This window comes from Lepisma saccharinum, chromosome 20 (assembly GCF_977018435.1).
Source record: "Lepisma saccharinum chromosome 20, izLepSacc3.1, whole genome shotgun sequence".
Taxonomy (NCBI): Eukaryota; Metazoa; Arthropoda; class Insecta; order Zygentoma; family Lepismatidae; genus Lepisma; species Lepisma saccharinum.
Window position 1 is genome coordinate 62,557,230 of NC_139248.1, and position 72,089 is coordinate 62,629,318.

Here is a 72,089-nt window from a genome sequence, read left to right on the forward strand (position 1 = left end):
TCGATTAGAAACATCATTACTAAATAATTACTACATAAATTTTCATCCTACACACAAGGAACGATGGACACGGAACATAAACACTTCCGGTGCTCACAGCCAATAAGATAGCGTTATATCCGTCTGGTTCTGCAGCACTCTAGGGTTTGTAAATACGCTAACCGGAAGTGGAGTATTTACCAGGGGTCTTTGGTTCGAATCCCAGCCTGAGCTTGGGTGTTCCTTGTGAATGTTCCTTATACATTTCATAACATAGCAGAAAAGCAACGCTAAATAACTCAAATCAAATCTTCTCAGAGTTGATCTTGATGACTCGATCCTGATGGAAAAGTCTGACCCTTATGACTCGACCATCATGACTAGGTGTACGGAATGAAATAAAAGAAGACATGATCAAAATTATTAGACATAAGTAGGGCTCGGATAATTATGCATTTTGCATAATGCATATGCAAATGCATATTTAACGATTTTTAACTAAAAAATGCATATTTCATATGCAGGTGCATATTTGCATGAAAATAAGTTGATGTCGTGCATATTTTTGTACCCACAACCAACACCGAGCATATACTGTATTTATGTTTTATCTCCTCGCTTCTTTCTCTTTTCTTTATCTTTTCTGTCTTTCTTCTTTCCTTTTTCCTGGATTGTATGAAATGTGGCAAGTACGTCATTCTCACCTCAACAATCGACCAAGCTGACAACGCCGCGGGTAAGTTTCCTATCGCAAATGGGCAACTTGTGGATGATTTGGAACTTGATGTGTCTGACTTTGTTGCCCTAAAATACAGTCCACTTGTATCTTGCGAAGTGGAACGTGTATTTCTGAATATAAGACTATTCTAGCTGAAAATAGAATGAGTTTGAAGTTCGTGAATTTGAGACATGTTGTTATCAAACGCAATCATGATCTTGATCTGTAATGTATTGAGTTTCATTTAACGCAGAACCATATTAATTTAAAATCTGTGAAGCGAATGAGCATTCAGAATAATGCATATTCATTGCCTGGCATGTAATCTTTCATAGTTTGTAATATACAGCATTTATAAATTAAACAGGTTTTTAAAGTGCATATTTTCATGCATATTTTGCGTTTTTTTTAGTGCATAATTATCCTATATATAAGTAACTGTCTTGCATAATCTGAACTTCCAGGAGGTCACGTGAGCTTCCTCACGAAATTAAAAATTTTATCTTGATTGTTGTTGAAATTAACATGTAGTCGCACGTACTCATATATCTGACGCAATGAAACTTATGTACATGCGCATATGTTCTAGTACATCAAGATCAGAAGTACTGGCCCACAGCATTACAAAGCAAAATACTTTACTTTTCACTTGCATTTTTCAGTAACTTTTTTTAACCATCTCAAGCGAATTTGCTTATATTCTTTATAGTCGCAGTTCGTTCGTTTTCGAGTTGATACCCTTAGCACCATCTTGTGGCGATTTGACGAACCATCCAAACGCTCCGAGCCAAGAGAAAGCAGGACTTGAAAATGGGATTAGGTGACCTTGAACCATGCAATAACTAGCCAGCTTCTATGTACGATACCTTTACCCCCAATCGGCAGGGGCTGAAATGCAGTCGCTGCTGTATCTACCATAGTGTTGCAAACTGCACGATCAAATGTCTACGTACAGCGATTTTTTTGCACCGCATAATGCCATTACCAGCGTTGAGGCAGATCAGCGAAGAGTTTTTAAAAAACTTTGGAGCAAGTAGACACACAAGAACTATGTTTTTTTTGACAGAAGAATAACATATGCACGAGGAATATGGATTGAAAAATAACTTTTGCAAACAATGAAAGCAAAGGAAGTTTTTATCAAGAAATTTTGCAACCTTCAAATAGTCGTTTTGAAAAAATGACCTTAAGGATTTTTGATGTTCTTAATTTAGGGGGACAGGGGGCTGCTTCCCCAAGGATAAAAGTCACTGCAGAGTTCGATACCGCTGAAAATATTACACCTCCAACTTAGAAATGTTGAAAACAAAAATAGTGTAGCTATACAAGAATACAACCAAGGCTAAATATATATAATATTAACGACACATTGAAATATAATTAATTCTACTTGACATGAGCAATTTCTCCACATCAATTAACGACAGCTTAAGAGTGTAAAGCAAGCAAAGCTCTCGCGTCAATTAACTGACACGAACTCCATCATTTCGCCTTATCTTTCATAGTGATTTACTGCTTAATTGAGGACTGTATGAGCAACCTCTTTCGATCAGTCCAATTTCATGTCATCCATCAAAGTACCGCTCTTGATGGATGATGCTACAACGTCTCAAGTATCCTTAAGCTTTGCGCTATCTCTGATGATTGATACTATTTGATATAGATAATAGTAATACGGAATATCTCGCGATTGTTGTATCGTACTCAGTTATCTTTGAAGCCAGGCTTCCTGGTTGCTCTACATAGTCTATAAACATTGGGGAGAGTTGCTCAAATCGCACTAGATTTAAAATAATTGGGCGTAGCTCGAAAACTAGCGACATGATCAGCTTGTAAAGAGATCTTTTATATTTTCTTCAATTTTTTTGGAAAATTTTATTCCGATTGGAAATATCCACAAAAAAATTAAATTCAAAACCATTACAAATAGTATCCTAAATCGCACCAATGTTCAAAATATTGACAAATAACATATTTCTAGTACACAAAGTAGAACCATACTCGTTAGTAATAACAGACGTTCAGTGTAAGAGAAGAAATTAAAAATGAAAAGCAAGTATAGGTATTATTGACATGATCAAAATGTCTGCCTAACTTTTGCTGCTGAAGGACCAGAGTGCGAAATCCTGAGGGGACAGGGGGAGGTTTCCCTCCACCAACAATCCTGTCCAAACAAAATTACCCCACCACAATCTTCCAGACGGGGAGAGTTTTTATTGTAACAACAAAGAAAAGTAAGTAGGTCTCACTTCAAATATACAAGGACGTATTTAGGGGGGTCCATGGGGTCTGGACCCCACCGCGAAAGACTAACCAAATCCAAAACTAAAAAAGCAAAATTGTTGTTGCTGCTGTATAATACTAAGTTGATTATCTTTCGCAGAACTTAAACAGAAGTAGGGATTAGATTGTGAATACACATCTTTGCGTTAACAGTATCTGTGAAAATTTATGCGTACCATTTCTAATAATAATACGCTTAAAAGTAATGATCAGGGAGTTTTCATCAGGTGAATCTAACAACAGTTTTGTTAGTCAATAAATAATCCACTAAAAGAATTGTTAACATTAATTTCTTCCTTTGGCAGCGCAGCTGTTTTTTGAAATGTTAGTGATCGTAACTACTCATAAGCAATATTTATTATTATTATTATTATTATTATAGGCACCAGAGATCGATACTGATGAAAACATTCCACCTCCAAATCAGAGATGTTGATAATAATAATAATAATAATATACTAGTAGTAATTGCAGTATTCGTTTTTATTCATTTGTGGTTGGCGTTCCTCCTATTAACTAAAACCACTTTAAGCACTGGCCCCCGCACCCCCGAAATATAGTTCTGGATACGCCTGGGTAGTAGATAGTGGAATCGGAAACTGGAGCACAAGATTCTACGATCATGTGTTGGCTACCCTGCGCGTGGCCTCCTTCCCCTTCGCGCCAACGTTGTATCCTTTTGTTCTTCTCGTCCGCGTTGTGTCATGATGAACTGCTCCTCTAACGCCTTCTTTGCTGCCGGAAGAAATTGTCTTGCCCAACGCGGGCGAAAACGAGCGCCCAAAAAGAAGAAAGGAAGGGGGGAATGGGGAGAGAGCGAAGGCGCTAAGCGTTTGCGCACTGAGAGTAGCAACTTTTCACAAGAGTCGAAAAATCTGGCTTTCGGCACCTCGCCTCGGTTGTCATTAAAGAAGCGTCCGCCGCCAGAAGAACAGCAGCACCGTCGCCAATGTTGCAAACTCTTTCACAAAAAATATCGTTACGAGGCCAATTAATTAATCATTCTACAAACAACTCCTTGTGTTTAGGACATTGTTATCGATGAAATGAAGAAGAGAAATATGCGTTTCGATTAAATATAATTTACGCACTTTAAGTCAGTGGCGTTAACTTTGGGTGTGCTGCTTCGCAACAGCACACCCTGAAATACAAATACCCACACTCTCAACAGTTTCAAATGACAGATTCTGGTGTTAAGCCTTTCTTTTCTTCTAGCAAACAGTCTTGTATCATACCAACTTTTATTTGGTGTGAAGTTCATTTACTTCAGCAAATATGGGTCAAGGAAGAACAGGACATATCTCATTAGAATTTGAGTTGTTGTATTAATTACACGTTATGCACAGAACGGCTAATCTGGACTGGACATACAGTTAGTTTAAAGTGGGATCCGAACCACTGTGCAATGTGCCTCTACCGGGTATCCGACCCAGAACCCTTGATTACAAGGCGACGACGTAACCACCACGCCATCGAGGAGGTCCATGACATGACTCATTTCGTCTCTGAGCAGGACACTGTGTGTGCATGAATGCGCGGGTGTGTGTGCGAGAGAGAGGGGGGCAGCTCATGTCTGGATGACTTCTCATGATAAAGAATTATTGTGTAGGAATGTTACAGTTCCTACTCAATCTATCGTGAAGACATATTAGGAATCCATAAAACTAGGATGACCAACATTTGATGGTGCCAACTGGGAACAAGTTTTTATCAGATGAAAAGTTAAGGGTATTTAAAAATCTTGAAAGATAAATTGTTTTACATCGTCTCACAAAACCCATTATCAGTTCTTCAAAAAATTCTTAAATAGCTAATAATCAGAGGCGTATATTCGGGGCTATCTGGGCTATCTGCAAAGCCCAGCCTCGGGGAATAAAGTACAGAAAAAAATATAATTGAACGCCTGCAGAGGAGTTGAAAAAGAGGTCGTTGACCTTCAAACAACTAGAGATACAGTGGGGAGTAGAAAATTGTTGACTGAGCGGGAATGGTTTACCGAAATGACAAGGACCAGTTCTAGTCTAGATCGCCTCGAGTGGTCTTGGTGCGTGGAATTTATTTAGAGGCAGCGTGTCAATACAGTATTGAGTGGATTGTATTTTTGTGAATTATATGTGCTGTGTTGTGTTGTGTAGTGAACTGAAATGAGGGATATAATTAACAAGCTGTCTTTTCGGCTTACGACTGACGATAAGCTTCAAATCGTTGTGGATTTTTCTTGGATGTCTACTTTATGAACAGATAAGGTAAAAAGGATCGGACCTACAGTTAAAGTGGTATCTAAACCACCATGCATCGAACCCGAGACCCCTTAGTTTCAAGGCAACGACGTTATTACTGCGCCAACAAGGAGTACCCGAACTTAAAATCGTGAAAATATGTAGGTTGAAAGTTTATTTTTATTCTCGTATATAGGCCTACATAATATTTCACAATATGGGCCTCTTATTTATGCAAATAAGAATGAAATTCTTGAAATCCTTTCCTTCCTGACAGTGTATATTTCCATGTTTTATTTATGAGGTATATATTTTTAATCACAGAGTGACGTCACTTCAACCCGCCACCCTAATGAGTTAAAAACACAAAAACACCTCCACCAGCAATTTTTTGTCCATTCGAACACTATGATATGGTGCGATAGCCCAGGTTCTTAACCCAGTATACGCCACTGGAATCGATACAAAATGTTCAGACATAGTCAGCAAACTATTATCAAATCTAAATAAAAATAATAATAATAAATATTGATTAAGTATTAATATTAGAACTAATTCAGTCTTTAATGCAATGTTTTCGTTCTTTTTAGGAATTGATTGTAATTTTCTTTCAAGATCCAATCATTATCAATTTGATACAAAAGGTGCGGGGACCCATAGGGCGGTGCCTACTTTCCATATTTGATAATCCGGCACTGTACACTTTTCTATATATTCGTTTCCAAATATTTCATCAGTGACTGCTTTGTTATTTCAGTATTTCTTTCATATTTATATACTTCTGATTGAAATTTTCTTCCCACATCGCCATTTCTATTCGACATTACTGATAACTTGCAGTGGCGTAACTTCAAAAATGAGACCGCTACCACCCGGTATATTTAAAATATTAAATGGTTTACGTATTTATTCAAATTGTAATGTTTAACTAGATTTCTAACCGGATAGAAACAGAATGTTCTTCATCGCCCACAAAATTAAGTTTTAACCATCTGTCTTCTTCACTTCTATTTATTATAGGTCTTTTTTTATTATACTGATCACAGGCCCAACTGGTCGCTGACCTACAGAGCTCTCCATCTCTCAACCAATCGTCTTCGGGGGTGTGTGGCTCGATTAGTGTCAAGTGAAAGCTGCAGGGGTAACATCACTCTCCCGTTACAACGTTGCCAAGGATACTTAAGAGTTTGTCAGTTGTTTTTATTAGCTTGCTTGTTCAGTCTTCTGTTGTTTTGTGTACTAATTTTCCGTGCTTTGTGCACTATTGTAGAACTCTTACGAGTCCCACTTCGCCTATGTGAGTAATAGATAGAGTAGTAGTTGAGAACGGGGCAGATCGCCAGCAAGTGTGGGCTCTACTTCCGACGGGACATAAGTAGAGGGATCAGTTGCTAATCTGGAAGGCTACGTAGGGGCGGCGCCAGGGGTGCTCGCGCACCCCCTCCAGCACCCCTTCATGAAAACCTATGTTCAACCGAAAATACTAACTTTTGTAGTGTCATGTCGTCAGTGGCGTACGCAAGGGGGGGGTTACGGGGTTTAAACCCCCCCCCCCCTTGAGCTTTTGAAATATGAAAAATGCTGCGCAAAAAATTAAAAATGGCCAATGCATCACAAAGATCTGCGACAATACTACTACTACTACTACTACTACAAATAATAATAATAATAATAATAATACTAATTTGAATTATTATTTCTATGCAGCACAGAGAAAATCACAGCATTCCAAACACACGCGTCTTTCAGAGTAAATGCCTTGAAAATAAACACGAATTCTTGAAAATAAAATATGAAGGCAACTATGATTTAAAAGAGGAAAAAGTTGTCTTGTATCTCAGCTGCAACAACGTTCAATGTCCAATGAACATGTATTTTTTGTGTGCGAACAATGAGCATTAACTAAATAAAGTTCTTTGTTCGTTGTAAAGGCTAGGCGGACAAGAATACTCACCAGTCCACCTTCCCATTGTTTATCGCGGTACGGCACGTTTGAATTTCTGATAATAAGCTTAACTATTTAAAAATGCTTTGTTGGTAAGAACAACGAGACAATCCAGATGTGAATTATCGGGGACAAAACCGGAAAAATTCCAACCAATTCCGGGAATCGAACCTGGATCTCCCGCGTGGTTGTTAGATGCCCTACGGGTCAGACCACCGTAGCTCCTTGGATGAATTCCATATTTTGATTATTTCAACTTATTTTAATATATTTTTGTATTTATGTATTTTCTTCGCACTTAAAATGTCTCACCTCATTGACTACACAATTATTTCGTAACAAAGAAAATGCTCTCTAGAATTTGTTAAAAATCGAATGACTAGAAAGTAATTTCCTTCATTAAATAAAAATTATAAATACTATATTTAAGTAGACCTCTACTACTTAATATTAATAGTGGTATTAGTAATAATACTATTAGTAATTTAACTAATTAATTATAAGAAATATTAATTAATTTATTATTATTATTGATTAATTAAAGTATAATAAAACAATGGTAATGTTAATTTGGAGAAAGTTTTAGAAACAACCCCCCCCTTGATGAAATCCTGCGTACGCTACTGCATGTCGTCATATCAAGCGCCGAATGTTAGGTACTGCAGTGAGACTGATGTTATTGTATACAACAGGCAAGTATTGATCCTATACTTTCAAATGGCCGCATTTACTTTCCTTTACTGGCGGCAGTCTCCATAAAAATCAGTGGCCGTTTTCTTTCTTCCGTCAGTATTGTTGTTAAGAATGGTTTGTTCAAGTGGTCTGTTTGTAGTTTCTTATAAAATTGTTTTCTTTATTTTCAACATCGCAGCCCTACATTTCTTTCCGCGCCCCCTCACACCCCTAGATGATCACTTTTCTTTAGAATTGTCACTGGAACTACAGTCTGTCTCGGGAATCTGTGGAGCAGCCCATACATAACGGCAGAGATGGGGAGAAAGCGAGCGAGCGGTGTAATGCAGCGTCCGCTGGTAGCTGCAGCTGCGTTTTCCCCTCCACGCACTCACTTCCCCTCAGGGGACTTGTTTTCGTTCGCTTGCTCCATAGATTCCCGGGACAGAGTGTAGACGTTTCGAGTTTGTATCCCACGCAAAGGCATGTGCTATATCGCTCCATGAGTTCATCGTTCATTCGTAGCAATTAACCTAGAAAAGCAGAAAATTACGTACCAAAGCAAAAAGTAGTCCTGTAAACAATGGCGGATCCAGACTTTCTGTCGTGGATGGGTCACTAGCCACTGAATGGTTGTCCAAGATTTGAAAGGACCACTTCTTTAAATTAAAATATATTTCGATATTCGAATTGTTTCACGCGATGTAAGCAAGAAAAGTGAAGAAAAGTGCGATAAAATGAATTAATTAATTTTCGGGACGTTGATGCATAAAATGAAAATATTAATCAGTGGTTATCTAGAAATATCCTTTCTCAGTGTTGAGTTAAAATTTGAATATTTTCTGTCGACTCGTTCTTGAGATAATCGTGACCAAAGTTACCCCCATAAGCTTACATGGAAAATGCTCAAACGTTTCGCCAGAGTAAGAGATCGCCTTAAGTGTGGAATTTGTTGAACAAGTCGCTACTGGAAAATGTAGGTTTTTTGCTGGAAAATGTAGGTTTTTTGCTGAAAAATGTAGGGTTTTTGCTGGAAAATGTAGTTTTTTCATCAAATTCAGTATACACCCTCCGCATTGTGCTGCTGTAGTGCTGTTGGGGTGTATATATACACTTTATGTTTTTTCAAATATATTGCATTTACTGTGGCGTATATAGTGACACAGACGTTTGGTGAGATAGTTCTAGCTGTAGTAGAAACAAAAAATAGTAGCAAGAGAGAAAAAGGCGAAAAAGAAGAAGACGAAACTAATTTTTCTCTTCTTCTTCTTTCTTTTCGTCTTCTTCCTTTTCGCATTTTTCCTCTCTTGCTACTATTTTTTGTTTCTACTACAGCTAGAACTATCTCACCAAACGTCTGTGTGACTATATACGCCACACCTATAGTTGAAAAAAACACAGCGTTTATATACACGCCTTCCGCACTTAGCTAATACAAACCATACAAATTAGCTCAACATATAGTAAAAATTTAATAATATAAATTAATTGGCAGTATGATGTGTTAATAGGACACATGGAATAATCCTATAACACAGAATAACGTTTGAATTAAAACACACGCTGAGCTTTTTGCTAACTGTGCGTTTATTAAATTTGGTATTTTTGACCAAATATGCACGGTTATTAGAAGAATTTTGGTTCTGTTGAGCAATTACTACAAAGAATTTGGTCCTAGTGGACAGTTACTAAAAGGAATATGGTCCTGGTGAACAATTATTAAAAATGAATTTGGCCCTCGTGAACAATAACTTTTAATAAATAATCCTGGTGAAAAATTACTACAAAGAATTTGGTCCTGGTGAACAGTTATTAAAAATAAATTTGGCCTTCGTGAACAATTACTTTTAATAAATAGTCCCTGGTGAACAATTGCTACAAAAAAAAAGTCCTGGTGAAGAATAATTTGCTTCTCTCCTATATAAACAAATGTGTGGTTACCAGAAACTTTTTTGGTTATTTTGAAACAATTTTTCTTTCTCTGTGTGATGACTAGACCTTTTTTCCTTTACAGATATGTAAAAATAATAAGTTATGTCAGCATTTCGTTAAAAAACGCAACAAGTGATGAAGTGTTATAGTGCCTAAAGTATCCCATTTTGCTTGTTAGAACCTAATTTAGGTTTTTGCGCCTAAATCAAGCCTTTTTTTAGGTTTTTATATATTTTTAAAGGTTTTACAGGATTTTTATGTCACACAGAGGTATTTGCTTTGTTTGGTCACGAAGAAATTCAAAGACGAACGTGTTTGAAACGTACTCTCTGTCGATTTCCCTTCTTCCAAGTTCATGGTGATTTTTCAAAGCTCTAAACAAAGTAAAATGTCTGGTGCCACTGTTACCTCTACGATCCAAAGTGGTCTGATCTGTGAGGTCTTGCTCACTTTCGCGTCACTTCGGTGCTTTGTGGCATTCACGCCTTCCAAAGTAACATTTCAGCATTGAAGTTTGCACCACTGACTATGTTTTTGTTGAAAGATTATTTTCAGCATATAAGATGATCCTCACAGACAAAATTGCGGAGTTTGACTGTGGATAACATGAAAAAAGATTGTTGCCTAACTATACGGCGAGGAGTGGATTTTAATAGTAAATTTCCAATGGTAAGTTCTGCCATCGCCGTAGGGTTAGGCAACCCACATAACGTTATGCAAGATAGTGCGTATTTCAGGATATAGGTGTCCCATTTTCATTGCCGGTGACTATACCCAATCTCAATCAGTATTTTTCAGGAATTTTGAACTATTCTAAGTTTTTTTGAACCTACTTCAGGGTTTTTCGAGCCTAACTTAAGATTTCTCGGACCTATTTTAGGATTTTTAGAGCCTATTTTAGGGTTTTTCGAACCTATTTTAGGGTTTCTCGAACCTATTTTAGGATTTTTAGAACCTATTTTAGGATTTTTAGAGCCTATTTTAGGATTTTTTAGAACCTATTTTAGGATTTTTAGAAGCCATTTTAGGATTTTAGAACCTATTTTAGGATTTTGAAAACCTATTTAGGGTTTTAGAGCCTATTTTAGGGTTTTAGAGCCTATTTTAGGATTTTTAGAACCTATTTTAGGATTTTTAGAACCTATTTTAGGGCTTTTAGAGCCTATTTTAGGAACCAAAAAGCACACTTTTTGGAACCTAAAAATCCGGGATGATCCAGGGGTTAGCACAGTGCACTACGAAACCAAAGAACCTAAATTTTAATTTTGAAGAGTTACCTATATACTCACCCTTATCTATACATTTTCATTTAATTTTTATCGTGAAATTTGCCAATTACATAGTGACAGGCTGGTCCAGCTTGTGGGCTGACTTGGTTTTGAGTCCATTTTATGCATGGAAAGGCTAATCGGGAATGGACCTCAGTTTAAAGTCGGATTTGAACCACTATCTCCACCGAATATCGAACCCGGAATCCTTTGAGTACAAGGCGACGACACAAATACGGTGTAGCGGCGATTGGGTGCCAGAACTGGGAGAGGGGGGGTGGGTCAAGGACGGTTTACTTTTCTTGGTAGACAAGGTTTAGCAATAAAAGGCCACAGTGCGGGGGCAAAAGTTGCAACAGTAGCAATATGTAAATAAATTTATCAATATATATATATATATATATATATATATATATTAGTTTATCTTGTTATTCTTTATTGTTACTTTCTATTCTTATTTAGCTCTTATCTTCCATTGTTTTTACATTCCAATGTGAAATGGCTAACGCTGTGTTTCGATTTCTCTGGTAAATAAATAAAAGTGGGGGAACTGACCCCCACGCTCCCGCTAATCGCCGCCATTGCTACTACGCCATCGGGGAGGCCCACCCTGCTGAGAATAGAATTTTGGACTCTTTCAGTAGAAGAATACAATGTTAACTTTTGTTGTTTTTTCAAATGCTTTCCCGATGGCGCAGTGGTAGCGTCGTCGCTTTGTAATGAAGGGTTCCCGGGTTCGATATCCGGTGGAGGCACATAGTGGTTCGGATCCCACTTTAATCTGTAGGTCCAGTCCCGATTAGCCTTACTGTGCATGAAGTGGACTTAAAAAACAAAAATCAACTCAAATGCTTCAGATACTTAATTTGTGTTGAAAAAAGTTCCAAGCGGAATAAGCTTTGTGGAAAATCATATTCGCACAAGTGCTGCGCCGCCTATTTTTGATCTTTCCGACCATCACACGACCGTACAGGCTCCCGGCACGTGGTGGTCTGGAGGTAACCGTACCTGGTCACAAATCATGCCCCGTGGCAACACTGACTGTCGCGCCTTTCCTCAGAGCCGGCCGTGTTTTTCTCTTCTTCTTCTTCTTCTCCTGCCCGCACACATAGTTCTTGCACGTCGAGTTTAGTCATTAACCGACCTTCCATCTGATTGGAAGATGTCAGAAGTGCTACCACATTCTCATCACTCACTTTAATGATCGCCTGCCAACACGCAATACCCGAAACTCAACCAATCAGAAATCATGTTACAAATCAGTCGTTGGCGCAGCGGCGAAGAGTTAAAAGAGAGGGGAAGAAGGAGGGGAGAGGGGGAACTAGAAACACAGAGGATGAGTAAGAAGCGTGGAAGGGAGGGACACGTGACGTCACCACCTCGAAAACGCGATCGTCAGCCGGTAAAGCGGCATGTAGTAGTCGTCTGTGGTGGTCGGCGGAGTGAACGAGTGTCAGGTCGAACAAGAGAACATCGTAAAACGCCCTCTTCTGTGGCGTACAACCTCATGCCGATGGAAGATTGAAGCTCGCTTGCATCAACTTTTTTTCCCGGAACGAGTTGTGTTCTATTCTGCATTCTCGCAGGATTCTAACAGTGTACCTTTTGTGTTTTGAAGTGTTTTGTTACAATCTTGTGTGGACTGCTGGGACAGACACAGGCAGTATGCTGACTTCAAGCGCGAACCAGTATTTAAGGCCAGAGTACCTCACACCTCTACCTACAACGGTAAGTGTAGACGGAACGTGAAGGAAAATTTGTGTATTTGTGTGGTGTTTTGTGCTTGTGTGGGTGTACTGTACATGTGAACACACAGAAGGAGTAACAAGCAGTGGGTGAGAAACACGTAAGGTATAATACACGTGCAAGTTCAATCAGAAGAACTATAAAATGTATACACCGTAATATTTCTTTACGTGATTTCATGCTTTGTAAATTACACAAGTGTTTTTGCTTTTGCGAATGCTGGACACATTGAGTAAAAGAAGTTTGAGGCTTAAACGTAACGTAATGACACGAATTGCAAATATACTGTGTACAGAAATATACCACAGCGTTAATAAGTTAGGTTCCGTAACTTGAACCACAGCAAAGACATCATAAACAGTTAGACTAGATTGTAGACCAAATTAGAAAAGTGTTTTCGTCTTTGCCAAGATTGGACAGATTGTGTGAAAGAAATTTAAATCTCCACTTAATGTTAAAACGTAATGTAATGGCAGCAAATATGCTGTATTCAGAAACATGCTATCGCGTTAGTAAATGTAAGTTAGATTGTTGCAAAGACATTCTAAACGGTAAGACTGAAAGCAGTTTTAACCCTTAGCTTCGTCCATGTTGTACGTCTAAGTCTTGTTTACTGCAAAGCACGTACAGTACGTATTGTTTAACACTTTCTGAAGAAACAATAGAGTGACACGTATTTTCACTTGATTTTTGTTATTTAGCGTCGCTTTTGCTACTTTTGGCTAATCGTGACGGTGAGGATTTGTGACGATATGATGAAATTGATGAACACTCACAAAGAACAGTCCGGTCCCTCTGGCACCATAGTGCGCTATGCTAACCACTCCGCCACGGTGGTGGGCGACACGTATTTTCATTGAACTTTTCGGATAATAATGAGATAATAATAACAATCCACATGTTAGAATGGTGAGTATATTAGTCAGAACTTAAACTATCCGTCAAATCCAACACTTTATTCTCAGGCTTATCGGGACTGGACCTACAGTTGAAAATATGATCGGAACCTCTGTCCCCATCGGGAATCAAACCCGCGACTCCTTGATTACAAGCCAACAGCGTTACCACCACGGTATCGAGAAGGACCAAGGAAACTATCCGTAGATAATACTGCACATAATTATAAACAATCATGAACATAACATAACATAATCTTTTCGTAAGTGACTCACTCGACGTCACATATTTGTGTAGATGGGTTAACCGTGACGATGAGATGAGACAAACAAAGAAATGTCCGTGGCATTAGCTTAGAGTGTTTGTAAGAACACATGAAAATCCCGCAGGTTGGCTGGCTTAGGGATTTCAACCCGTGACATCCCGAATGGGCAAAATTCAGAAAAGTCATTTTTGTTAACCCGGTTTCGCACCAAAATTATCAGAAAAAGTAACCACGTTATGCCGAGTACTGTTTCATCATCTAATTAACGGAATATTATATGCGAGTAACAAAATACCACGTTGTTTATTTGAAATCGTTCTCCCTTATACAATAAAATAATCTCGCACAAGTATTGGGCCATAGAATTGTAGCATTCATACTTTTCTCCCCATAACAATTGAGAGTCTTAATGTGAGATTATGTTACCCCGAGAATAGAAATATGTAGAGCGAGTTTCACAAGTTTTATCGATCAAATTGTCCCCCACCATGTTCATTGGAAGCAAGGCGAAAAAATAATGGAAATAATAATGTACAATATCCTGAGCAATACTTGTGCATTCCACCATATGAACTATGGACTTTCGTGGTATCTACACTGCTGTAGAAATCATAGATTTCGCTCGGTTTTTACTTGAAAGTAGTAAGTTTCGTCCAGAGGAAATGTTTCGCTTTGTTAAAATGTCAGAAGAAACTCACTAGCTATTTGGTGTAGAAGGTTAATACAATAACAATCCGTACTCTGTCCTGAATGTCTAGAAAGCTCACAGATTCAAAACTGCTATAAAATGTATACACAGTAGTATTTATTCACGTGCTTCCGTACTTCTACGGTTTGTAAACACGGTTTAATGTTTTCCACTTCTGAAGAAGAATGTGAAATTTAAAATACGACGTAAGCGTGAAATGCAATACATTGACAAATGTCAGTATGTTACACAAAGAAACACAGCGTTAGGTAATGTAAGTTAGGTTGTACAATTCCATAAAATGTTAGAAGACTTTGTCAACAGTAATAATGTAAGCATTTTTTTCATAGGTTATAAAATTATAGAATATCGTAGCGAGAAATAACTTTCTTTTATATATCGTTAAAGCCACCAGGACGCCTGTTTAAATCATAAAGTGGAAATTACTTTGTAAAATTAGATTTTATAAAGATTAATCTACATATAGATAAATAAATCTGAGCAAGATAAAGCTATAATGAATAGGGGTCTTTTTCTGGACACACTCGTTTCAAACTAGTATGCAGAGCCATATATTACCGTGTATACACTGTTACAAGTTATTGTAAAAATTTCAATATTCGACCGTTAAAATTAACAGTCTGAATAGAATAGAATACTTTATTAGTCATTAGACAACATGATTGCAATAGACTTCGTCATAATAAGTATATAAATACTAATATAAAAAATTACAAAAGAAAAGAAAATTAAAAATACATATTAAAATATTACACATTCAACAATACAGTTTGCAAATTAAACTACATTGTTTTATTACAGCGAAAGCAATTGGAAAATAGTACTCTATTTTCATTACAATACAAGTCACTTACAAAACCCCATTTTACAGATCTGTGATGCATTATGAGTAGACATTTACATTTTACAGGCCCTGATGGAAGTGTTCTTCAAATTCCGTGACACTATATATACAATATCGTACTAATATCTGTTAATTACAAAACAAAATTAAATTTTGAATATTTTATCGTGTGTAAAGATAGATAATTATTTCAGTTGAGCTATCACAAATATATTTTTTAAAAATGAATCATTAAAGTGTCATTAATTAGACAGTCAGTGCTGTAAAAAAATAGAATACTGTCATAGTCATTTTTTTGACGGTAGTTGTATGGCAACGGAAATTGATTGTTTTAGACCTCCATCTCCAGGCAGGAATTTTTTTTTTACAGTGAGAAATTATTATTCTCATTATCAATCAGTAATAAAACTAAAATATAATTTTTGGGGATAAAAGGGCATTTAGTAATCTATTTTTTATTGTTTTGAGGGGGTACGGTTATGAGGTGGACGTTTCTCCCTTGTCCCCCGCTGCTGTCGTCACCACTAGTGTCCGTAGAATGTTTTTTTGGACAAATTGTAAAAAAGGATATTACATACCGTAGTTGTAATAAAATATTTCGTAATTTCCATTTTTTAATCTTCGTTTTAAAAGTTGTTCAGACAAAAATGACAATGGGGGTTTGTTTTAAGGGGGAATTTGCTTTTTCCACTAGTTTTTTCGGACTGCATTCATTTGAAAATAATGATTTTCTCAAAATTTCGGAGAGCGCTGTAGCCCCATCAGCCCCCCGCTGTGTGTGCCAGTGGTCGTCACTGTGAAAGGTAAACAGAGGGCAGATGCAAATATTATTTCAATTGCAACCTCTGTGGTGTCGGGTTCGACACCCTAGAAATCTAGGGTCTCTTCACTGTGATTGACATTTCATCATTCATCTTCATTAATACCAAGATGTTAATCATATAAGTAAATTACGAATAGAACGCCACCTGTTTTGTGTTTAACAACGCACAATATTCACTGTGTAAATTTATTTCTGTCTCGGGGCCACTCCTAGAAAACTGAATATTACGCAGTACCGTTTAAAAGAATGCCACTTCTTGAGAATTAGGTATAATAATCTAGTCTCAAATTTAGAAGTTTGTATAGGACAGTGGCGTGCCAGGATTTTCGAAAATGAAGGAGGGTTCACATATTCCTACGTACTTTTTTTTAGGAATACTAGGGCAAGGAGGAGCTATGACCCCCACCAACCCCCTATTGGGCTCGCAACTGGTGCAGGAAGAAAATAAGTCTTGTCTCGTGCTCGTAAAAAATGTAATTTCACGTCGCTTCCCTACCTCTGGAGGATAATCTCGACGATGAGGATAAATTATGAATTAGATGAAAGGCTATACCAAGAATTCCAACCTAAACTATCTTCTCACCATGATTGTGAGGGAGATCAAGTGTGAGTTTCTTTCAGTTTTCCGAAAGTATAGATTCTCAGATTTCATGCTGTGATACAGACAAGAGAACATATTTCCAAAATGTGACGTTCTGGGCTTCAAAATTCGGTAAAAAAAAAAAAAAGTTAAGCCTGAATCACACTGAACTGGAGTTCCAGTAGGAATGCCCTAGTAGGCGCTGGACTGGCTACCCATTTGCTAGTTTTCGCCTCACACGATACTTGCTACCGCGTACTTGTTGATCGACTTTTGTTCCCATAAGACATTGCACAGAGCAGACATTCTGTACTGTAAAGATGGACGAGTAATTTGAAGAATGTTGTAGAAGAATTACTACTTTGTGCTTTTGTTAAAAATTAACTCGAGATTGGCTCGAAAAAATATAGTAACCAATGCGTACCGAACAAGCTTTTTAATTAACTCGGGTGTGCATATTCATACATGAGATTCGCAGGATTCATTCACAATTTTTTAAAAAAATCAAACATTTAATTTAATACACTGATAACAATAAGGATTTTCATTTTCGGCTATTTTTGTTTGTCACGTACACATCTCATCGCTTTGTATAAATACCTCAATATTAATGAACTGAACACGAATGCACTGCACGCCATCTCTTGCCTTTTTTGAGAAACTAACAAAAACAGCCAACACTCGGAAACCACAGATAAAAATCTCCCCTTTGCAAACTTACAGATTATCTTCACATGCCCACACTTTGCTCTGATTGGCTGGTCCACAGAATCCAGTCGAGGAAAGCAAGTAGCAATTAGAACATGTCCTGTTCCTCCAAACCAGTCAAGCGGCCAGCCAGGCAGCCATCACATCCGGGCAGGTAGCCAGTTCAGCGCCATCTAACTGGATAACGAGTTTCGTGTGGTTCGGCCTTTGCTTGTAAAGTTTTAGCCACAAACTGAATAATTTCAAGTTTAAGGTCATCACTAACTTCAGTAGGCCTACATAATTGTAGGTACGCATATAAAAATATGAAGTACAGCCAGCAGCGCCGACTTGTCAAAATTATTGGGGAGTCTCTGATCACTGAAATAAATGAATGAATGACTCACTCCCTCCTTTTATTAAAAATAAAAATTACGTCTTCGTATAGCAGTTTTTAAGCAGCTATTATATTCCTCATGCAAATGAGCTGTAACATGAAAAACGTTTAGAAAATGTTTCAAACTTTCTTTATGTATTTTGTGTCTGCTCTTTTGATTTTTAGATAACAATTAACAGTTTCATTTAAAAGTCCTATTTACATTAAGAGGCCAACCTAACAGTTTTATGCCGGCCTCGCTAGCCGAGCATGTTGGGTGGTCGACTCAACTTCGTTTTGATCTGGAGGTCTTGGGTTCGAGTCTCGGCGAGGGCATGGGTGTGTTTTAATGTCCACCTGTAAAGAAAGGACATGTAGCAATACAGACTTTTCATAAGCTTTCCTTGCGTACTTTACTGCAAGCCAGTGTTAAATAAACTCAAAGACTTTAGAATTATTTTCCCCTTATTCTAGAGGAAGAGATTTCGAGGATAACTAAATATCGTACATAGCAATATTGCCTGAAAGTCGTGTTAACGACATCAAATTGTTCAGAATTCACTCAACATCATACCGGTATACGTAATTGTGATATCACCTCATTATTTTGAAACTCTTTTTACTAAAAATGCCGGCCCCCGTGGCGGAGTGGTTAGTACTTCGCGCTACGACGCCAGGGGTCCCGGGTTCGAATCCTGGCCTGGGCATTGACGTTTGTGACTGACCATTCATCAATTTCATCACAACATCACTCATTCCCATCTTTGCAAATTAGCCAAAAAGTGGCATAAAAAGCGAAGTAAAATAAAGCAAATCAATCAATCAATCAATTTTTAGTAAAAATGTTAACAATACTCATAATTATATACTTAGTATATAGTAATAAGTCATATGTTTTGCTGTCTCCGGTCATAGCCTCCCCAAAGTTGATGGTTTAGAGGTCTCAGCCCCCCAAAGTTGATGGTATAGAACATTTCAAAGTTAAGTTCATGTGGCACAATTCAGAGTAAACTTTACAAGAGAAGCAAAATAATATATTAGATCCTCTTAAGCAAAATTATTTGGGGGCTCTGCCCCCACATCGTTTACATTGGGGGGCCTGAGCCCCCCCCTCCTCAAGCCCCACGGTGTCGGCGCCTATGAGTACAGCATTATCTAGTGCTAACGTGTCAATTTCCCGAAGTGCCGTATTGTCATCGCAAGTTCTTGCCAGAGTGGCAGTAATTTATCTCCCGTAAGAAATTTATCTTAAATAGACAAGAATGGCAATTCACACAAATATATTAACTCAAAGGCATTAAACGACCTCCCGGTGGCGCAGTGGTAGCGTGGTCACCTTGTAATCAAGGTGTTCCGGGTTCAATACTCGGTGGAGGCACATAGTGGTTCGGATCCCACTTTAAACTGTAGGTTCAGTCCCGATTCGCTTTACTGTGGATAAAGTGGACTTAAAACATCAAATCAATCAATCAATCAAAGGCATTAAGGGGAGGAGTTACAGTTACGCACCAGTTGTGCATTTATATCAATATCGCCCGAATGGGACTGCTACTAAAAGAAAAAAAACCTGGGTGTATCCAAGAGTATGAATTTCTCTCCATGTTGCAAGTGGAAGAGCTTTTTCATGTTGATTATTAAGCTGGAGACGATGTTTGGAAAATATGATGAATACATTTCTCACACTTGATCTCCATCACGATCGTGGCGGGAAGATAGTTTATTTAAGTTTGTCCAGTAGTATAGGTTGGAATTCTTGGTATAGCCTTTCATCTAATTCATAATTCATCCTCATCGTCGAGATAATCCTGCAGAGGTAGGAGTTTCTCATCAAATGTGACGCCCAGGCTCTTCTTTTTTTTTTGGGTGGGGAGGAGGTTGGGAGAGACTGGAATTGTAAAGGTTCGTACTAGGGCAGTGGTTCCCAAAGTGTGCTGCCGCCGGGAAATGTTCCAAAATTTTCACTGAAATTCAATCAGTGATATGATTGTTCCAAATATACAAGTATGCTTATTTAGTACTTTATACACATAAAAAGCGTTGCAAGTGTTAGATAGGCCTACATTCTGACTTGGGCGCCGCGGATAAAAAAATTGAAACACTAAGGGCGCCGTGAAACGAAAATCTTTGGGAACCCCTGGTCTAGGGGATGTACAATAAAAAGTTTGTTATATTTGGAGCTTTTCACTCTGTTAAATTGCACCGAAGACAACATTGATAATCGGGGGTGATTAATTGATTTTCTAACATTTAGGGAGAGGCTGTAGCCCCATTGGGCAAGCCCTGGGGTACAATATTTTCCAACAAATCAAACTGGACAAATTTAATCCCAGGGGTGTCCACTACACCAACACTCTGTAAACACGAGTATCGTTAGCTTAGTGACCGGTGTAGTAGGTTCCTGAATTGAGAATGACAAAGCGCGTCGTTATTAAATTGGTGCCTAATAAAAATAGTTCTTTATTAATTTATATCTGCTGCTATTTACATCAATACAACTATTAATTGTAACATATTTACACACACGTGCGGACTGTGAAAAAAAATTACAGGATTTCTTTCTTGCTCCCTTGTGGTGTGTAAGAATGAGACAGACTATTTTGAATATTAGATTGCATTGCTCTCTAAGTGTTCAACACATAAAGTTTCATAAATTCATGCTAGTTATACATAAATCTTATTGTAAGAATACACATTTGTATACAATAAATAATAGTATTTATTATTTTCATACAATACCTTTCTTCTATTTACTTTGCAATATTAATCTACTATTGCGTGTTTTTTCATTAGGCTATTTTCAACAACTTTTCTCGTTATTAATGCATCCATATTTATACATACATAGGGTGCCATCTATTGGTCACAATTACCATTTCCATGCAGTTGTTCAAACGTGGTGTAGAAGTGGTAACTGAATATTATTATTTTCGACGAAAACAACAAAAAAATAACGTTTCATATCGCTATCATTTTATTAATGTTATTTATTCATTATATATTTGTTTAACGAAGAGACAATGTTAAGAATACATAGAATATGTAATAATGGAAAGTTGCATGCATAGTCTCATGGTACGTTGTGGAAAATTTGAACGACAACATTATTATTGCTAGAGCATTATTGAAAGTGTAGCTATGTCAACTTACAGGAATAATTAAAATTCATAAGTTGCGCTTCAAAACATGAAGATTTTGCGTTTTGGGGATATTTAACGTCATTTTTTAAAAAATTGTCGAGAAGCGAATCTTGTTTCATGTAAAAAGCAGCTTCCTAATACCAATTGAGGTAATGAAATTTGTAGGATCGGCTGATATGAAAATGGTTAAATCTGCAAGTGTTTTTTTGGGCATTTTTAGATGTGAATTTTGTCTCAACCATTCCACACCATCTTCTGTATTAATCATACATAACTATTACAAGTATATTTTACATAATAACATCAAACATTTATTTATAACAATTGAGCACAAATATAGTAATTGAAATTAGTTTTGTAAATGTTGATCACCACTGCAAAGCAAACTAGAAATTCATTACAAAAAAACAACTGAAATATGGAGATGCTGAAGCCAACAGGTTTTTAATACAGATTTTAAAAATCTGAAAATGATGGAATCTGAAATTCAAAGCCGGTCTTCAGATTTGAGTAATTGATTTGTAATAATTAGGTATGAAAATGTAGAACCCATTTATTATTTTTGTCAATATTTAAGTGCCAAAATTAGTGTGCGTATTTATTAAATTTTTTTTTTTCATATTTTAAGCCTACACAACAAAGGTGATTAAAATTATTGATTTTGAACTTATTAAAAAATATTCCTCCACTGCCAAGTCTAGTCTTGGTACCATGCTTGAGTTTGACAATTGAAATGCTTCTAAATAAGAGCAGACTAACGAGGCTCTGGCGTCTGGACCCATGCCCAGTATTAATGCTCTATGGCAGTGGTTCTCAAACTGTGGTACGCGTACCCCCACGGGTACATGAACGACTTGAAGGCTGGTAGAGTCGAATTACTTTCGGAACATCTCCAGCGGACTGCGCGAGTCTGTCTAGCGAGCCTAGTGGGCGTGTAGAACCTGAGCAAGGGGCTTAGCGATAGGTTCTGGGTGGAGATGACGTCAGCGGCTCGCTTCGTTGATTGGCTGCTTCGAGAGTTGTGACTCGTTCCGAAGCTTCAAATGCATAACAGCGAAGGATGTTACGGAAATAATCTCACTCTACGCGATCAGCTCGGAAGAGAAATGTCGAGGATACCCACACGGCAATATTTTTGATGCAGGTGTGTAAAGCAGACTTCATTGTTTCAGACTCCATAGCTTTAAAACTCAACAGGAAAATAAGACTGATTTTGTCATTGACACTCTTATGTTTGTTTCATATGCTTTGAAATAAAATACTCGTTCCAAATCTATAATAGACTAAATTTGGAGCCGAATCTGTGCTTGAAAGTTTCAAGTGCACAACCAGACGTGAAGAAACTGTGTCAGGGTATACAGGCACATCCTTTTCTATAGAAACTCAGAGGATATACAATTAAGGCTCGGCTGGACCTTTGGCACCCGAATGGGCGAATCTTTTTAAAAAAATCCTCTCCATACGAAAAACCGCTGTGATATTCCAAAATATGAAAAATTACATCAGCTTAGAATTCCTTCTAGAGCATTGACGTGAATTTTCGTGTAGTTTTCTTTCACTGTTGTCTAGATATTATCAATAGCTTAGTGATTACGTAAGTCTATTAAACTATTGATAATATCTAGTCAATAATGAAAGAAAACTACACGAAAATTCACGTCAAAGCTGTAGAAGCAATTCTAAGCTGATGTAATTTTTCATATTTTGGAATATCACAGCGGTTTTTCGTATGGAGAGGAATTTTTTTTAAAAAATCGCCCATTCGGGTGCCAAAGGTCCAACCAGAAAATTGAGCTTGACAGTTTGTTTTTCAAACTTATTGTTTGCTCTTTACTTTTTTCAACAACTCTGAAAAAATATGTGAAAAAAGTTTATTGTATACTTCTTGACACATGTGCTTCACATTTTTATTTTTGTAATTAATAATAAATAATGTACCTACGTAGGAAAATCCAATAAAATAATAAAAGTAGGATTATAATGTTATAAAAACCTATGGTAGGGGTACATTACGCGTTTACTTAAGACTAAGGGGTACAACGAGAGAAAAAAAACGTTTGAGAACCGCTGTCCATGTGACTGTCCCTTCATCTTATCATCATTCATCCTCATCTTCGCGATTAGCCAGAAGTAGCAGAAAAGCGAAGTAAAATAAAGCAACAATTTCAAAATAAGAAAAAAAAATCCTGTCAATTGTAAAGTTCACAAATAAATTTACATTTCTGTTCTATTCAGCAAGTCCTGCGACGAAATATGAAATTATCGAATATTTAAAAACCAATGCATGTAAGTGACCGCAATTCACACGACATCACTATGCGATTTTTTTTTTCAGAAATCAGTGTCCCATTACATTCCAAAGCACATTATTCAGATCAATTTAGATGAAAATATCACACAAGCAATTCTCACTTATGAGTGGCACGATGAAGCAAAATTGGCTAACATTAAAATTGCTAAAGACAGTAACAAGAATTTATACTCGTCGCTAATGGATTTATTTCTGAACATCATTTGTTCACTTGTTTATTTTCATCTTTATTGTCTGATGACCATTTTCTGCACTCGATCTCTTAACGAATTTTCCCTTTATACAATTTTTAATAGATTTGTAGTTAGTCTGGGAAACACTAGATGTCAGCTTTGTTCTTGACAATCTACTTTCACGAAAGTATTGGCAACAAAACTACTTTTGCATCTGTTGTAGTACCAAAAAAAAAAGTTTTTAACAATTTATCTGAAAATTTAAATCTCCTATGATTCCATAGACTTTAGTCAGAATCACTTGGTAAATATTCATGGAGCACGCTTGAATGAAATTATAGATTTATTCTCTAAATCTTATTTTTTTCAGTAACACTGACATTAATAAATGTAGGAGTGTTCATATTCAGAGTTAGACGAAAGTAAAAATAATTCAGGCGCCAGCAAAGAGGCGATAAAAGCTACGCATTTTGAAACATTTAATTAATGTATTAATACAATATTGCACTGGAGTGGCCTTCCTGCAAAAGGCTCAACTGGTAACATCATAAATTACCATGCAATACATTCTTGTATATCGCTGCAATTTTTAAAAAAATCTGCTACGTGATACAGAAAATACACAATGTACTCGTTAAAAAAGTAGTGGAAATTTCCGCGAACAAAATTCTTAGGACGTAATTTAAAAATTTCTACCCGTGATCATCTTTGTTCAACATAGGACCGATGTCCCACAATACTAACATTTATACAAAAATATACAAAGATAAAATAAATAATTAAAATATTGAGCGTTATAACATAACTTCGCGCCAATGCCAAAACCGCGAATGTGTTAAATGTTACTTTTGTGATTAAAGCATTTTAATATTTAATGTCCTGGGAATAAAACTGGTTTTACATTTGGATAAATGCTGCCACCATTAAAATGTGTACCTATTTATGACTATATTAGGTGACATAAGTCAGCATAGAAATCTATTAACGAAAGGTAGTAGTCAGATGAAAAAGTCAAATTTTAACATTCTTATTTTTGGCATTGGTTTAACAATGTTGTGCCTAATAAGACTATATGTATAAAAAAAAAAACACATAATTCCAAATCATATTATAACTAGAAATCATTAAAATATTCTTGCATTCGTACAATTGGAGAATTTCTATGTGCTTTGTTGAATGAAATGCCGATAAAATAACAATTTCATGATGCATTAGTTATTTAATTCCTTTTTTTAGTTGAACAAGATTTGTACAAGGTTTTCACCAGAAAATTTTGTTCAAGGTGCGCCAAATATTGTTCAGGTTTTCTTTCTTTTCTCTTCATCTTCCCCTATTTCTGTATCTCTATTTTCTCTCCCTTTTACCTCTTTCTGTTTCTTTTATCTCCATTTCTTCCCTATTTATTTTTCTCTTTTTGCATTTCTTTATCTCTCTCTTTCTCTCCATCTCTTTCCCTATTTCTCTTTCTCTCTTTCTCTTATGCCTCGTTTTCTATCAGTTTCTTCCCCTATCTCGCTATCTCTTCCTGGCTTTCTTTATCTCTCCTTGTGACTGTCTCATTATCTCTCCATTTCTTGTCCCATTTATTTAAATCTCTCTTTCTGCATCTTTTCCCTTCCGTTCTTCTCCTCTTTGTCTACATATTTATATTTTTCTCTCATTCTGACATTCTTCACTATCTTCCTTTCCGTCATCTGTTTCTTTCTTCTCTTTATTGTTGTCTCATTGTTTCCATCTCTCCCCCCTCTGTCCTTTATTGAAAGTATACTTATGGTGCACGTAACCATAATTTATAAATCAACCATCCAATATCTATAAAGCCCCAATCCCACCACTCACTCACTGACATGCCCGATTACGACCCCCATGGAATCGTCCCAAAAGACCGAGAAAATTAAGAAATCCTCACTTGGCCCCTTTTTTAAGTGTGAAAATGCCCTTTTTTTCATGTCCTTAGCAAACCGTTTCAACGGAGATTTTATTTTGCCCACATTGTTCGATTCTCTCTTCATTGTCAAGCTATATTATTTCTCACAGATCACACACAGATGAATCAACTCCTGGTTAGAAAAGATGTCTCAAACAAGGGTGACATCTACATAAGGAGATTCAGTCCAGATACAATTAAATATTGGTGTACTCAATGCCAAAATATCTACATCGTTCTTGTTTTAACTAAATGTTTAGAGGTACAATAAGAAAAAGTTCTCTAGAGTTTGCAGTGCATGATGTTGACCATGGAAACGAAAGTTTCAAATTTCAAATGAGCATCAGCATTTATTACAGAGGAGAGGTAGGAATCTAAGGGGAATGACGGAAAACAATTATTTTTCAATTTCGTTTACAAATGTGATAATTAAAAAAGACGTTAAATATTGCTCTTCCAATTTAGTGTCGTTATTGACTTCGTTTACATAAAACATCTAACTAACTACAGTAAAACCTCGTTAATGCGGACCCCGATAATCCAGACCGCTTAATCCGGACAGGCAAAAAAAAAGAAGAAGCAGAATGCTTTCGGAAGAAGCCGCATTGACACAGGAATATCCTCGTACTGCATTGTACAATGTATGTGCATTATTGCTTTACATTTTACTGTACTGTATAGTGTATTTAGGTATAAGCCCTTGAAATACACCATAATAAACGTGTTTTGTTGCTATAAACAAAGTTTTAATGCACTTTCTACTGTTCTTTTAGGTTATTTCAGTTAATCCGGACTTTCGTTAAGCCGGTCAACTTATCCCCCCATTAGTTCTAATTAACGAGGTTTTACTGTATCTAGAAACAGTTTTTACTTACCCAGTTTATTATTAAGAAATTAGACAATTTTGAATATTTTGTGTATTTGTACCATATTAGAGCCCGTACACACGTAACGTTACGTTCTAAATTTTTCAAATAAGCGAACCACGTGCGAGTCATTAACTACAGAGCATTCCCTGACATTCGCTACGAGACTCGGCGGCAAGCGGCCCGGCATCAGCGCTTGTCTTTCCCGGTGACATATTGTGTACTAACCTTGACTACAGAAGGTGTTGAAAATGATGTCCCTCTGCTGCAACACATTCCTGGCATCTCCGAAGGAAATTGACATTTACACGTGCAAGTTCGTCTACTGTAATTCTCCCGATTTCTCGTACAATACTCTCTTTTAACTCACGGATGGTGTGCGGATTGTCTTTGTATACTTTACTTCCCCATTTTTCTTTCCACTTTTATTCAGAACTGACCCTGTTACTCTAAACTTTTTTACGAGGTTTAATATAAGCGACTGTCGCGAACCCATTCACCGGGAAAGACAAGCGCTGATGCCGGGCCGCTTGCCGCCGAGTCTCGTAGCGAATGTCAGGGAATGCTCTGTACTTATATATGCATGAGAAATATTCAGATAGGAAGTTTCTTATGTCTTGAGGAAAGCGATACATGCTCAATATAACCGGAGAATGATTAAAATATGGTCAAACATTGATTGATTGATTGATTGAGTTAGTAGATTTTACGTCGCGACGATGAGGATGAATAAAAACACCGAGGCCCACACTGCTACGGAAGTCGGCATAGTCAAACATCTTTCTTTGGATGAAAAGTCACGAATATCGTTGTCCTACTAATAAAACATGGTTTCTGGCACTTTTTTCTCGGTGTGGGAGCACCTATAGAGAAAGCGACATCTACAATTCATTCGTATTAAACGCACGTAGTCACGTGGAATCCTCTTCAATAAATCTACTGAATCTGTTTTTGTTTTTTCCCAAAGACACAACGCTGTCTTGAAGAATTTTGAAAATTGCCACAAAATAATTAATGCTTCTCTCGTTGCTGCTATTAAATTAATTGGTGGAAAATGGTGGACTCGAGTCCAAACAACTGATATAAGAGGTGATAATGTCCTTCCACGTGTCCACTTAAGCCTACTTGGCTGCCAGAATATCAAGTCGTGTCAGAATGGTGGATTTACGAGTCTTGGGAAACTGCCTTTATCAAGGACGAAGGAGTTATTTAAACAGGTTGGACTCAGACCAGGAAAGGGGGGGGGGGGAGTATATTTGTTGTAAATGCGTTTTCGGAATTGCTTGTTGAGTGGTGAGGTGGCGTTCTCACCTTGCGCCATCTCTCGGCTTGTTTTTAATTGTGTTTCTTTATATCGTCAGGCACCGTTGCCAGGTCGTGCATAAAATTGAAACTTCACGTGTTTTCGAGAGATCGACACGGTCTTGTAAAATTGAGACGAGACACTTCGATACTTGTCGAAACGAGAACGAGACAGTCTTCTGTAAAATCGAGACAAGACAAAGACATAGTTTTCATTGATTCATTAATAATCCTTCAGTTTACTTCGCTTCTTGTGCCACTTTTGGCTAATTTGCGAAGATGGGGATGAGTGATGATATGATGAAATTGATGAATGGAGACTCGCAAAGATCCATGCTCAGGCCGGGATTCGAACCCGGGACCCCTGGCGTCGTAGCGCGATGTGCTGGCTAACCACTGCACCACTGGGGCCGGTATAGTGTTCCAATCTTTTCATTTATTTGAAAAATTCTGAGTACAAATAAATCCATTCTGCATCAGAATATCAGCAATGAAATTAAAACTAACGTAATCAATATTATTTTGTATTATCTTTGCTAATCGTGGTAGTATGTAAGTTTGAATAATGAATTTTTATTTTCCAAATTTTTGCATATATTAGCTATTCGCACATATTTTACATATAATTTCCATATGTTTCAAACATTTTCAGACGTATATTTCATATTCATGCTATTACTATTTTTTCTCTTCTTGTGTTAAATACCCTGTTTATTTTAAATCTTGACAACAGGCAATGCATGCGTTATCGTAGCATTCAAGAATAGAGAATGCAAATTCAGGTTTTCGCGGTGAAGTCCGCTTCATATTTTAAATATACTCCCAGTACTTCATGCTATATTGAACGAAGTTTCAGTCAGAACTATCTTTAGGTCAACAGGGGGAGATTTACGTTTCAGCACTTGAAAGCGTGTCCTCCCGTTTCGCCTTATCCCACCTTCCCCCAATAGAATTTCAAATGATTTGTGTGTCACGAACTTTCTAAGGCGAAACGGGACATCCCATTTCACCTTATCCTGTTTCGCCTTACACACAAAAAATTTCCCACCAGGAAATATTATCGACTTGAAGGGTAATTCATAATGGAAGCGCAGAGCTTGTGATGTTGCCTACCTACAAGATAATTTCAAAGATGACAAAATTTAACTTTTAATGCATCAATTGACACAGCTAAATGTGTAATTTTGTTATATTTGAAATGATCTTGTCTCATCTTCCAAATTGATGCAGTTTAGTGCATCACACGGAACTTCATCTCATAAAAATACCCTTTAATACATTTCTATGTGTATTTTGACACACTAAAAGGTGCATAATTTGCAGTTTATGCACGTTAACGTGTTATTGAAATCAAAATATACCTAGGTAGATGTGTCAATTGACACGTTTTGGGTTCTGTGTGTACCTTGTGAAATAAGGATTATTAGCTCTGAAATGAAATCCCGTTAACATTATTTGAACATGTTTATATGACCCACTTGCATTCTAACATACGGAGAAATATGTGATAATTGTAGTTAACTGAGATAAAATGTTCACTCCATACTCGGTAATTTTTGTTTGTTTCATGAAGGTCGGCACGGTGTATTCTCGCAAGCCATGGCAAGCGTCTTCTTCTGGAGTCCTCGCACATCCAATTTTGATATTTGTTGGCACTTTCGTACGCAGAGGGGGAGCTGAGGCACGTATCTAGAAATACGTGGGGGGGGGGGGGAGATCCAACCAAGTGTCTCGATAATAATAATAATAAACTAGAATAATTATATTTAATAAAATTAAAATAATATTTATTAAATATGTAAATTAATTAACATTGCATTGTTATTATTACATGAATAGGTAAAAGATGGTAAAACAATATAGATATAGGGTAGACCAGGGCATTACGGATCAATTTTTCTTTACAACAGTTTTTATTGGTCAAGGAATTATGCTAGCAACACACAACTCTACCAAAAAATTAATTATAGTTTCTACTACATGTGCATAGCATTGAAAGAACCAGAAGTTGAAAATACAATTCAGAAAAAAATATTTTGTGAGACACTGCAATTGATCCGTATTGCCCTGAGATCAGGGGTAAAACGCATCACTAACGGGGTAATATGGATCAGTTTAATTTTATGTATATAACATAAGATTAAAACATAACAGCACGTATTCATTATCTAGCTTACGTGTAGTTAAGATCGCCAAGATTTGTATCAAAACGACTGCCCTGCCAAAGAAATTAATGTCGGATAGATAAAAATTTGAATATTTATTCAATAACCAAAAAGGAGTTAGATCCAAATAACGAAAAGTAAAGATCCTGATTAACATTTTATGCATATTATCATAATCGTTGGTTCTGTCCTTCAAAGCCGTATGAACCAAATTCTTTACCTTCCAATAAGTTCAGCGGAAATAACCAACAAATGCTGAACAGTTAAATTTTCATCATTTAATTTCAGTACTTGGTAAGTCTTTCGGGGGGAACCCTGGACCCCCCTAAATACATCGTTGGGCTACAGCCCCTCCCCAAATGTTAACAAAATCAAAATTTGCAAATGAAATGAGTAGAGAATTCGTTATGAAGAAATGACCCTCGATTATCTTTTCCGTGTTTCAACAACTTTTCAAACGAAGGTTAACAATGGTAATTACGAAACATTTTATCGTGTGTAACGCCCATACTTATAATGCAAATATGTGATATCCGCTTTTTCAATTCCAGCCCCCCCCCCCCCCTGCGAAAAATAAAATCCTGCGTACGCTAGTGTGTGTTGGTACGCAGAAAAAGCATGGATCAATTTTCATAGAATTAAATAACAAAGGGAACTTTTATTGGAGCAACCGATCGTTGCAAAATGAACCATTATATAGAGGAAAGTGACCAAAGTTTTGTTTTTCATCCCTGGTGTCATTATGGCATATTATTTCTATTAGAACTTTAATAAAATAGGTTCTTTGATATGTTTGCTAACGTTTTGAGTAACTTAATCCACCTTAAAGCGCATGATGCTTTTCCAGAAAGCATTTCTGTAAAAAGGGACGAAAAGTAGCAACGGGGAATAAGTGGCCAAAGTCTGACCCCTCCTTTAACAAGTTCCAAAAATTGGAAAAAAACGCAAAGAAATGTTAATATATGATATGTAGTAAATGAATTACATTTATTGAGCTTGCATAAAGAATATAGATGTACAAAAGTAATATAATATAGACTACCAATATCCTAACTGCGTCAATGGCCCTTTCCATTTGTTGGACATCCCACCTTCTCCCACCTGCATTGCCTTTTCCCTTGAACATCTGAAACAATATGTAAAAGGACTTTACTAACGAGTAACGACCCTTTGCTTCAATTACAGTTGTAATGTCAGGCATTCATTGAGGGGTCCTGCTTAGGGCATTTTACTTGTGGAGTCTCGTTGTTTATACAATAAAACCACACGTATCTTCAAACAAACCATTAAAAAAATTTCAAAGTACAATACTTACTAGTGTCTAAATTGTGACAAGATTGCTACTTATCTCTCTCTTAATTAGCAAAATTCCCACTGTTGTGCACCGATGTACAAAATTTCATTCACACAAAAACATGTCATGGCGGACTACAACACCTGATACTTGCACGTTACTGCTGATACCTTCCCTACACAATCTTTTCGTTATTCTTGACGTGTTTCGCCCATTGCCACCACGCGGCAGCACCTACTTACGGAAACAGGAAGTGGCTTTGGGAGTGGGGTCCGGGTTTGGTTATTTTCATCTAATGGTTAATAATTACACAATTTTGCTATATATACATACATACATATACATACATAAATTACATATATGGATAGATAGTTGTAAGAGTGATATGTTCCCGAAATCTAGAAATTCATGTCATGGAAAATTAATTAAATTATAGATGCTTCGTCAGAGCATTATAATATTTTCGACAGTGTTTGGAAACTTACTTTTTACAAGTAACGGAGTTACAGTTATTTTGTTCAAAAAGTAACTCAGTTATAGTAACTTTTACAGTTACTTTCTGCTAGAAATTTTCCTGCAAACAAATTACACAAAATCGATGATCATTAATTGTATATAGGAACTCTTGAAAGTAACTAGCTGTAATTATAACATAGCTACTTCTATGCAATATGCAATAGAAGTAACGTATCGGCAGTTACTTTACGACACTTAAATTGTTAATCAATGAGCATTATGAAGACTTATATTACGTACCGTAAGGATGAGTGATAACGCCCTGGCCGGGATTCGAACCCGGAACGCAGGGCGCTGTGCTAACCACTCCGCCAAGGAGAGAGGCGAATGTCATGTTCTCAGCGGCGTTCGGCTCCGTTACTAAGTTCGTAGAGAGAACAGCAGATAAGGTGGAACATCGCTGCCAGAAAGATTGATGGAGAAATTCATCATCTGGTGCTAATTTGCTTACGGCGAGGCGATGGAACCAGGAGAAGGTTGGTATTCGTGACAAATTACATCGCCGCTGAAAGATCCACGAAGCTGAAGATTGGCTTCTGAAAATTTCAGACCCCTGAAACAGGCACGTATCTAGAAATATGTTTCGGGGGGAGGGGTCCGAACCAAGTGTCTCAGGAATAGTAATAATAATAATAATGGTTAATTTAAAATAATTATATTATATCAAATTAATACTAATTACAATACATAAGTTAATATTATATTATTATTACACGAATAGGTAAAAAGATTGTATAAGAATGGAGATATAACAGCGCATATTCATTACGTAGCTTACCTGTAGTTAAGATCGGAATAATTTACATAAAAACAAGTGGCCTGGCGAATGAAATTAATGTAAAATAGATGAATAATTGAATATTTATCGAATAAAAAAAATAATGTTACATGTAGTTGGAGAAAAGTAAGTTTCTGATTAATATTTTATGCATATTATTTTGAGTAGTAGTGTACATTAATATTCTTTGTAATGTCATTCAAAGCCGTATGATCCCAATATAATCATTGTCTTCCAATAAGTTCAGACGAAATTATTCAACAAAGGCTAAACGAATATATTTTTCATTAATTAATTTTAGTACTTGATACGTCTTTTATGGGGGGGGCGGATCCCCTGGACCCCCCTAAATACATCCTTGCCCTGAAAGAAAAATCTGCAAGATGATGTGAATAGTCAAAAACTTTACCTACTTTCGGTCTCGTCTCTATATATGAACATCGAAACTCAGGATGTGTCAAACGTCAGGGTGCACTGGGCAACACACTCAGTTATGTAAGACGTGTGCTAGTGTGGTGGGTGTGATTTGGGAGACAGCGCCTGTAATACTTTCTTTGAGGTGCTTTCGGCTATCAATTTTCTTAGCGTACACCAGTAAAAATCCAAGGGCGTTATGTCTGGCGACCGTGGTGGCCATTCTGTATCACCCCTGTATATAGTTTAAACAAATTATAGCCCTACAGCGTGTCGCCGTACAAACGTTCATAGTGTATAGAGGTGCCGTTTATACAAACTTTTCACAACGTTTGAGGCCACGTTTCGACGCTACGACCCCTCGAAAGAGGGACCTTTATCCTGGATATTTGCAACCGGTTCACAATTACCACTTTTGTAATTCTTATGGTAACTGCATTTTGCACCGTGCCATGAAAGCATATAGGGTGTCAATGTAGTGGTAGGACCCCACACATTCTCGATCGCGGCTATATTCTGGAGGTGATAGGACCAGAACCACGTTCCATGCCATTCAGACACCCTACTCAAGTACGTATTTATGGAAATTCAGGGGGCCCGGACCCCCGTAAAACTTATCAAGCTAAAACTAAATAATGAAAATATACTTTTTTAGTATTTGTTGCTGAGTCCAAGATATGAGCTACCTCATTATGTCACATGGTCCTAGGCTATGAATAGAAATAAGTTTACCAACTCCTAAGAAATCAGGTTGCCAACTCAAAAGAAATCAGGTTGCCAACTCATAAGAAATCAGGTTGCCAACTCATAGGAAATCAGGTTGCCAACTCATAAGAAATCAGGTTCCCAACTCATAGAAAATCAGGTTGCCAACTCCAGAATCACCATCATCATTTCACTGATATGAATATACGCTCCTGATTTGTTGCATAATCGAGTTATTTATATTCTCTGAACGTACTGGAAGGCAAGAATTGGATTGGTTCTTACAGCTTCGAAGAACATACCAAAGAAGATTTATACACACTACTACTTATAATAATATGCATTAAATATTAATCATAAACTTTAGTTTTCGTCAACTGGATCTAACATCATTTTTGTTATTCAATAAATATTCAGCTCTATCTTTTGGACATTAAATTTCTTGCCATTTTGGCGATCTTAACTAGACGTAAGCGAGGAAATGAATACGGGCTGTTATATATCTGTTCTTATACCGTCTTTTTACCTATTTATACTATTTATTTATACGCCTATGTATAATCATAAGAATACAATATTCATTAATTTAAATATATGGATAAGCCTATACGAACGTATTAACTTTAATATTTTTATTATATATTTTTTTTCTGAGACACTTGGTTGGAACCCCCAGAAATATATTTTTGGATACGTGCCAGGCTCTACCGGCTTGACCAGTTGTTCCCAAAGTGTGCGCCGCGAAACGTTCAAATATTTTCACTGAAATGAAATGATTGTTCCAAATATGTCCTTATTTAATACTCTTTACATATAAAATGTTTCTGAATTTGAAGTATGTGTTTATTTTTTAACTTAAGGGGGAGAGGAACAATTTCCCCTAGGTCCTTCTCTCTTCGGCAGCTGCCGATCACTGTTGCCAGCTTCGATCTTTTGGAGCCAGATCTGGCTCTTTCGTTCACTTGTTTGGCTGTGAACTATGGCACCCGTCCCCTGCCCCACTATGATGCATTCACTGGGTCCCGCTTATATAGACAACTTCTGTCATGAGTATACATTTTGTACGTGACGAGATATTGTTATATTGGCTGCGTTGCCCCACCCCCTCTTACATCCCCAGCTACATTTCTTTATAGCGACGTGAAGAGGACGTAATATTGTTATCTGGGAATACTTTATTTTCTATTTCATACGACCATTCGGTGGATTATTGAGATGGGTGATGCCGCCGGATCTAGACGGTGACAACTAAGAATAAATTGCCATCACTTCAAAGCTAACGTAATATCAGCACCCCCTCACCCACACCCATTTGACTCCTAAAATTACCCCAGGAGGCACTGTATCCAGTTTCGTAAATCTAGCTCCTTGGAAGTTTTTACTCCGTTTGAAATTTAGCTGTTTTATCTACATCAGGTTTGGCAACACTGTCAGGATGGCCGTAGGAGGCAAATGGAAATACATTGCTCTTATGGAAGTATTATTTTATTTGTTCTCTTGGGAATATCAAACTTCCGATGTCATAGAAAAATATATCAACGGGAAAAAGGACAGACTGAACTAGTAATTGACAGGCGGAAATGTAGAAACTTCCATTTGATTAGCCATAACTTGAAGTTGAAGTTGATTCTCCATAAGGAATACATAGGTTTCTGAAAATTCTTATTCGTCATATTTTTTCAAACGTCGTATCTAGCTTAATAATCAACTTTAAAAAACACTTTCACTTGCAACACGGGCAGAAATTCATACTCTATTGAACACCAGCTTTTTTCCTCAGTGGCACTGCCCATTCGGACGATATTGCAATAAATGCACAACTGGTGCGAAATTGTCCCTCATCCCCTTAAGGCTAGCAACCTAACCACACTGACTGAGCATTGCAAGTGGCGCCGCGGAAAAATCTCGAAACACTAAGGGCACCGTGAAACGAAAAAGTTTGGGAACCCCTTAACTATAGACCACCGTGATTCCCCAGTAGCATCTAAGTATGACTTATTCGGGTAGCGTATTTACAAACCCAAGAGTGCTGCAGAACCAGATGTATATAACGCTCTCTTATTGGCTGTGCGCACCGGAAGTGGAAAAGAAACTGTTAATAATGTTTTTGAATCGTTTTCAGGTGATAATAATCAATATGAAGCCATCGTGAAATAATAATGTTGATATCTCTAAAAGCACTTGTACAGTAACATGTATGAAGTGATAACTTCATTAAAGAAGAAATTTCATATCTCGGAATTTAGCCTACCTAACAAATCCATTTCTGTATAATCAACCATGGACGTGACATAGTAAATATACAATAAGTAGTTACAATGTTTGCATTGATGTGACGTTAAATAAGAAAACCATTCACTTCAAGAAGAATTCTGATTTTCTGTCTTTTAAAGCCTTAATTCTAAAAAAATGTGCTCAAAATTAATCTCAGTTTGAAGGGGTTTCTTATCTTGTTGGGATGGATATCTGAAATCAACATTGTCAATTTGAACCCTGCCATCTAGCGTTAACTTGAAGGAACACTGTATTAACTTCCGGAATAACAGCCAATCAGAAGCCACATATCGCTGGAGGTTCTGCAGCATTATGTTAATATGCATTCGGGTAGATGCTCGCTCGATAAGTCTGAATAAGTCCCATATTAAAGTACATTTAGTTGATCAAATATCCCCTCCGTTCTTCGACCTTGCTTCTTGCACTTTTTAAAACCAAATTAACAGTGTTTAGGCCTATTTATTTTCTTCTTATGTTTCTTCCCCTGAGGCGTTATCATTACATCTTGCGAATAACATTGCAAACCGGAAGCTACGAAACGTAATGTGTTTTAAACATTGCGCATTCCTGCAACGTACAACTCGCCAGTTGGCCGATCAATCGGGGAGACTTCAAAAGCAAGTCGACTGACACGACATATTGTTTTCGTCAGCGTAGGCCACGTGGTTTTTGTCGAAAATGTCTGTGTTTGTTGAAACATATTTGATTGTTAGATCCGCACGTCATATGTGAAATGTTAAATGAATGGGATGGTGACGGGTTGCGTCATGCTCGCTTTGTACAGGGAGCTGTGCCCTTTTTTAACAAATTATTTGGTTTAAACTCTTGTCAACGCCCGCTTTGTCTTATAGATTATTTTGTTATCAGTATCATGATAATGTACGGCAAAACAATTAATTACGTAAAAAATGTGCTAAAAATACATTTATGGTCTGGGAGTAGTAAAACGTGACCCGCAATTTAAAAACATGGCCAATGCGTTTTTTTAAAACATTTCCGTCATGAGTAAATTGTAGAGAGCAAGCTTTCTTTATTTTTACAAAACAACAGAGACAGAATATGCGACGGGGAAATTTACACTTGGCAGCAGTGGCGGCGATTAGGTTCCAAAACTAAGGAGGGGGGGAAGGTGCCAATACTAGGGGGGAAAGGACAGTTTAATTTCCAGTGGAGGGCAACAGTCCGCCTCGTCTCCCCCATGATCGCCGCCACTGCTTGGAACAGAAATAATCTGGTAACACACTGCAGGAATTTTCTGTTCCCCAAAGTAGTAGTAAATGTGTTTTTGAAGATGTTCTTCAGACACTAACATAGAACTGAAATCAGAAATTAAAACTACTACGAATCTCTAAATATAACCTATATTCTCTTTGTTTCCTCATTTCAAAATTGTTACAGATCTACTTTCTTTCCTGGAAATGTTGTGGGCAAGCATTAAAAGATATTTAATTATAAATTAATCTCAAAATGTAACAAAGGTGCCATTGCCTCCCAGATAAGTATTTAAAATGCCGAAATTACCTAGAAATGGCCAAAAAAGACTTACCCTTCGAAATTGACGAAAAATGAAAAAAAAAAGAGGCCCAATGAAATTGCTTTTATTCAACAAATTCGATATATGTTCCAGCCTTTTTAAAAAGAAAAGATGCAGAATCAACAAATGCCTTACCATAACAATGTGGAAGTTTTGGAAAATAAGAAAGGTTTGCAAATTTTGTTATTAAATAAAAGTTTGGTATTGTTATTGTTTATGGGGAAAATGTCATTCTTCATATTCCCTCTGTGACTAAACTTAATGGCGCAACAAATTGCGTTTTTGCTAATAGCTAAACAATACAATGGAGAAAATGATCTTTCATATTTTATTGCCAAACGTTACCTTATATTTTTGACGTCATTAATTACATGTATGACATTTTGAGAAAAAAGTTCGGATCTTTTCAAATCATTAGGTGTTTCTGGAAGTATTTTGAAAGCTGATCACGAAAGTAACATCTATTTTTTCCCATCACGTCAGAATTTTTCACAATTTCACAATCAAAATTCTCATATTCGCCATTCCATTGCACCTATTACATAATGTAACAAAATAAATTTATAGCAGGGAAATTTCGGATGTTTACAAACCACTAGGTGATTGTCGGAGTATTTTGAATGCTGATCAGGACATTCAGTTCCCCCCATTACGTCAGGAAGTTTAAGCAACCCACCATATTATAACATTGAGTAATATTTTAGATTATGACATTGAGTATTGGACATTTTGTGAAGGTAATTGTCATGAGGGATTTCAAAAATAAAACTACGTAATCAAAGTTCATACAATTTTCATACCAATGCGTCATGTGAATTGGAAGGTAGATTAAATGCAAGCATTTCTATATGAATTGAAAGTTCTAATTGGAGGATTTGTATTGTAGAAAATCAAAAATCTACCACAATCTAAACAGAGCCATCTATTGTGGAAAAAATGGAACTGCAATTTTATTTTGAAATTAAAACAGGTAATATATTGTTGTTTGCTGACACAAGTATATGTGATGGGTAAAAATGAATTTCACTTTTCGAATCAGCATGCTGAAATTATTCAGACAACTATTATCCGTGAGACATCCAATGTTATCAAAATAATTGAGTGTAACGTGAGGCCCAAATCACTGAATTACAGAAAGTGCAAAGTTTGTGTCGTTACTAAGGTTGAAGTAGAATATAAATATTTTACCTAAGATAGTTTATTATTTATTTTTATTATATGCTTTCACATGTGTATACGCAACATTCTGAATATTCTGTTATCTCACTTGTATTTCTTCTAAATAATTCTGTATTGTTCCGTATTCTTTCTGTTTGTTTTAGTTCCAACTTTCCACCTCGTATTTTCCAATTACACAGTGTTGCCATCTGTCATCCGCTTTCACACTTACATGTGGCCCCTGACAACAAGCGTCGTTAACATTGTGAAGCTAAACTTGGAGTTTCTTTTAGTGTGTCCAGAACTGTATAAATAATGAGATGCACTATCGGAAAGTCAAGTCTCAAACGCTAATATCCACGATTGTTTCATTTGTCCCACGGAGACAGATACAGTAGTCAACTGTCGAAAGACTGAAATCTCACACCACTTCCAGCTCCAGAAAAGGGGGGGCGCACCAACCCTCCCTCATTGCTGGAGAAATCTCCGTTTAAAATCCAACTCACGTTCGTGGAGGGTAGGGCATAACGCGGAACAAATTTAATTCCGAAATTTGATTTACTTTGAACGTCGCCCTATTCGGAAATCGTAGAAAAAGGAACCTCTTCAAAGCAGAAGGGAACGTTAGATGATGCAGGGCTCATAACTTGCCCATAATACAATGTTCTCTATCTTGAGGATAAGCATGAAATGATACATGACGAGGCATGCCACAAGTAAATGTAGAAGCGGACGATAGATGGCAGCGCGGTGGACATAGAAAATTCAAGGTGGAAAGTTGGAAATAAAACAAAGAGAACGAGTATAAAAGAATAGAGGGTTATTTAGAATAAATATAAGGAATATAATAAAAGTTCCGAAATGTTGGACGTGCACGCGTGAAAGCATACAACCAAAACAATTATAATATCCTTTAGGTAAAGAATTCGTATTCCACTTCAACCTTAGTATGAAAATAATCAGTCATTCTTACGCTAATTTTTCTCATACAGGAAGGACATTATGGATAGCACCTTACGCCCGATTGTGCTTACAATTTTTTACTTATGTTGTAGCCATGGCCAGGAAAACAATGTTATTTTGTTAAAAATTATAGGAGACCCTATATGTGTCAGATATTATGTATAAGAAGTAATGTTTTGGGGCTAAAGTTTTAATACTTATAATGTAATTATTACTATTTATTTATTGTCCCGCACCGTGACCGTAAGAAATTTTTTTCTCCTGAGATTTCGGCCAGAGTATGGCGCCGGTGGCCCATTATCGTGGAGAAATTGGGGAGCTACGAGTGAGTAGCGTAACCCGGTCATTGAAATCTACAACAACGACTGGGGGTTCGTCGTGCTGACCACACGTCACCCCGTATCTGGTTGGATAATCTCACTCTGGTGCGAGTGAGGCCAGACTGTATGTAGGCGCAGGCCCTCACGGGCTATTTTGTTAAATTACATGTCACAAAATTGAGTTGTTCAAGCAAAACTAGTGCAAAATAAGAAGAAACTTTAAATTTTGAATAATTTCCAAGATAATTAGACTGTGGAAAAGTATAAATAAATTCATATCTGTATGTAATATACCCATTGTTCATTGTCGTTTTTTTTTGAGTTCTCGAATACCCATACAACTCTTACAACACACATCTAAGTGCGATATATCCTTGACATGTGTGCTGTGCAGGCCCTGTGAGCAACAATTAATTACAATCAATCGTACTTATCAAAAGTTGTTCTTCCTAATCTGGTTCTTAAGATTCCTTAAATATGTAGGGAAGTATAAGAAGGTTTCGACACAAGTTTATATTATTATCTTCTGTTATCTCCACGTTTGTAATTTGAATAGCACGTGAAAGGAAGTTCCTTGAGGAAAATTGATATTCTATTCCGGATTTCAAGAAATCGTGTGTTCTACTTAACTTTGCTTATCATGGAATGTCAACTGGAATTTACAGAAACGTATGCCTCCATCATTATTTTCTACAATCTCAAGTTGCCTTCGTTATTCATAGGTGGAACTAATGGAACGTTGGTTGCTTTGTTTAAATTTTGAACGTTCTTTCCTCCAGTTATGTAATGAGAAATATTATTTGGTATGAGCATGTGTACATTCTCGAATACGATGCAAGTTTCTTTTGATTCTGTCAAAATGTTCTCGATTGATTGATTGAGTTGGTGTTTCAAGTCCACTTTATGCACAGTAAGGTTAATTGGGACTGAACGTACAGTTTAAAGTGGGATCCGAACCACTATGTGCCTCCACCGCGTATCGAACCCGGGACCGCTTGATTACAAGGCGACGTCGCTACCACTGCGTCATCGCGGATGCACAAAAATGTTCTCGAATACGGTATTACCGACCGCCGTGGTGATGTGGTTAGCACAGAGCGCTACGACGCCAGGGGTTCCCGGATTCGAATCCCGGGCTGGGTATGGTTGTGAGTGTTCGTCGATGCCATCGTATCATCATTCACCTTCATCTTCGCGATTAATAAAAGAGGTGACAATAGCAGTAAAATAAACCAAATCAATCAGTCGAATTATTGAAAAACTCCTCTGTTGCATTCTACGGTGTGTATTTCTATTCGTGTGGCAGATACAGGCAGTGGTGCTTGCATATCAGGAGCGCATATTCTAGGCTAGCTACGCTATCTAGCCTAAAGTCTAGAGAATAAAGTACAGGAGGAAAATCGATCAGAAATTGTAAATATAATTATTCATATCAGTGAAATGATGATGGTGATTCTGGAGTTGGCAACCTGATTTCCTATGAGTTGGCAACCTGATTTCCTATGAGTTGGCAACCTGATTTCCTATGAGTTGGCAACCTGCTTTCCTATGAGTTGGCAACCTGATTTCTTATGAGTTGGCAACCTGATTTCCTATGAGTTGGCAACCTGATTTCCTATGAGTTGGCAACCTGATTTCCTATGAGTTGGCAACCTGATTTCCTATGAGTTGGCAAACTGGTTTCTTATGAGTTAGCAACCTGATTTCTTAGGAGTTGGTAAACTTATTTCTATTCATAGCCTAAGACCACGCGAGATAGTGAGAAAGCCCATATATTGGACTCGGTATACGCCACTGTTGCATATACCACATAAAAACGGCTGGAGCGTGGTGGTGATCACATCACTTTCACAAATGTCCGAGATTGAAAATGTGTGGGGCCCCTATATTGTAAACAATTTGGTGTTATAGTGACATAGGAGATCCACATCATATTTGAGTCGACGTTTAAACTCAGTGGTGTTGAAATAACACAGATAAATGGTTGTCATTGTGGGGGGGGGGGGGGGGGAGGCGGGCGAATACAGACCCTCCCGAAATTGAAAACAGTAAAGAAGTAGGTGTGAAAACCAAAGTGATAAATGCAAACCGTCTTTAAGATGAGCCCCGTTTATGACTTTGTCTTTGAAGAAATTTTAAGACTAAGGTTAAAATGGTAATTAGGATATAATTTATTGTAGTAGTGTATATCACCCTAGAACGCAGCTACATAATATCCAGTTTATAATTCCAGACGCACCCCTCCCCCAAAATAATCTTGCGTACGCTAGTGGTCGCAATCCACACCATTTTAACACCACTAAGGTTAAATGTTGACCAAAATGTGAAATGGACCTCCAAGGACCAATGTTTGTGTCGTTTTAACAGTTATTTTTTAGTGTTTCTTTGTTTGAATTGTTTGCATTGTTAAGTTCACTGTATGCACATATAGGCTAATCGGGACTGGACCTACAGTTAAAAGTGGGATACGAACCACTGTGCAATGTGCCATCAGGGTATCGAACCCGGGACCCCTTGATTACAAGGAAAACGAGTTACTACTGCTACACCATCGGGGAGGCACCATATGAATTTGCAGCCATGGAAGACCGCAGCATTTTACCAGGGGAAGGCAAAGGAGACATATTTTCCCCCATAATAGTGATACTCCCTCAAAAAACACTATTTCAATCTGAAATACTGTGACTGAAATGAAATTATGTGTGAAATTGATAATTTTTAGGTAGATATTCATTTTCCAGGGGGGCCACGGCCCCTCCTTGCCCCCCTTCCGGACGACCATGTTTACAGCATGTTGCATTATGCACAGGGTAGAGAATAAAATACTGCAGTTACAAAAATGCCGACACAAGCACACATATATATTACATTTACAATTTATTTTTGTAGCTGATTTTCGTCAAATGTATTTCTCTTTGGTTTCTCACAAATGCAAACTTGAAGAGATGGAAATTTGCCGGAAAAAAGAAAGGAACTGACAGATAAAGAGCAGTAGTTCTTGTTTGAGAATTTTCTTAAAAGTGGCCTGGCCGTTTCTAGGAGAAGCGCGTTATCTTGGAAAACGCCCACGTCAAGAACAGGTAGATGGAACCGCGTGTTTCTCGCTGCACGGTTTAGCCTGGAGACACAGCTGATCCGGAAAGAAGGTTAAAGGAATTGTCAGCGGCAAGCTTTCCCTCTCTTCAAGTTTGCATCAAGTTTGCACGATACTTGCGGAGCGAAAACTGTCTCGAATCTAATGGAACTTTTCCTCTTGTCTCTTTCAGCTGGACGCCAAGAAGAGCCCTCTGGCGCTGTTGGCCCAAACGTGCAGTCAGATCGGCGCCGATTCCCCCAGCAGCAAGCCCCTCATCCCTCCAATAGAGAAGCCGAAGAAGTCCGAGACTCCGAGGGAGAAGGCAACGCCGCCGAACCAAAGTGACAACAAGTCCAGCTTCAAGCCTTACGAATCCACCAAGGAGAAGAGTTGCGACAATGATGAGAAGGACAGGATATCGTCGGGTGGGTGTGGAGGAACTTCGCTAGGCCGGTCCAGAACACCGGTTTCCAAGAGCACCACTCCTGCGACAACGTCCAGCACCCACAATGCACCGTCGCCGTCTTCCCCTGCCGTCGGGAGGAAGACGCCCGCGTCGGCCGGTTCAGGAGCGTCGTCGGAAGCTTTGACGTCATCCAAAGTCAACGGAGAGACCACTTCTGTGACTCGCGCAGTGCCAAGTCCCATCACGAGTACGACTGCCGGCTCGAACGTCAAGACTGGATTCTCGAGTCTCCTGTCCGGAGATCCTGCCATGAAGGATCTGCCTCTGGGGACCTTCAAGCCTGGCATGCCCACCGCCGGGTTCCTTGGTTACCCAGGATGCTTTGCGGGGCATCTTCCGGTGGACGTTGCAGTCTCCAGTTCTGCGGCCGCGACCTCTCTGGCTGCAGGACTGGGTCTCATGTCTCAAGCTGGTCTCCACCTCAAACCGGGACTGAACCCTTACATTGGCTACGCTAGGATGAAGACGGCTAGCGGGGCAGAGACGCTAGTGCCAGTGTGTCGAGATCCCTACTGTACCGGATGCCAGTTGAGTTCCCAAAGCGCTCACTTGTTGAAAGGCTCAGCGTGTCCCAGTGGATGTGTGCAGTGTGATCACCAGAAGAACGGACTGTCGGGGCTGCCACCTCTGGTTCCCGGATTGACACCCAGTGTTAGCACGGCCAGTCCTTTGGCGGCGGCGTACTCACAACACTCCTTGCTCACCTCCCACATGCCATACGTGTGCAACTGGATCGCAGGGGATGCGTACTGCGGAAAGCGGTTCTCGACCTCAGAAGAACTCCTTCAGCATCTACGCACCCACACCAATCTATCCTCATCGGACTCTAGCGCGGCGGCTCTCTCCCTGTTGAACCCCAACCTCCCAACTCACCCCTTGTTGGCGTCTCCTGCTGCCCTACACAGGACATACCCCACGCCACCCCTCAGCCCCCTGGCGACGGCGAGATTCCATCCGTACACGAAACCACTTGGAGGTGGTCTTCCGACATTGTCCACGGCATCTCTAGGTGCCACTTTCCCTCTGCATCCACACCCGGGGATGCCACCTTACTTCTCACCCTACTCCCTCTACGGGCAGAGGATAGGGGCGGCGATGCATCCTTGAACCTTGTCCTCGGTGCTCTCAAATGCTGAGCTTTTGAGAACAGCGAGGCACCATGGGTATATCTGAAGGATCAACAGTGGGGGAGGATATTGTAACGAGTCTTGTGGAAGTGTAGTTCTCACAGTGTCACGAAAACAAGTTGTTCGGAGAGGAAGCGTGTGTACCAAATCTTTGGAGACCAAACTGAAGAAGAATTGCTCAGGAATTGTGTGTAAAAGTGCTCCACAAGATGGCAAACTTGTGATAACTTTCTTAAGGATCTTGACGATCTGTACCAAGAAATAGCATTGGACTTAGTGCTATTATACGACGTGTAAAAGCTTTGACATTTTGCAGAACGATACTACGTGGAATGTGCAATTTACGTGCTGTTTATTGTAAGTAATGTATATTTGTTCATAGTTCTACTCGTGTAACCAAAGTCGAAGAACCTGATATATACAGACCTTTCTTTCAAAGGCGTTTTACATAAGTCTGGTCGTCTATGTGCGTGTGCGAGTGACCCGCACACTAGAAGAAACATTATATTTTTCATAATGGATCGAAAATTAACAGTGTTAGTGTGACATTAGGAAAAGACTGGATTAAAAAAAAAAAAGTTTCAGGTGTCTAAAAAAAAGGTGTAATTTACAACCAAAGTGTATTCACTCAAAAAATTCCCCATCACTTCTACCTGTGTGGTTTTCGCAAGTTGTTTTCCTTTTGCGAAATTTAAAAGTTAATATCTCAATCGTAATTATTAAGTGGATACTCAAAAACCTCTTTTGTCTTTTTTGAAAGGTGGTTATCATGGTAATCCAACGAATTTTGGAAGATTCAGAAAACATTTTGAGAAAGCTACAAGTATATATATGTATGTATGCCAGAAAAACCTAGCAATTTTTGCGATAATCATATCCAAGACTGTGATCATCATATTTCTTTCTAATTATTTATGTCCTTTATAAAGATATGGTATTGTAAACACGCTCCGCAGATATATATATATACTATATACCTTGAGCACTATGTTTCTAGCTAATAGTTCCATATCTCTCACTCCAATATTTATTTACGGGCTATGATTTTGAGAAAAAAATTATACATGTTAAATATGTTCCTTGTGATTCATTATTTTTCTCGTCAAGAATATATATATATGTTATTTTCTCTTCATATTATGTGAAAAGCGATAATAAGAGTCTTTTATCCCACATATACATCTTTGTGTTTATTTTAATTTTATTTTATGTTATGCTACCTGTAGGAGTAAATGTCTATGTGTATGGTTATGTTGAATCCTATTTCGGCCTGTAATACACAGTGCTTAATGTGGGCCTATCACAAATAAATAGAAGCAAATACCACGAATATTACTAGTAGCATATTAAAATAACAATGGTGTTTATAACAATTATAATTACACCACCCTGCACTTTTAAAAAAAATCGGAAGATTTCAAATCAATAGAGGGTTCTGTAAGTTTTTTCAATGCTGATCACGGAAATGACATCCATTTTTGTCCAATCACGTCAGGATTTTTCACAATTTCACAATCAAAATTCTCATATTCGCCATTACATTACACCTATTACAGAACGCAACAAAATAAATTTTAGCAAGGGAAATTTCGGTTGTTTACAAACCAATAGGTGATTCTGGAAGTATTTTGAATGCTGATCACGGATATTACATAAATTTCTGCCCATCACGTCAGGATTTTTCTCGGTTCCATCAACTCAAACATTCAGTTTTGAACATTTTTTGGGGAAATCTTTTTATGAGAGGTTTCGAAAATAGAATTTACGTAATCAAAGTTTACAATTTTCATGCCAATGTGTTTTGTGAAGATAGAAGCTGGATTAAATGCTTACTATTCTATGTGCACTTATAGTTCAAAATTGGAGGATTGGTATTCTAAAACCAATATTTTACTACTATTTAAACAGAGCCATCTATTGAGGAAATGATGGAACTACACATTTTATTGTGAAATTAAGGCAGTTAATATATTGCTATTTTCAGAAAGAAAATAAAACTAATGGGTAAAAATGGATTTCATTTTTGGAATCAGCATGCTGAAATTATTCAGTCATCTGCGAGTCATCCAAACCCATGCAGGCCAATGTTATTATTACTTCATCCAAAGTAAATATATAAACACAAGATCTATCTATTCTTCTTTCGAGTCGAATTACTTGCGGAACATCTCCAGCGGACTACGCGAGTCTGTCTAGCGAGCCTAGTGGGCGTGTAGAGCCTGAGCAGGGAGCTTAGCGATAGGTTCTTGATTGAGATGACGTCAGCGGCTCGCTCCGTTGATTGGCTGCTTCGAGAGTTGCGACTCGTTCCGAAGCTTCAAATGCAAAACAGCCAAAGATGTTATGGAAATAATCTCCCTCTACATCTTAAACGAATAACACTGACCGAAAAATATTATTCTTTCTAATTTTTCGGAAAATCGCACAGATAGGAGACAAATTTTATTACAAGACCTTTATCTTTTCTTCTGCGTCTATTGCTTACAAGAATTAATGTAACAAAGGTTGGATGGACTTTTGCATAGTGTATTAAATAAATAAAATGGATGTGCAATGTCGGAGCAGTTACAGAGTTCCGGCACCAAATAGATTTGCCGGAACGGAGTTCCGGTGCGTTCCGGCTCACTTTAAGCACTGGTTGTACATGGTAGAAAACGGAAGAACAAACAATAACTCTGGAGCAGAGCTACTTTGGCATACAGTTGGAGGCATAAGTATTACCAAGCAAATTGTCCATCACCATATTTTTTCCCCTTCGTTTTAGCCAATGAGAGCTTGAAGGAAAATTATCGAAAATAATGTTGGACAAATTGCCGAGCAATACTTGTGTATCCCACTCTACATGCCTCACCGACCGTCGAATGGAATCAAATCATTTCCTTTTTTTTCTGCCGATTACTCTAGAAGTGTACTTGGCTCTTTATACAGGGTGCATCATAAAAGAGGAAAGAACTTAAAGAATTTATTTCGACTAAATTGATTGATTGAATTGGTGTTATAAGTCCACTGTATGCACAGTATGGCTAATCGGGACTGGACCTACAGTTTAAAGTGGGATCCGAACCACCGGGTATCGAAACCGGGACCCCTTGATTACAAGGCGACGACACTACCACTGCGCCATCCGGGAGGCCTATTTCGACTAAATTATATGGAATACAACAATGATATTTGTTATTAGCAATCATTAACACTTCAAGTTTCTGTGAATGTCTACAAATGGCTACAATGTGGCTTCCACCAGTTATGCGACACACATCCCATCGATCCACCAAAGCAAGGGCGTTTTTTATTCTCTCCTTTAGCTGTGGCCAGTGATGTGCCGTAGACTATAAGTTTACGTCTACATGCGTTGTCTACACGTAATCTACGCGTAGATTACATTGGGTTGTAGTTTACATAGACTACGTAGACAATCTAAAGTGCATTAAAATTAATTTTTAAGGGTTTGATGAAAGGAAAGTGACATTTTCAACTATATTGGTTCCTAACGAACTGAAAAGAATCATATTTACAACAAAATTTCTCTTCTCTTCTATTATCAACTAAGGAAGAAGATAAATAGTATGCAAGAAAAACAACAGATGGCAGTCGTGAGGCAAGAGTGGTATTTTTCCCATAAAACACTAGAATATTTCCTATGTTAGGTTTTTTCCTAGGTGAGAATTTGTTCGAATTTGGAAGAAAGAGTATGAAAAGTTCTCCTCACACATCAGCAACTGATACACAGTATAATTTTCTTACTTCTACAGCGCCCTTCGCTAAGTTATCACCTTTCGCCATGTTGTTTACATAGATTACGTCATCTACGTGTATAAAATTGTCTACGTGTAGAATGTAGACTATCGTTGTTTACGTGTAGACGCACATCACTGGCTGTGGCACATTCTGCGGCATAGACTTTGTCTTTCACAAAGCCCCAAATGCAGAAGTCTAGGTGTGTAAGGCCTGGGGACCTGTGAAAGTCGCGATTTTATTTAACACTACACCAGCGCCACAATGACCGTTTTTACAAAAGTCCTGCGCATGAGAACAAAACTTGTAGATTTTCTCATTGTTATACAACAAACCTCACTGTTGTGTTTCAGATAATTTTTTTTAACAATGAACCTAGTAAGATGTTTACTCTATTATAATGGACGCTGTACTTGACAGCTGTTGTATGGGTGACGGTAGTGGACAATAAGAAGTTTATTGACTTGGTTTACGAATGCAAACCATTGCAGACATCAGTCAAGTACCATTACAGTCGGGAGCTCGGAAAGTGTGGTTTTTGGTATGAAACTGATTTTGAGGTGCAACATAATGGTCGCGAAAGGGGAAAAAAGATTCTGAAAATGTTTTCAAAAACGTGCTGATAAAATGCCTTTATTCAGGTGAAAACATTCTTTATTAAACACTGTAGCAAATAATATAATTTATGGTAAACATAGTGTAATTTATATTATACGATTTTATAGCTCTCGTTCTGCTCAAGTGCTGCACCTTAAAATCCCTTCTGTATAATAATAATATTCCAAAATCCCACTGCTTCACTCCCCAACAGTAATATTTCGTTGGCCATTTCAATATATTTTGCACCTCGAACTCTACTCAGACTGACAATTTTCCTGATTAATGGTTGGTTAGTGTTTGTTGATTAATTTTTAAAAAATCATCTATTTCATATTGAAATAAGTGAAAATCCCGCATCTACACACAGAAAACTAAATGCATCATATCGATTGATGCGCTATAGTGTGTTTTATGGTTTCTTCAAAGAATCAGATTCACATTTGATGCATTTTGGTGCATTTTTGTATGTCTTGAAAGAAACACCAAGGTGCATCATTTGATTCAAGTGAGGATTTCTTTCAGTCGATATCCACTTCAATGCATCAGTTGATGTTCCTTGATGCACCTTCCTGCATCTTTTTGGATGATGCACTTAAACGTTTGGTCTGAGCTACAGAGTTTATGTAGCTCAGACGAAACGTTTAACTGCGTCACTGAAAAAGATGCATTCTGGTGCATCAAAATGCATCAAGGTGCATCAACTAATGCATTGAAGCGCATCTCGACTGTAATATATCCTCACTTGAATCAAACGATGCACTTTTGTGTTTCTTTCACGACATACAAAAATGCATCAAATGTGAATTTTATTCTTTGAAGAAGCAATAAAACACACTTTAGTGCATCAATCGATGCATTCTGGTGCATCAATCGACATGATTCATTTAGTTCTCTGAATGTATCACCATGTATCATACCCTTAGGTATGAGGGATCTTATTGGAAATGTAGCTCACTAATCATCATTCATCCTTGATGGTAGAGCAACTTTCTGCTCATAGTGAGCTCGGTGGTAATGAGCAGAAGGTACTGAAATAAAAAGTACACTAAATAAACAACTAGAAATTGCAAACAGTTAACACTTGGATTTTAAAACCTTTAACCTGAATCATACATGGTTGGGTAGGCTAATTACCTGTCTAATGTGAAGTTGAGATGAAGTTAGATGTAGAACGAAGTGTAAGCCTGTACTGAAGGCTTGCTTGTCAGGCTAAGTCAGTACCACTGACTTTGTTCGCAGACCAAAGTCGAAGAGCTGTGGCTTATTCTCCAAGAATCCAAATAGTGATCCTTCTTCCTTCTCCTCTGTCCCTGTTGCCAGTGGAGACTTCCTCCACGCCGATTCGTCAAGTTGTCACTTCCTATTACCTTAGCATAATTACTCCTGTTTACCTGTGAGCTGAACCAATTGCAACGTCCCCCGGTTGTACACCAGTCGTCAGAAAGTTAGTCCGCTACTCCTTTAGTCGGGAACATGAGAATCTTTGCAAATCATCAGGGCTTGCTGGGTAGAAAAGAAACACAACACAGTATTCGAAGTTAAACGCAGTTTTATAATCACTTATATTTCCTATCGTATGTGGACCTACAAGCAAGGTACAGATTCGCTTACGTTTCTGCCTGAAGAGGAACAATTCTATAGCATATTAAATCGCATCACGATCACTAAACACACTTGCATATAGAATTAACGTTGGACAAGACAAACGTAAATACACGAAAGTTTCTGTACTTAATTATTATTTCCGAGTTTAGCCAGAATGAAACGAAAATAATTACCAATTACACTATTCGGGCATTCCATTAACCGTTACCACGTTTCTGTTGATTTCTCACCTTCACCTGTTTTCTAACTGAGTCTGTCGTCGGGTGAAAAACATTCAGGTGGGTTCACTTCCTCTGCTGAGATGAGAAAGTGACGTCAACACGAACAGATTATGACGTATTTCTAAACATATACAGAAGTTCCAACCACAACTGCATCAATCTAACTATAGTTGTCTGTGACAACTTGCACATTATTTGGAGTAACAAACATTTTACAATACTCCAGGAAGTCTCTTTACATTTGAGGGGTCTAGTGAGAGAGGGAGCTATGCCACTTTGACAAGAAATGGAAATAAATTGAGTTTTCTAAAGCATTGCGTTGAGTCATAATTTGTATAACAAAGGGTATTTTTTTTTTGCTGAACATATTGTTAGGTAAATTATTCAAAAGGAAAAATATGAATTTCAATATAAATACCATTTATTATGAACATGTATGGTATATTGTTGTAGTACACCCATGTGACAAAATCAATCTAGTACATCAAATACTTTGAACAAGACTTAAATACTTTTCCCTGAGTGTAAATCATGTTCACAGGGTTACATATGATCTACATAAAGACAACTTCATATGTCTTCTGGAGGATCTTCACTGTCCATTGTTTCTGTGCATTTTAGTTTTTGGTAAACACCATGAAGAACTGGAGATATTATTGCCATGAGATCTTTTAACTTCAGGGCTGATATTAAATCCTGCGCCGGTTACTGCAACATACCTCTGCCACTCCTATTGAAGACACCATCAGTAAGTGGCATAGCTCCTTCCCTCACTCAAAATGCTGATGAGGACGTATTCAAGAACTCAGAAAACCTGCTGCAGAAGAAGCGGGAGCTATGCAACATGGTTGTAGTTCACATGATAGATGACAGATGGTAGGAGAAGACTGAAAATGGCAAAAAATAAAATTTTCAAGATTTGTGGCATAGCTCCCTCTCTCACTAGACCCCTCATTTGATTCTGCATATTTGAGATGCTTAAGAAGAGCAACTGCCTGATACAATAAGTGAACGATCCTTGGTCAGATTGAAGCTTTGAAGCTTCTAGAAAATGTACAGGCTTAGGCTTTGTTATGATATCAACAGAACTTCCGTCAGTCAAATACGACAGTGTAAATAAAGTTCTGTTGAAACAGGATCCAATGTGAGATGTTTTAGAATTGTCCTCTTCTATGAAAAACCGCCAGGATTTTCCAAAATCTGAAAAATTACATCGGCTTAGAACAAGAACGTATTTGGGGGAGTCTAGGGGATCCGGACCCCCCCTTTACCATATTTTACCTATTCATGTAATAATAACAATACAATATTAATTAATTTATATATTTAATTAATATTATTTTAATTTAATAAAATATAAATATTACAATTTATTATTATTATTATTATTATTGAGACACTTGGTTGGACCCCCCGAAATGTATTTTTAGAACATTCACGTGAATCTTCAAGTGATGCCTAGATATTCTCAATAGTTTCGTGACTACGTAAGTCTATTTTAAACCATTGATAATGTCTAATCAGGGAAAGAAAGCCATGCGAGAATTCACCTGAATGCTCTAGAAGAAATTCTAAGCAGAGGTAATTTTTCAGGATTTGGAATATCAAAGTTGTTTTTTTTTTTTTTTCGAAAAGAGGAAATTTCGAAAACAATCTGGCTGGCGTCTGCCAAAGGTCTTGCAGAGCTATAATAATTACCATAGGTGATTTCTACCATTGTATTAGATTATCCCAAATGGGAGACTGAACAACTTATACGATGGAAGACAGGGAAGAACAGTAGGCTATATGGAACTGACCTGCTCTGATGGTTTCGTCCTAATTGCGAACAGTCCTAATTGCGAAGTCCTAATTGCGAACACTTGCTGCCCGAACAGGAATATACTCGAAGGAATATGTCCTAATCGCGAACACATTCTTCTGCCTTGGGACCAACAACCTTCTCTCACACTTCTCGAATCTATTTAACGATTATTTATTATATTTTAAAGGTACTCAGTTTCAGACTTGAAACTGGTCTATTTTTTGTTGGATCATTGAAAATTCCAAAGTATATATAATTTAATAATAAAAGTGTGGCCTATTTCTTTGACCTTGGATGGATTTACAAAGCAGAAGACCGATATAAGTCAATCAGATTGACTATTGTTGTTAGTCAAACCAGCTGTCTCTTTGCTTCACTATCTTATCATTTTTTTAAAACAGGTTTTTCAGTTTCATGTGTTCGCAATTAGGACATGAAATTATTTCTCAACTTTATGTGTTCGCAATTAGGACGATTTAGGCGTTGTTCGCAATTAGGACTGTTCGCAATTAGGACACAACCGCTCTGATGGAAACAAAGAACAAAATCTCAGCCATGATGGATTGGTTGATTGGTAAGAGAAACTCGCCTTTGGACAAGAATTTTTATTTTGCAATAATAATAATTTTAGTCATAAAGTTTATGCTGTGTAACGTCTAGCATAAAACTGATTTTTGGAATTTTGAAAACTGCGAAATCAATTTATTCTTTGGTTTAAATGGTACAATTACAATATGAAAACATAAACTGAATCCTGTCTTCTACACTCAATTTTTCCGATTGAATGCATTTCATTCTGTTCGCATATAAATTAATTGAACTTCATTTCCGTTATTAACAATAACAACAACAAGTTTTATGATTTTCTGTAACCTGAAATGAATTCTATGTTCAAAATTCTGTAAACCTTTCTATTTTATTGGATTTGACTGTAAATGAATTTTTAACTGTATTTATAACATGTTGTTACACAATTATTGATTGATTTCCTTTATTTTACTTCGCCTTTTGTGCCACTTTTGGCTACTTTGCGAAGATAGGGATGAATGATGATGTGATGAAATTGATGAACGGGCACTCACAAACATCCATTCCCAAGCCGGAATTCGAACCCTTGACCCCTGGCGTCGTAGCGCGATGTGCTAACCACTCCGCCACGGGGCCGGCTGTTACGCAATTATACATTCTAATATTTTCTTGTATATATTATCTTCAACATAAATGGGATTTCGGTCCTAGGATGGGCAAAATAATATGAAATTAAATTAACTGTTCATCAGAAGAAGATACATGTTTACAGAAACGAATCAAGTCGAATTCAGTTTTTATTTATGTTGTGGACCCAAGTCGGAGCTTGAGAACAATGCCTTGGAATTTTCAATTCAATTTAAATATCAAAGTTTCTAAAATAACAATAATAATAATAAATATTATTATTATTATAATAATAAGTAAGACAATATTTTTATGTTTGAAGGGTAAGATATGAAACCTTACTCTGTCCCCCCCCCCCTTTTCTGCGTGCAAGAAGTGGAAATTCATAGCTAAGGATATGCTTTGACCAGTTTGGGGAAATGTTGGGGGGGATGCCTGTATGGATCAAAATGGAGGGAATGCAGTAGGTGGAGGGAGGGATGCCTATGCAAATTATCCTAGTGGAGGGATGCTTCATGAGAAATTTCTTAACTGGGGAATAGTATCCCGACATATTTCCTCCACTTTCAGCATTTCTGTCCCCCCCCCCTGAGGAAAAGTCCTTCGGGCGCCCTTATCTCCTGCTCCTATGATTTTATCATAATGACATGATCTTTTAAAGTAGTACGTTATACATATTCGAATATACAACAGATAAACTTGACAAATTATTTGAACTACATTAACATTCATTTTACTTTTAACAAATTTCTGTACAATAATAATAATAATAAGAAGAATACTAATAATAAAATTGTCTTTATTGGAGCGGGCGTGTTTCTGCCTCTAGGGTCGTTCTTACAACAGACCCTTGTCTGGAAGATTAATACAATGAAATAAAAGAGTATACATTGAGAGAGAAAAAAATAAAACATGAAAGGGATTACATATCAATACAAATAAGAACAATTATATATATAGGTATATACGCGTATGTGTATGGATAATGAAAAAGAAAAACATTTACCTATATATTTATTGTTGAACATAGGTATTTAATGATATTCGTAACAGACCTCCATTATTGAGGTACATACAGATGCATTAATATCTTTCAACTGTGACCATGTCATTAGAAATATGAAAATTCCCAAATAACATTTTAGCATTATATTTATTTGAATGCGTAACAATTTCTAGATTGTTTTAATAAATGTTTTAATATAAGATTTGAATAGTAGAAATAATAACAATAATAATAATTAGATATTATGCTTATGATTATAATTTTAAAATAAAATGTAAATAATAATAATTAAATAATAAATTAATGTATTGAAAAGTTATTATTATTATTATCATTATTATATCATTGGGGAGAGTTTTCTACCCTTTTACCAAATGAGTGAATATTCAGCGCAGCTGTTTTTTAATTTTTTTTTTTTAAATGTCATGCAGTAAGTATACTAAAATGCATAGTTAATCTATTTTGTTATTAACTTTTACACACCTCATTCAAGAAAAATATAAAAAAGTTATAGTGAAATTTTAGTCATGGTATTTATGATTGTCACATAAAACTAGAATTTTTGGAATTTTCAAAACTGCAACAGTTTATTCTTTGATTTAACTGTATAATATGAAAATATAAAGCGGTTTCTTTATTTTACACCCATTTCTTTTAGAATTAATGCATTAAGTAGTTATTCTGTTAGAACACTAACTAACTGAACTTTGTTTATGTCATAAACAATACAAATAACATGCTTTCTCATTTTGTAACTTGGAATGAACTATGTCAATTCCTTTTTGGGGGGGCGGTTCGAGCTCTGGCCCTCCTGACGTCAAGCTCAAAATTGCTGCATGTAGAAATGCATAAAATATATTTCATGAATTTACATTTTTTTTATTCAATGGCGTATAAAATGCAATTCTCACATTACCTGTAAACATTCTTCATTAAATAATTCTCACTTTCCCTTGTACTAATTAGTGTCTAAATCGTAATAACAACAAATTATTGTCATGTTGCTTCTTGTACAACAGAAAAGAAGTAGTGTTTCTCAGGATGAAAACAATTATTGTCCGGAATGAAAACCCATTTCCTTCAGCTCAAGAATTTATAGCTTGTCGTTTCGTGCTCTGTGAATGTCGTAAATCTTTTTTTTTTTTCAAGTATTATTTTCTCTCGCTAATTATTTCCCACGCTTTTCCGAACACGTTTAGGCTGAAGAGCAATAATCGGAGGTGAGATCCCGTTAGAAGACAATTAATTACGAATCTTGGTGTACAGGTACAGTATCATCAAAAGTTTCCAAGGTATGTGAAGTTTTGCACAGAGTTAGTTGAAGTAGTTAGCAATCTAAGTCCTAAACTTGCAAGCAATGTGCGAATTATTCTTCATGGTTTGGAGGACAATGTGTCAAAATGTCCACGAATCGAAATTGTATTGTTGTTGTCATTTGGAGACTCAAGAGTATGTTATTTGTAAGGTACTGCCTTTATGTTGTGGATGACGTAAGGCACTCAAGACAGGTGCGTAGCCATAGAGTGGGCGAAGGCCTGCATATCCAACTAGACGACATGGAAAATTCTCTGAGAGCAGAACAAAAATCACACAGAAAGAAGGGTATGAAGGTAGAGAGAGATAGATAAGGAGAGAAATTGATAGAAAGAAGTTGAAAACAAACAATGAAGAAAAGAAAGAGAAAGAGGGAATAAGATAAATTGAAGGATAGAAAGAAAAAAGGGAACATATAGAAAAATAGGAAGGATGAGAGACAGAGAGAAAAACAAAGTAAAGGGGAAGGGGAAAGATAAACAAAGAATGAAAGAAAAACAGAAGAAAAGATAAATAAAGCAGAAAAAAGGAGATAGAGAGAAAGGTAATGAAATAGAGGTGGAGAGAGAGAGAGAGAAGAAATTAGAGACAGACAGAAAGAAAGGCAGACAAACAATAAAAGAGAGAAAGTTAGAACAAAGGAGCGAGAGAGAGAGAGAGAGAGAGAAAGGCATAATAAATGTATCTATGCAATGGCTTTGAATAGGAGAAAAAAAAGTGGCCGCTTTGTTTGGACTCAAATTGTGCTCTGTTTTCTTCTATGACGTCACCACTAATATGGTCCATTGCCGCTACTGATACAGAGGGGTGAAAATGAGAAGTAAAAGAACGTAATGTAGTCTAATGTCTTCAAATTTTCTTGAAATGTTGGAATTTTTCATAGAAATATTCCACAATTCCATAAAATTGTGCCCCGAATTTCCCTCCAGAGAGAAATTTGAATTCGGGTGGCAACACTGAGTATAGTCAATGCATATCCCGATTATGCGACGTAAACAGAGCTCCAACTCGTGCTCATATCCTGCGCAACCGACCTTTGTCTGCCCCCAGCATCCCCGCCTGGGCAAAGCTCGTAAATCCTCCATGGACGGGATGGTTCCGTCAGTGTTTCCATCCTGTGTTCTTTCTCCAAGTCTTCTTCCCTCCCAGGAACGGACCCGCCTCTCCTTGAGCGTTGATGATGCAACGTCAACCGGATGTTGACGCTGCAGTGTACAACAAAAAGGCCGCCTCATGAAGATTTACGAGCGGCTTGTCACCAGAACAGAGAGCCAACAGGCAGGGCAGACGGAGCCGATCGCGTGCAGGAAGCTTGTTCGTTGCACAGATGGACATGCGGCAGTGTATCCATCCTCAGAATAAAACATCCAACACTTGAACCTCACTTTCATTACTTTTTTGTCGTGGGTACCTGCAATTTCCTGTAAATAATGAACATATGTTACTGTGACTGAATTGAAATGGAATGTGTGAAATATATAATTTTTTGTTTACTTTTGCTTGGTATATAAAGTTTAGTATAGTGCGGGGGCAAAAGTGGGGGGCAATTGCCCCCCTCGCCCCTAATCGCCGCCACTGGGAACAGGTTGTTTCATATTGTACTCTAAATTAAACCAGAGAATAAATTGTTCCAAAAATGAAATTTCAACCTAAAATCTATGACTAAAACGTTTTTCTGGAAAGAGGTGGTAAAAGTTAATAACAAAATAGGATAATAATGTGCAATGCACTAACTGTATGAAATGTAAAAAAATAATAATAATGATGAACTTTGTACTGGATAATCACTCATCTGGTGGATCCAGTAGAAAAGTCTCCTAGGAATATAATAAAATTAATAATACCTTGGAATAAAGTGTTTATTACGAGGGTCACTATTTATATTTTGAGCCTAACAATGAAAAAACAGGTAATTGGCATTGAAAACTGCTTTATTGTTTTTCGAAGTATTCTCCTTTATGGTCAATACACTTTTGCATTCGTTCGAACCATTTGTCAAAGCAGTTTTTCCAATCTTCTTGAGACACTTCCATAATATGGTTTTGGAACGCATCAATGGCGTCTTCCGCCGACGAAAATCATTGTCCACGCAATTTATTCTTGACATTCGGGAACAAGAAGAAGTCATTGGGTGCCAAATCAGGACTGTACGGCGGATGACCCATCAATTCGATTTTTTGACTGTTCATAAAGTCGGTTGTTAGACGAGATGTGTGACAGCTGGCGTTGTCTTGATGAAGAATGATTGTTTGTTTTCCGTATTTGACCGAAGACCTCTGGCAAACAAATTGTTGTGTACCATTCAGAGTTGACCGTTCTACGTTCCTCTAAAGGCACAGTTGCCACATGACCACTTTTCCCGAAAAAACAGGCGACCATTTGTTTCGATATGCTTCGAGCGCGAACAACTTTTGTTGGATTGGGTTCATCTTGAAACACCCACACAGTCGACTGCTGTTTACGTTCCGGCTCATATGCATATATCCATGATTCGTCACCTGTTACAATCTTATATACGTCTTTTGAAGCACCACGATTGTATTTATTGAGCATTTGTTTGCACCAATTGACGCGAGCGTCTTTTTGAGTTTTTGTCAAATTGTGTGGGATCCAACGAGAACATACCTTTCTCACAGCTAAATGATCATGTAATATTTTATATATGCTGGTGGAACTAATGCCTATGGTTGCCTCAATCTCACAGTATGTCACATGACGATCTTGCAGTATTAGGTTTTGCACAGCATCAATGTTTTCTTGAACAACAACTGATTTTGGACGACCTTCGCGAATCTCGTCGGTGAGCGAATGGCGGCCACGATTAAATTCGTTATACCAGCGTTTCACAGTGGCAAAGGATGGGGCTTCATCGCCAAATGTGGAAGTAAGTTGATCGATGCACTCTTGTTTTGATAATCCACGTCGAAAATCGTAAAAAATCATCGCACGAAAATGTTCACGAGTTAATTCCATTTTATTGTTGTCGCACAATCTCCAAGGCAACATAAACAACACAAATGAAGCTATTGACAAAACATTTGAAGTACTTTATGGTCAATAATGCCAGACGATTCCGTGCAAACGTCAAATCGCGCCTAACTTCAATCAGTGTTGCCAAGGCTCAAAATATAAATGGTGACCCTCGTAATATACTATATAAATTATTGTTGCATAATAATCATAATTATAAAAATATTGTTGTCATTACTTCCACTTTTATCAAATGGCCTGATTCCCCCTCTCCCCCTACAAAATACTTGCGACGTTTATGCCTCTGGCGCTCTCATCTGTCCGTTGTAAATTCCTGGAAATAATCCAGATTTAGGGCTATTGTGATGAATGTGTCTGAGGATCCTCGCACAAGACATATCATTGTTTAAACCCTTCTTTCTGGAACTGGATGATGCGAAAGAAAACCCCTTGTGTTTACATTCCTGGGGCGGAAGAATGCCGTGTTCTCATCTGAACTGTTCTCCAGGATTTGTCAAAATTTCTCTATGATGGCAAGAAGGCGGCGTTGAATTCGCGCGCGCGGCAAAGAGTTGATGCTCTTCTGTTCGTTCTCTGGTTGAACAAGGGGTACCCTGTTTAGGCGCACAATGCTAGGAGGCTTTTCTTAAACGATGCAAAAGTAACATCGGTTGAGGTTCAAAGGTTCCGAAATTCGGCGTCCTTTGTTCTATGAACCTTTTTTGACGCCGCGTGAAAGACGATAGTGCCAAATAAAGATGGCAGATCCTTTGAAGTGTGAATTATGAATAAAATAATAAGGTCAGGATCTATAGGGAATAACATTTGCTGAAATAAATAGCTAGAAGCTATATAAATATTTTACAAGGCCGTTGTATAAATAAACATATACAGTAAACCCTCGTTAACACAGACTCGCTTAAGACGAACACTCGGTTAACATGAACCAAATGTTGATCTCGGCAGGGATGTATTATATCTTATAGAAAGTTTTATCGGTTAACGCGAATTTCGGTTACCACGAATTACGAACTGCTTTTTAGTCCGTTGCGTCATTAGATCTCATTTAACACGAACTTTCAAAGTTTGTCATTTTTTTTTCTGTCCTAAAAGGGATGAGGAGACAGGTGAGTGGAGAAGGTTACATAATTTAGAACTACATAATTTGTATTCATGTCCAGATATTATTAGAATGATTAAATCAAGAAGACTTAGGTGGGCAGGCCACGTGACACGAATGGGAGAGGAAAGAGGAGGTTACAGGATTCTTGTTGGGAAACCTGATGGTAAGAGACCTGTAGGAAGGCCAAGACGAAGATGGAGGGACAACGTTGAGATGGACCTAAAGGAAATCGGTAGGGATGGAAAAGAGTATATAGATCTTGCTCAAGATAGGGACAGATGGAAGGCCTGTGTTGCTACAGCCATGAACCTTCGGGTTTAAGAAGGCAAGAGAGTTAGTTAGTTGTTCCTCTGCTAGGTATGTAAGAAATCGCTCAACAATCTCCATCATCTTGTCAACAATCAACTTATACAGTATTGTAACCAACAGATTCAATCAACAATGTGTTCAAATGTGTGTTTTTGTATTCTTTAAAACATAGCCCGTACGAGTAACATCAAGATTAAAACTTGGGTGGAATTGCTCGACAATCGCGATCATCGCGTCAACAATGAGCTTATTCGTATTTAACCAACAAATTTAGTTGTGTGTTCAGATGTGTTTTTCTATTCTTTAAAACGTAGCCAGTACGAGTTATTTGCGTTCCCGTCTGCGACAGCGCAGGAATTTTTTACCACAAAATGATCGGTGAGTACTTTTTTAAAAGTTAATTACTGTAGTAGTGTTTTCTATGATGACATACATAATACATATTATAAATGGTTAATGTGTAGAAAGAACTATATTGCAACAATAAAATTTGGGTGCCCGGTTACCACGATTTTTTTTTAACACGAACTCTTTATTTTTCGGTCCCTTGGGATTCGAGTTAACGAGGGTTTACTGTATCTATATGTATGTAAATTTTTAAAAAATCATCCAAAATTATTCTACATTAATAAAAATCATTATTTTTATCCATCCTGGGTGAAACTATGAGTTTAATACGCGCCACGTTTCGACATTAGTTACAAGTACCCTAATCACACCTGACAATTGAGGGCAGATAAGAAGACTGTTGCAAATCATTGGCTAGTGGGGGAGGATGTTCAAGAACTAACAGTTTTACATGAAAGGGGTGGGACAGTCCATGTTATTGAGGAGAAGGTGCAGTCTGCATACCAGCATACAGAAACTTTCTCTTCCCTACAGCAGTCTCTGTGTAGCTGCCTTCGAATAATCGAAGTAAATAATTCGAAAAATACGAATTACAAATGCATTTTTAACATTGGTTTCAATAGAAATTTCAAGGGGAATCATCTTCTGTTCGAATTACCGAATATTTCGAATTAAAAATAATAGCCCGTGGCTCTACAGCCCTTGAAGGGCCTTGGCCTATCTCCCGACTGCCAGTCTCCCTCCCACAATCCTGCCTAGAGGTGTGGAGATCTTCAACCGGTAATGGGGTGACGTGGGGTCAGCACGTCGAACCCTCAGCCGTTATAGGAGATTTCCGAGACCGGGTTACGCTACTCACTTGTAGCTCCCCAATTTCCCCAAGATGGTGGGTTGCCACCGGTCATATACACAGGCCGAAAACCCTGAGACTGAACCCATGCCGTCCCGCAATCGGAGCCCACCTCACAGTCACGGAGGAGGGGGGGGGCTCGAATTGAATATAGTAGAAAAAAAAAGTTTTTTTAAAAAATCCTGCGGGATTTGCAAAAATACCCCATTTCCATTGCTATAATGGGCGTAACTTTGGGGGGGGGAGACAATTTTCCATTCCATAAAAACAATGTCGGGGACAATTTTGCTGTTACAATTGCGAAATCCAAAAAATACTTCTTATTACTTTTCTCCTCAAGTTCCAAAAAGTTAATAACAATAAGAAACGTAAATTTTAATAAACCTGAAATTTTTCGGGGGGGGAGGGGGGCAAGTTACACCTATGATTACCATCATTCCCTAGTGCGATGGTAGTGTATAGCAGTGATGTGCGTCTACGCGTAAACAACGATAGTCTACATTCTACACGTAGACTATTCAATACATGTAGATTACGTAATCTATGTAAACAACATGGCGAAAGGTGATAACTTAGCAAAGGGCGTCGTGGAACTAAAACAAAATTATACTGCGTATTAGTTGATGATGTGTGAGGAGAACTTTTCATACTCTTTCCACCAACTTCGAACAATTTCTCACCTAAAAAGAAACCTAATATAGAAAATATTCTAGTGTTTTATGGGAAAATGACCACTCTTGCCTCCCGACTGCCATCTGTTGTTGTTTTTTTCATACTATTTATCTTCTTCCATTGTTGACAATAGAAGAGAAGATAAATTTTGTTGCAAATAGGATTCTTTTCATTTCGTTAGAAACCAATATAGTTGAAAATGTCACTTTCCTTTCATGAAACCCTTGAAAATTAATTTTAATGCTCTCTAGATTGTCTACGTAGTCTATGTAAACTACAACCCAATGTAATCTACTCGTAGATTACGTGTAGACAACGCATGTAGACGTAAACTTATAATCTACGGCACATCACTGGTGTATAGGCACGAACCGCCTACGCGCCTAATGAAAGAACCCCTCGCTAATATAGTCAATTCAAGAAGTACACAAGTGCACGGCGAATAAGAAAATGAGGTTGCAACTTCTCTTAGGTCAATCGGGCCAAAGGCATCATGCTCTTCACACAGACAGTCCACCCGTACTTTCATCCTTACCCCAACCAATTCATCTTCGGATAGTCGGCTCATTGAATATGGTGACGTCATCGCCAATTTTTTTTCCTTTATTTCTTTCATTCCGCGATGTTCAACTTTCTCCTGTCGCAGGAGCCCTTGGAAACGAGGAAGCTCGTTCATCATACGCAGAACGCTAGGTGTGATGATTAATCACCCTTCCGCACAACACCCGTCGCCTGTTCATTTCGTCACTCCCCTTAACCCCCTTCCTCCCCCCGCCTCTGCCGCCGCGTTGCATTGTTTCTACCTTGCGCCATGGAAAAGAACCGATTTCGAAGCAGTTCTGCATGTAAAGGAGAGCTTTACTCATATCCACGGTCTTCAGTGGCGTACGTAAGTATGGGCATCGCTAGGGAAAGGGGGGGGCTGCATTGATAAAGCTTGAATAGTAGAAATAATAACAATAATAATTATTTTCATCATGGTTATATTTATTGATTTATTTCTTTGCCTCCAAGAGAGAAAATATTTCAATTGACTGTGCTATATACAGTTTTGTGTTTAAATAAGGAACATACAGGGTGGCCACCCTGTATAACAATATGCATATAGTCATACACACGCACACACATACACACAAACATATATCTACATAATATAATAAAGTATGCATTTATATATGTGCACAAATTAAACATATTTATCCTTATGAACATATATAGTTTAATTATTCCTAGGACATAACATTAACCTTACATATAAACACTGTTAATCACCAGCGTAGACACAATGTATTCTTTGAATGTAGTAACATTTAATATTGAAAGGAAATAAATAATAACAAAATATGTAATGCATGTATAACGTACATGGTCATTATAAAAATATAAAAGGTCAAAATATATATTATTATTTATATATTATTATTATACAATTATTATAATTAATAAAAAGAAACCAATTTTATTCCAAGTTTCACTTTATTATTATTATATCAATAGGGCAACTTTTCTACTCGAACCACAAGACAAGTGAATATCTAGCACAACAATCTTTCATTGTCTTTTTACATCTGATGTAGTTAGTGTACTGAAAAGCACAGTTATTGTATTGTTACTAACTTTTACATAGATAAAACTCTAAAAGTTGGGGGGAAATTTTAGTCACAAAGTTTATATTGCTTAATCTCTCACATGAAAGTAATTTTTGGAATTTTGAAACGTGCTGAACCTTTTATTCTATGAATTAAATGGTAGAATATGAAGGAAAAAATAAAGTTTCCTGTATTTTACACTTAATGTTTTCGATCTAACGCGGTTTTTACTTTAGTTATTCTGTTGGAACACTAACTAAACTGAACATTATTTCTGTTATTTACAATAAATAAATTTGTAACTTGATATAAACAATGCAAATTTCCAGAGGTGATGCAGTTTGAGCCCCAACGAAATACAGCCACTTCAAAAATTAACCATTACAATCCCAACTTCTTAACTGTGCATCTCTCTCTTATTTCACCCCATCTCTCTTATTTTTATGTTTTACCTCTCTCTCTGTTTCTCTCATTCTGTCACCTCTCTCGTTTCGATAGTTCCTTTTCACTCCTTTCTACTTATCATCCTTTCTCTCTCTTTCTCACCCTTATTATCTTTCTTTCTATTTCTCTCTGCTCCATTTTCCATCCCTTTTTGCCCTTTCATTCTATTTGTGGCGCTTTCTTCTTTCTCTCTATCCTATTACATCTCTTTCTCATTTTCTATTCCTCTTATTTCTATTTTTACACTTTCTCTCTCTTTCTATCTGTTTACCCTTTTCAGTTCCATTTTCATCCCCTTTCCTTGTAAATTTCTCACCCTTTCCTTCTATCTCTGTAACTTTCTCTGTTCATTTTCCATCCTTTCTCCCCTTTCTTTCTATTTCCTTACCTTTCTCTGTTCATGTTCAATCCTTTCTCCCCTTATTTTCTATTTATTTATCTTTCTCTGTTCATTTTCCATCCTTTCTCCAATTTCTTAACATTTATTTACCTTTCTCTGTTCATTTTCCATCATTTCTCCCCATTCTTTCTATTTCCTTACCATTCTCTGTTCATTTTCCATCCTTTCTCCCCCTTTCTTTCTATTTCTTTACCCCTCTCTGTTCGATTTTCCATCCCTTTTCTCCCTTTCTATTTCTCACCCTTCTGCCTTTCTTTTAATCTCTTTACCTCTTTCAGTTCCATTTTCTCCCTCTCTTCTCTCTATTTCTCAGCCTTTTTCTATCTCTCTTTTGTTACCTCTCTGCTATTCGACTGGCAACACTGCAACCAGGACACTGTATGCAGAGAAGAAGTAGAGAGAAGGCCAAGAAATAGTCCATAGGAGCCTTAGAAGCTTGACACGATACATCCGCTGGCCTGCTTTCAAGTCTAACCAATAGGTGTATATAATCCATTTGTGACACACAATTTTCCTTGTGAATGTAGCACCATATGTAGCGAAACGAAAACCGGAAGCTGACGTCATGAAAACCAAAAAACATGTCAGAGATTGTCCTCTTGCTGTGACCATCCACAGCGCTATCATGATGTTCATCTCTTATGTGCATTCATTGTTAACAACACGAACAACAATGTGCGTTCGTTTTCACAGAGTTACCAACACACGTAAACTTTTTGTCACATGCTACATACCGCGGCAGTTAATATGTGTGTTACGAAAGCAAGGATCATTACGAGCACGTAAGCCACAAAACCGACTGTTATTCTGCCTGTGGGGGTGCAATTATGTCGTAATTACGTCAGTGGAAAGTCCTTGTTTTACGTGATTATCTTCCTGCCTGCAGTACGCACGCACAGATTACACGAAGCGGAATAGCAAGATCGTCAAATTAAAAAAAAAATACAGTTTTTGCATTGGCGGAAGGACAACAAAAGTAAAAACATTTAAATAAACAATTCAACTCCATAAAAATACTGATGTGTGCAAAAGAGCATGGCGAACTAACTTTATGTACTGTTCTCTCACGAACCGGCATTGCTATAAATTACAGTGCTTGTTTAAGTTACCGGTTCGCAATTGCATTAGGGTATTGGATTCATGCACTAGTGGCGGATCCAGGCCAAGGTGAGAAAAACCAGGGTTGTTAAAGGGCTAGGAATTGTAATGGATTCTATTGGATTCCTCTGCAGGACCGGAACCTTTTTCCCCGCACAATTTAAATTCGGTCCAAGTTGCATATGGTTTCATTGAAAAAAGGTTCCTGGACCTTATTTAAATTCAGCCGGAAAAAAGTTACAAGTGTGCGGAAGCAAAAGTTGCAAAACGTGGGGGAGGGGCAACTGTCCCCTCGCCCCCCCCAAATCGCCGCCACTGGTAAAGGCTACAGCATTTTGTATAGTGTTCACTTTCCCATTTGTTCAACTTGACCGAGGTAACTTGGCAACATCGCAATAGTCAATAGCGACAAACAAAAAGTGCGCGATATGTGACGCAATCACCATCACGGAACTAGCTACGAAAAATAGCAATCACACAAAATCACATACCCGGTGGAGGCACATACACAGTCATCTGGATCTCACTTGAAACTGTAGCTCCAGTCCCGATTAGCCTTTATGTTCAAAAAGTGGACTTAAATCCAAAATTCAAACAAAACAGCTGATTGCCAAGCAGCAATCACAGTTCAATCTGTGATCACAAAATCACAGTTCTTTCCCATCACTAGTCTGTTTCAAATAAAACTTCAGTCAGCTGGACAACTTCTTCATGCCAACAGAATTCGAGATTGACGTCCTACACGAAAGCCTCAAACTTCTCGATAGCTTTTGAGGTTACAATCGGATCGACCGCATCACGTGACGATCAAAACAGCAGCGCCATCTTGTTAAGGAGTCGAAGCGGCTGTCGACCGTTTAAATGCGAGTTGAAATACACCCTCCTGGTGTACAAGTCCAGCGATGTTGGCTATGTGATAAAGACGGGGCACCGACGATCTTGCGTGTGGCATTTGGAAGGTTCGAGATTCCGAGAACCAGTTGTTGAAGAAAGGCCTTCATCAGATATGACCGCGTAAAAAAAATTCAATATTAGCAGATCAATCACGGCTTGCTCTGGACATACAAATTATTTTGTAGCGAAAAAAAAAAAGTTGAAGTCGAATGCATGCAGAGATAAGGCAGTACATCTTTTTGTCGTGTGTTCAACCAGGCATGCGTTCACTCGTTTTTTTTCTGTAGCCTTCTCTTGATTGAAAGACATGTTTCCATGGCTCAGGCCGAACAGGAAAGTTTACTTTTGTTTTGTGTTTTAGATACAGTATGTAACATTGTTATTCGTACACATAGAATTTCAGAGGAAAAAATGTCAGTAGATGATACTACCCTTTAGACCAAACAATAGACCCTTTAATTGACATTAATGGCTTTTTTATTCATTTTCGAGGGGTGACGCTATTGTTATTTAATCAACCGCCACGTGTCGGCACGTGTCGGGGGTGGAGGAGGAGATGAGTCATCGATGACTCATGCACACGTGTGAGTTTGAAATTAATGGTTTTCCATTAGTGCACAAAAGATACTATTATGTATTCCGTTTTCGGGCTAAGCTAACCCTATATATGCGTTTCTGCCGGATATGAGTCATGGGTGCTTTATACAGACGTGGGAACTTGGAATTAATGGTTTTTCCATTAATGTACAAAAGACATTTTCGGCCTATTCTAAGGCGTCACGTCCGGCCATTTTGGCGTCGGTGGTGAGTCATATTAGCTATAATTAAGGATCCGGATTTACCCGTATTCAATCGGTGCCGACGCGTTCGAACGGAGGTAGAAGATATTATAACACATGTTCGCTTTAAACGCGAAGAAATTGAACGATGCATCCTATATGAAAACGAAGTATGCAGGCAGAATCCATGTTATTAATATTAACCTGTTCCGCAAGAACCTGTTATGAGTTTGCATTCTTCGCCACCCCATTCAGCGTGCGATCATGGATGCACGAGGGGGAGAATCGCCTCTATTGTTACGGGCCCCATCGGTCTTTTTCAGGAGTTGAATGGAAGCCTGGTCCCGCCAATTCTTTTACACGCGGGTATTGATTTTCTTTGAGGTTCCAATTCTATTTGGTGGAAGTAATCTACGCGTTCTTTTTTCTTCCGCCTTTTGTAACATTGCAAAGATTATTTAACCTAAGGCGTAACAAATTTGACTGAACTAGGAACATTCAGTTCCTGTATCTACAGGTTAAAGTGGATGCGATCCACTATTTGCCCTTATTTCGGGGTTGCGAACCACGGACCATTTGATTATTGCCTTATAAACATCAGGATTCACGTAAAATTGACCAGATGTTTTTACTGTTAGGGACAATATTTCGCATTTTTTGTGTATTTTTACTCAGAAAACGCTATTTGAACGATTCAAGCAAGAGTTCGCATGGCAATTTAGACACACAAACTGTGTTTCTTCAACTTTAGTTGAAGTTTAGGTTTATTTTTTACTCTAATATCACAATTTCTTCTATTCAGGCAACATTTTTTATTAAATTTTGGACTCACAAAGACATTTTTCAACTTTTAACTTGTTATTTTAAAAGTTTATTTCCATTTTTTACTCTAATATCACAATTTCATCTATTCTGGCAGGAGTGTTTATTGCAGTTTAGACTTGCAAAGATAATTTTTTCAACTTCTTTTATTAATTTTTCTATTTATTGCCTTTTGTATCTTATATTTATTAATTCTTAACTTTGAGTTTTGTTCTTTATTTAAAAAATTTCTCTAATCACTAAGGAAGAAGTACTTTTAAGTAAAACTGTACCCACAAATTTTATTATTACTATTATTATTATTATTATTATTGTTGTTTTTGTTTTGATGTAGTTGTTGAATCTTGCTGTTGTTGTTAGGGTTTATTGACTTCCACTACGGTATTTTTGGTTTGCTTCGTAGGAAAGTTTGTTTATTTTAGAGTTTCCTCGGTATTTTCTTACTGTTAGGGTAGGTAAAGTTTCCTAAATATATGAGTAGGGTTCCATATATTCTTGTTCTTGCATGTTTTTCATATGATGTGTTCTCCACAACTCTCCAAGTGCTTTTACTGCATGTTTACATTTTTATTGAGGCTGAGTGATTCCTAGAGCCACTTTATGCATGAGAGAAAGCTTGAAAATTTTGATCTCAGATAATCGCCAATCTTATGTCAGAGTATTTTCGAGTATATTTTAGACTTATTATGGGCCACTAGAATATCACGGCTTGCTTAATTTTTAAGTATGTTGCGCAGTTATTGTATTTTTGCTTTTGCTTACTAGATAAACTGTATGAAATGTTTAATATTTGTACTTTTTTTGCACTTATAAGAGGCCAAACTTTTACTGTAACTAAAATTATTATGTCTCTAGGCACTGTAACCCCTTTACCAAGAGTACTATAACTGCATGTTTATTAATATTGTTTCTTTCTTCCCTTAAATATAACAATTTAACAATATAATGACAAATCACAGGACAAGTCGATGTTAGCAGATGACAACGTGGCTTTTAAGTCCACCGGCCAAACTTTTCTTACCATGCTATTTACCCTTATAGTATTTTATTCGGGACACGTTTCAAGTACTATTGACTTTTTGAGTGTTTGATTAACACCAGGGGTTATTTGTATCTGTTATGCTGTATTATTTGAGGCTTCTTTTTTTATTCTACAATCACTATATGTCCCTGAGAACTAAATTCCACTGACTGAATCTTAAAGCTTAGGCTCTACAGCATGTTGAATGGTTAAGCACTGGTCAATATGAATTTTACAGAGGCTAGTATGAGGCATAGGAACACACGCCAGAGCCTTATTAGCGTGCAAGAAACACTTTCAGGGAGTACTACGAGGAAACGAAGTTGATTTTTTTGAGTGCTTTACCAGTTACACAGCCAATATTTGTTATTTCAAGTAACTACAGGTACCAAAACATTTTACATCCCAACACTAACTAGACTTCAATTTATACTTTATTAGGTGCTAAATGTAGCAAGAACACTGATTGTACATACTTTTGAGAATCCAACTATTTCAGGATTTTTTCTATGTAAGCATATTTTTATTGATTACTAACTTTAACAGACCAATCAGGAAGACGACAAAATTCACTAAACTTAGTACTATAGTGTAGGTGATTGCATGAAAAGTAGAAATTATAACAACCACAAGATTTCGCTTTTTTGCTTTTGGGACTAATCGTGACGCTGAGGATGAATGGATGGCCAAAAATCTTAAGGACTGGAAGTATTTTACCACTACAGTCGCCTATGTAGAAACACTAGAGTACTGTTAGCTTTCAAAATTGAGGTTATACTGTACTGTTTCTTAAATATTTCGTATTTGGCACGCTTAACAAGTTACACTTATATCCATTTCAGGACAAATATTGCTAAAGCTCTCAAATTAATGTGTACAAGTTGATATTTCTGCTATCAGAGGGATTAACAACCCTATTTTACAAACAAATGGTATTGTTTACACTTTATTTACTTCAATCTGAGACTAATATTTTACAGTAATTGAATCATTCAGCCCTAGTCAATACTTTACTGCATCAGAAAGTTTGTTATTAATCTAATTAGTATGCTATTTTGTGCTATTCTAAAGCAAACGTTGTTTAATTCACTGGTTATAATGCAAACTTTTGCACAAATTCGATATATTCACTACCTTCAAACCAAACAATTGTACTTATTTAGCGCATTTCATTTATATTTCTTGTAATTAACTTATGTTTCTTATAATTAACAAACTAAACTAATTACTTTGGCATGTTAAAAACCTTATTTTTTACTATTTCCTATTCTATCAGGTTCTATATTGCTGTTTTTATCAATTTATGTAAGACCACACTCTGGTAAATGCACATATATTCTCTTTTATACACACACACACACACACACACACACCCACACACACACACACACACACACACACACACACACACACACACACATTTACACACTTATACGGACATACATCTGACGTTTTTCAATATTTTGCTATGAAGTTTGCATCCACGCTATTCAAACAAGGGCAGGCAATGTAGTATTTATGAGTATTAGTAATCCCAAAGTGGTGTTTTTGGTTTCCAAGTTCAGATGAGAGTCTGCTATGTGCCTTTTGCAGGGGATTGCATGTGAAGTGTATGCATATTGAGCATTATTGAGTGTGTATGCTTCCAAGTTTTGCTGTTATTTTCCTATAATTCTCCGAGACTGTAGAGAGTTCTCCCTTTTCAACCAGTTTTCTTTCATTGATTGGATATTTTTTGGGAACATAGCAGTTTTTTTATGTTATGAAGCAGATTGTTCTAGAATATTTTGCATGGTCTTTTGTGATATTGAGTGGCTGCTGTAATGGTAGTAAGTATCTTTCCTTCTTGTGTTGATGTTCTTGTGTAGGTTTCTTTTTGGGAACTTAGAAGTTTTTTTTATGTTATGAAGCAGATTGTTGTAGAATATTTTGCGTGGTCTTTTGTGATATTGAGTTGCTGCTGTAATGGTAGTAAGTATCTTTCCTTCTTGTGTTGATGTTCTTGTGTAGGATTCCTCTTTTCGGTCAAGTTGCAGTACTTAGAATAATCGCTATTGTCTTATTGATCTACGAAGCTCCTTTGAATAATCATTTGCATGGGGCCCTATACTCCACGCTGTACTTTGTTCTGGGAGCTATCTTTTGAAGCCTTACCATTCTGCTAGTACAGTATTATTAACGTAGAGGTAAATTAGTTTGTGAAAATATGTATTTTTCTGATTAACTATAGTCGCTTAGTTGTTCTAGCAGGTATAAGTAGTTACTGCTGATGTTGTTAATTTTCTATTCGCAGGGGCTATGTATGATGTAGCGTATTTGGGTTGGCTGTCCCTTTTATTCCTATGTTGTTGAGTTTCTCCATAAGCATGTCCTGTTTTACTCTATTCTATGCCTTGTTGCTGCTTGTTATCTGAGTTAGGTTGTTTGACTTCAGTGCTATCCTTTTTAACTTTATTGTTGATTGCTTTTTTGTTTATTTCCTTATTTGTTTTTATTTGTTTACTGAATCTATTTGTTTTGTGTCTTGTAATATTATTTACTATAGTAACAAAATTATTTTTAGAAATTGATATTTATCAACAAGCTTGTATATTTCTTGTTCAGTAATTGTCAAAGTTTAACTTATTTTGACTGCTATTTTTAGCACGTAACACTATTTTGAATTTTAATATATAAATTTATGAAAATTTACTGTAATTTTATATCAACTAATATATTTATTTTAACAACAATAGCAAATTGTACAAAAGTTCCAATAGCAGAAAAATTGTACTTTTAAATTATTAACTTCGAAAAAATTGTACTCTTAAATTATTAACTTTGAATAAAATGTACTTTTAAAACATTAACTTTGAAAAATTGTACTCTTAAATTATTGACT

General features: G+C 37.3%; 1 protein-coding gene across 1 annotated transcript; it reads left to right on the plus strand.

The window, feature by feature from the left end:
• The first annotated feature begins 12,387 nt into the window (after positions 1–12,387).
• LOC146003293 (zinc finger protein Noc-like) lies at positions 12,388–45,622 on the plus strand. Its single transcript, XM_083141532.1, has 2 exons — positions 12,388–12,744; positions 43,047–45,622. The coding sequence occupies exons 1-2, from the start codon at positions 12,682–12,684 to the stop codon at positions 44,427–44,429; spliced, it is 1,446 nt and encodes a 481-aa protein (XP_082997658.1). The 5' UTR covers positions 12,388–12,681; the 3' UTR covers positions 44,430–45,622.
• The last annotated feature ends 26,467 nt before the right edge of the window (positions 45,623–72,089 follow it).

What these genes read in the sequence shown, in the direction of transcription:
- LOC146003293 (XM_083141532.1), top strand. Translation starts at nt 12,682, where the DNA reads ATGCTGACTTCAAGCGCGAACCAGTATTTAAGGCCAGAGTACCTCACA. An exon ending in TCACACCTCTACCTACAACG is followed by an intron (nt 12,745 to 43,046) that starts GTAAGTGTAGAC and finishes TGTCTCTTTCAG; the next exon opens with CTGGACGCCAAGAAGAGCCC.